A 72,089-nucleotide genomic window follows, 5' to 3' on the forward strand; every position below is an offset into this window, starting at 1 on the left:
AAAGTAGCAGATGCATGGGCACAGGACAATTCATCAGCAGCTCCTTCCACCAAGCTGGCCAGAGTATAAATGAATTCTAACAGCAGCAAGGACTGAAAAGTAGCAGATGGATGGGCACAGGACAATTCCTCAGCAGCTCCTTCCACCAAGCTGGCCAGAGTATAAATGAATTCTAACAGCAGCAAGGACTGTAAAGTAGCAGATGGATGGGCACAGGACAATTCCTCAGCAGCTCCTTCGACCAGGCTGGCCAGAGTAGAAATTAATTCTAACAGCAGCAAGGACTGCTGGGAAGGCTTTAGCGTTAAACCTAAATGGGCATGGGCTCAAAGCAGCTACAGCTGACCTGCACTGCTATGAGCTGCTGGCAAGAAAAACTGAAATTAACTCATGAGACGCCAAAGGAAAGGAAACTTTGTGTAAATGAAGAGTCTAGATAGATATGGGAGGCTCCAGTCCTAAGGCTGTCCCTAATCTCAAAACAGCAGGAAGACGACAGTTACAACACCCCTGTGGCTCTTATTGGAGCATAGTTCTAAGGAGTTATTTCTTTGTTTGGGATACTATTTAAACTGGTCCCATGATGTAATAAAGCAGAACATTTCAGTACAACATAAAGCGTGTCTGCTGTATTGATTTCCTGAGCTCTCGTAAAACAAATCTTACTAATTTGGAGTTCCAATGGAATAGAAGGAGTGTATTTCGCTCACAATTGCATGACCTGGAAGTCTTTGTATGCCAGATTGGTGGTCTTCGCAGCTGTTTTCAGGAGTGCACAAGTCTCCTGATGCCCTGAAGGGGGCCGTACATTCCTGATGATTGACAGATCGAACCAGCGGCATTGACTCTGACCCTTGCCAGAATTCTGTGTGTCACAATTCCTCTGTTGTGCAGAGCATCTTGCTCACTAGGAGATGTTCTGCTTTGTTTTTCTGGACTATTGAGCTGGCAGTGACACGATTCCTCTGTGCAGAGCATCTTTCACACGAGGAGATGCTCTGCTGTGTTTTTCTGGACTACTCAGCTGGTAGTGTCATGATTTCTCTGTGCAGTGCATCTTTCACACTAGGAGATGCTCTGCTGTGTTTTCCTGGGCTACTGAGCTGGCAGGTTGATTGATTGCTCAAGTGTTTTATCTTTCTGGTAATTCATCTGCTTCTTTACTGAGCATGTTCCTACAGAACCTTGCCAGTTGTACATTCTGGTTTTGTTGTTCTGCTGTTGGCCTGTGTTTCTGTTAGTGTTTTGATCTTTGTTTTTTGACCTTGGACTGTTGTTTGATCCTCTCTGCCTGCTCCCTGTTCCTGTCGTGACCTTCTGGCTTTAGACCTTGGACAGTTACTTGACCACATCTCAGTTTACTCCCTGAATCTATTACATGCCTTCCTGGAATTCTGAACCTTGGATTGTGACCTGACTTTGCATCTGTGTACTCCCTTTATCTTTACGTGTCCTCCTGTTACCAGACAACAGCTTTCCTGACTATTCTCTTCTGTTTGTACAACCCGCAAGTAGGGTGCAGGATTGAAGGGCACCGATGTTAGCCAGATCCAACCCGTAGCAAGCTCCACACTCCTTGCCTAGGAGACTGGCCAACTCTGACAGACTGCAGTGGTGGTCGATAACCTAGACAGCAAGCAAAAAAGTAGAACCCCTCCTTTCTTGACTATGTCAGACTGTGTAGGGACAACCACTTTGAGAATGGCCCAGTTTTTATTACTTGTGCATTTTCAGGAAGGATAACAGAACATTCTAAGAAAACCTTCTCCAGCATAGTGAGGGATTTACTAAAACTTCTCAGGAGAGCTTATTGGTTTTCTCTAAAAACTTGTAAAAAAAAAAAATTGTATAAGAATTTTTTACAATCATAGAGTCCAAATATTTTGTTGTTTTTCTTCCGTGACCTTTGACGTGGTTTGTGACCTTCCACTGATGACTTTGTTTCTTGTCTTGTGTTTTGACATCTTGAACGTCTTAGCTGCCAACTATCTGCCTGGTCCTGATTAGCTTTTTCCGTCATTCCTGCACATGTTGCTGATGGATCATTGAAGACTTCCAGCAGGATCGGCGATAAATACAAGATAGAAGGGGGTCTGATTGCTGGGACCCCAATAACTACTAAGTGGTGGTGAACTGTATGTACCGGGTCTAATGCCTTACAAACACAATGTTATGTGTTAGACAATGCACTGATTCTGTGATTTTATTTTTTACTGTACTCCTGTCCCTATTCCTGCTTTTATTTATTGATGTTTTTATCAGGATATCATCCTGCAGACACATGGTAGACTGCAATGTAAGAAGCACTGCACCTCAACACCGGTGGGGGAGGGGAAGTTGATGCACATCTCTATAAGCAAGAATGGCAATCAGAACGTGATCTATTTTTAAAATTAGGTTTTTATGTTAAATGTATTTTTAACATTTTTTTAATACAATTTTATTTTCCTCAACTTTGCATAGATATCTATTACTATCTATGTAAAAAAAAATATATATTTTCCTACTGGATACCAGGACTTATACCAAATACACAAAGACGCAAAGTTCCTATTCTGTACAGAAGCTTTTTCAGCAGGCACATTATCATAACAGACAGGATTACAATGACACATACATGTCTATATTGAGTAGATAAAACACGATCCACCATTCACAATACGTGATGTCACAGCTCACCTCCTCCTGTACAATGATATACTGTATATTCATATACAGTAGATAACAGAATCCTCAATTCACAATAGGTGATATCACAGGTCACCTCCTCTTCATCCTGTACAATGACTGATAATACCTCTATATACAATAGATAACACAGGAACCACAATTCTCAAAGGGGTGATATCACAGCTCACCTTCTCTTCATCCTGTACAATGAAAGATAATATCTCCATATAAAGTAGATAACACAACATTCACAATAGGTGATGTCACAGCTCACCTCCTCCTCCTGTACAATGATTGCTAACACCTTCATATAAAGTAGATAACACAACATTCACCATTCAGAATAGGTGATGTCACAGCTCACCTCCTCCTCCTGTATAATGATTGATAATATCTCCATATAACGTAGATACAACATTCACCATTCACAATAGGTGATGTCACAGCTCACCTCCTCCTCCTGTATAATGATTGATAACACCTCCATATAAAGTAGATAGCACAACATTCACCATTCACAATAGGTGATGTCACAGCTCACCTCCTCCTCCTGTATAATGATTGATAATATCTCCATATAACGTAGATACAACATTCACAAAAGGTGATATCACAGCTCAACTCCTCCTCCTGTGCAATGATTGGTAACACCTCCATATAAAGTAGATAACACAACATTCACCATTCAGAATAGGTGATGTCACAGCTCACCTCCTCCTCCTGTACAATGATTGGTAACACCTCCATATAAAGTAGATAACACAACATTCACCATTCACAATAAGTGATGTGACAACACACCTCCTCACCTTTGTGACATAACTTCTGACTTCCGACCAGTCAGAAGTTACAGTCACAAGTTGGTGCTCCACAACTCCATACAAGTCTATGAGAGCATCGTTCTGGCTCTCATACAGATGTATTGGGAGCTTGTGATGTAACTTCTGACTTCTGACCAGTCAGAAGTTACAGTCTCAAGATGGCACCAAAGGACTGGAGCGCCGCCAAGAAAGCAGGAAAACGCCGTAGGAAAGTATAACGGCAGTGTCAGAGCGCTGAAAAAAAGACGCTGGAGTGATGCTTTAATGGATACTATTCTCCTATTCAAGAAATGGGTAACAAGCTTTGTGCCTCATCTAGAGACTGTAACCATTGGGCTATATGCGCACGTTGCTTTTTTGTGAGCTTCTTTGCAGCACAAAAAGCATGTTTTGGCAGGAAAAAAAAAGCATCTAAAAACACGTGTTTTTAGGCTTTTTTTCATGCTTCTTTTCTTGCTTTTTTTATCTATTGAGATAGGAAAAACACAGGAATTTAAAATCTGCAAGGAAAAAAGCATAAAAAAAGTATGAAAAAAGCAACGTGTGCACAGAGCCTTGTGTTTATGATCCCTAGGACTCATTGTGAAGAAATATTCTTATTATTCCCACAGAAAAACATTATCTGATGCCGTATTACGCAGGTATGCTCTCTTAGGCCTCTTTCATACGTTCGTGAAAATCATGCACGTTTTCCACGGACGTGTCAGAGGTCCGTTTTGCCCTCCGTCAGCCGTGTTTATTGCCTACATGTGTTCTCCGTGTGTTATCCGTGATAACACACGGAGAACGGGAACTTTCTGCTCACCTGTCCCTGGCGTCGCTGTCCGTGGTGCTGATCTTCGGTCTCCGGTCCTGCAGACTCCCCGCTGCTGCTACTTCCAGCCGCAGTGAAGTGAATCTGTAATGAGCATAATGAGCGGGGGTCGGCAGCAAGTGACAGCAGCGGCAGAGACAGGAGGGCTGGAGAAGGTGAGTAAAGTTTTGTTTTTTTTTCTTGCAGACACATGTCTTTTCTCCGGTGCGTGTCACACGGAACACATCCGTGTGGTCCGTTTGCATTACATGTGACACCCGTGATGCTGGAGAGAAAATGGACATGTTGCCATGAGAAACACACGGACACACGTAAGTACAGAACAGACACACGTTCCGTGCGTAAATACGTACGTGTATCCAAATCCATTGGAATACCTAGGTCTACGTGTGTACGTGTCTCCAGTACTTGCGGAAACTGACCATACACGTACCGGAGGCACGGACGTGTGAAAGAGGCCTTAGAACTATTGCTCCTGTGAGATAATCTCTTTGTAGTGCGACGTTGCATGGAGGCACTATGTGGCGGCATAGAGAAGACTTATATGACTCCATAATATGGTGCCCCAAGGACAATATACACGTGTACACACCAAGGATCTTATTCCAAACCTCTACACTAGGCACGGCCCCAAGTTCGCCCCATGTTTTCCTCTTAGTTTCATCCCATGAAACCAGATAGATTTTGCTGCATGATAAATAAACAATGACATTTTTTTTAACCATTTTAAATATTAAGACCGCCCACTTAGTTTAGACCTTCAAAAGATCCTTATGAAAGTTTAATTTCTAGGGACTGGACAAGAGGAAGAGTCAGTATACAGTGAGTAATGGATGGCTGATATGAGTATTTTCGCCCACTATACTAGTCTTTATAGTAAACCTATATCAATGGATAAGGGGGGGAGATCCAGGGAAGACTTTATTTCTACATTTACTTATACAGTATGGCGCCACCTGGTGTTCAATATGTACACCTACGTGCACGTCCACCAAATGAGCTGGCTACTGGAGGACACCTTATAGCCAGATCGCTGCATGATCGTCAGAATATTGTATACTTCTGGGGGCCACAGCACCAGGGATCAGATGTTTGGTGGGGTGCTGAGTGTTGGACATGCACACCGGAAGGATAGGTCATCAATATCTTAGACTCAGACATTCCCATATAAGGGTATGTGCGCACGTGTGCGTATTACATGCAGTTACGCTGCGTTCTGCACCGCAGCGTAACTGCATGCGTCCTGCGTCCCCTGCACAATCTATGGAGATTGTGCAGGGGCCGTGCGCACCTGGCATGTTAGAACGCAGCGATTCGGCTGCTTGCCGAATCGCTGCGTTCTAAGAAGTGACATGTCACTTCTTTCGTGCGTTTTGCATGCTGTTTATAGGGAGAGGCAGCATGCAGAGCGCACGAATCTGCCGGCACCAGGCGCTTCAGAACGGAGCTTTTCAGCTGCGCTCTGAAGCGCACATTTTCGGTGCGGTGCAGAGCGCACACGTGCGCACATAGCCTCAAGGAAATATCTCCACTGGATTTCACTCCCAACCTCACCCAAAGCTTTTGATATGTCCATGAAGCTCTATCAAAGACAAGTACAGCAATCCATTTACATGGCCAAGCAATTCCTCATTAGTGAGAAAACATCTGTTAAACTGATAAGCAAATGAGGCTGAAGAGCTATGGTAGATAAGAAGCCTCTGTCACTCCAGCTCTATACCCTCATGCCGAGTGCTCCTTTTTGAAGTCACACAGCATAGAAACCATCAGTCAAGCAGGAGGTGGGGAATAGAGCTCAAGTGACAGTCACAGATCATAGAGGCCATTACACAAGCAAGAGGAGGTGGCACTGGGTGGTAAATAGAGCTGGAGTGACAGTCAAACAGCAGAGAGACTGTCAGTTAAGCAAGATGAGGCAGCACTGGGTGGGGAATAGAGCTGGAGTGACAGTCACACAAAATAGAGGCTGTCAGTCAAGCAAGAGGAGGCGGCGCTGGGTGGGGAATAGAGCTGGAGTGACAGTCACACAAAATAGAGGCTGTCAGTCAAGCAAGAGGAGGCGGCGCTGGGTGGGGAATAGAGCTGGAATGACAGTCACACAAAACAGAGCCTGTCTATCAAGCAAGAGGAGGCGGTACTCAGTGGAGAATAGAGCTGGAGTGACAGAGTTCATTTACTTCCACTGCTGCTTTTATAATTTTGATGATTTCCAATTACAACTCATGAAAATCTGAAAACAGCATCAGACAATGATTCAGCAAGATAAGTAACGTCATTTATTTAGAAAGTTGCAAAAGTGTTTATGTAATATGTATCTAGAAGTAAAATGTGCAGCCATGCACACAGGTATATACAGAATTATTGGGAGCAGGAGATATCAAAAATGCCTGCGGGTGCTGCATTAGCCAAAATCAAAGAAGATGAGAGAGAGCGGCCCCTGCAGCATCCGCGGGGCGAGGCTGGACCAATGTCCAACAGTCCTGAGACTTTACATGATCATCAGTATATAGCTCCGTATAGAGGATGTCACTATATAACTCACCTTCAGACATTAGAAAGTTTAGATCATCTGTGATACTGAGCTCATCCCCTAGAAGTCAGGAAAGATTGAATCATCATTTTCGAAATAAAGTCATTTTGAGCATAAAAGTCCTTCTGGGACTGTGTGTATTATTAATAGACTATTATTTTTATAATTATTATTATTGATATTATTATTAATAATGGTAATAATAATAATAATAATAATATTAATGTTAGCATTTTATAAGTAGCAAAAAAAAATCAGGGGTGCATTAAAGTGCACCAATCACCAGGATTTTCGCATATAACCTAAAGCCAGTGCTATACTGGCGTTATCAGGCTCTGTCTATACATACCTGTAATGGTCAGCTCGGTTGTTTAGGTTTTGAAATCCAAGAAAGTGAAGTTTGTAAACTTAGCTGCTTCTTGAGTGACAGGTGCACTGAAGCAGATTATATATTCATAGTTATCCCCTCCCCCTGTTAGAATTAGCATAATTATTATACAAATAACTCACTTTGTCTAGCAGGACCTGTGTGAGGTCATACCCATGTGACCAGCCACCAAAGCTGGATACTAGGTCACATGGGTATGACCTCACACAGGTCCTGCAACAAAGTGAGTTATTTTTATAATACTTATGCTAATTCTAACAGGGGGAGGGGATAACTATGAATATATTACCTGCTCCAGTGCAACTGTCACTCAAGAAGCTGCTCATTTTACAAACTTTACTTTCTTGGATTTCAAAACCTATACATCAGAGCTGATCACTAAAGGTATGTATAGAATCAGCCTGATAACGCCAGTATAGCACTGTATGTATAGAATCAGCCTGATAACGCCAGTATAGCACTGGCTTTAGGTTATACAGTATATACGAAAATCCTGGTGATTGGTTCCCTTTAAGAGCATTTGGGGCCTGATGCTAAATCTGTAAAATAATGGTTCCCTCTCAGTCACCAGGGTGTAAGTATCACTTCTACCTCTTCGACCCCTGTAGTTACGGCCCCTTCAACTAATGCAAAATAATAAAGGAGTCTCCGCAGGTTTTATGCACTCAGCCCCTGGCACTGAAAGGGTTACAGAGAGTTTTCAATAACATGTGGATTGTGACAGGGTGGACTGTGACCTTACAATACTCACCGGACACATGACTGTGGAATAGGGTCATTTAAAGGAGCAAGTGAGTGTGTGTATGTGCGCATATATGTGTATGTGAATATGTATTACATATATAATAATAATAATAATATTTGTTCACTTATACAGCACTAATAATTCCACAGCCCCTTACTTGCATTGGCAACACTGTACCCAATAGGGCTCACAGTCTAAAGTCCCTATCAGTATGTCTTTGGACATGTATATATGCACATGTATGTATGTCAATGTTTATGTGTATGTGAATATATTTGGGTATATACTGTATATATGTGTGTGTGTGTGTGTGTGTGTGTGTATATGTGTTTGTGGATGATTGTGTTTCTGTGGGTATATAAATGTATGCATGGAGTATGCATATGTATATATACAGTATGTGTGTGTGTATGTATATATATATATATATATATATATATATATATACTGTATATACACTGTGTAAATGTATATTGATAGTGCATGATAGTGATAGTGTATGTTTGTGTATATACAATATGTGTTTATATATATATTTGTATAAGTATGTATAAGTGTTTGTATATCTGAGTGTATATGTATTTTTGTGTTTGAAGATCATAGGAAACTGCATAGATGGCAATTCCATAAAAACCTGATCTTATCAAGTCAGCTCACTATGACAGGGACCTGCAGTCGGTATGGGTTGTATTTAATTGATCAGAGGTGACGTTCGTCCACTGCAGATCCGTACGGATTGTCACCCAGCTTTCCCACACACCTGAAAGGCTATTCAGTCAACTTATAAATGTGACCCATCCTTTCCCTCATTGCTTGCTCCCATTCCCTTTATCTAGGCTAATTTGCAATTCCAGAGTTTTCAAAAACGTATTGATTATATGGTTTGGGTGATACGGCCATATTTCCCAGTCCGATAAGGGACCTCGATGGACGGACTGATGCCGGTGTCCTGGCCTGGAGTTACATCTTTATACACGCCAATGGGGCTCTTGAGTATGGGTTCGGATATTACTATCCCTATATGGACCATGAAATATGTCCTTCTCAGCCCGGCATAAGATGCCATTCTTTTGGCTAAGACATTTAGATACAAGGCTACTGCCGTAAACTGACCATAGCCCCAGTGACCGCCATAATAATCGCCACCCAGCTTTCCCAGAAACAGACATAAGTAATGGCTAAATATAACATGACTCAAGGACTTCTATATTTATAACGCATGATAAGTGACAGCTGCGATTTCCAAGAAGTTCTGCAGCAGCTGAGGGTGATGCCATTCTTTTGGCTAAGACATTTAGATACAAGGCTACTGCCGTAAACTGACCATAGCCCCCGTGACCGCCATAATAATCGCCACCCAGCTTTCCCAGAAACAGACATAAGTAAAGGCTAAATATAACATGACTCAAGGACTTCTATATTTATAACGCATGATAAGTGACAGCTGCGATTTCCAAGAAGTTCTGCAGCAGCTGAGGGTGATGCCATTCTTTTGGCTAAGACATTTAGATACAAGGCTACTGCCGTAAACTGACCATAGCCCCAGTGACCGCCATAATAATCGCCACCCAGCTTTCCCAGAAACAGACATAAGTAAAGGCTAAATATAACATGACTCAAGGACTTCTATATTTATAACGCATGGTAAGTGACAGCTGCGATTTCCAAGAAGTTCTGCAGCAGCTGAGGGTGATGCCATTCTTTTGGCTAAGACATTTAGATACAAGGCTACGTAAACTGACCATAGCCCCAGTGACCGCCATAATAATCGCCACCCAGCTTTCCCAGAAACAGACATAAGTAAAGGCTAAATATAACATGACTCAAGGACTTCTATATTTATAACGCATGATTAGTGACAGCTGCGATTTCCAAGAAGTTCTGCAGCAGCTGAGGGTGATGCCATTCTTTTGGCTAAGACATTTAGATACAAGGCTACTGCCGTAAACTGACCATAGCCCCAGTGATCGCCATAATAATCGCCACCCAGCTTTCCCAGAAACAGACATAAGTAATGGCTAAATATAACATGACTCAAGGACTTTTATATTTATAACGCATGATAAGTGACAGCTGCGATTTCCAAGAAGTTCTGCAGCAGCTGAGGGTGATGCCATTCTTTTGGCTAAGACATTTAGATACAAGGCTACTGCCGTAAACTGACCATAGCCCCAGTGACCGCCATAATAATCGCCACCCAGCTTTCCCAGAAACAGACATAAGTAAAGGCTAAATATAACATGACTCAAGGACTTCTATATTTATAACGCATGATAAGTGACAGCTGCGATTTCCAAGAAGTTCTGCAGCAGCTGAGGGTGATGCCATTCTTTTGGCTAAGACATTTAGATACAAGGCTACTGCAGTAAACTGACCATAGTCCCAGTGACCGCCATAATAATTGCCACCCAGCTTTCCCAGAAACATATATAAGTAATGGCTAAATATAACATGACTCATGGACTTTTATATTTATAACGCATGGTAAGTGACAGCTGCGATTTCCAAGAAGTTCTGCAGCAGCTGAGGGTGATGCCATTCTTTTGGCTAAGACATTTAGATACAAGGCTACTGCCGTAAACTGACCATAGCCCCAGTGACCGCCATAATAATCGCCACCCAGCTTTCCCAGAAACATATATAAGTAATGGCTAAATATAACATGACTCAAGGAGTTTTATATTTATAACGCATGATAAGTGACAGCTGCGATTTCCAAGAAGTTCTGCAGCAGCTGAGGGTGATGCCATTCTTTTGGCTAAGACATTTAGATACAAGGCTACTGCCGTAAACTGACCATAGCCCCAGTGACCGCCATAATAATCGCCACCCAGCTTTCCCAGAAACAGACATAAGTAATGGCTAAATATAACATGACTCATGGACTTTTATATTTATAACGCATGGTAAGTGACAGCTGCGATTTCCAAGAAGTTCTGCAGCATCTGAGGGTGATGCCATTCTTTTGGCTAAGACATTTAGATACAAGGCTACGTAAACTGACCATAGCCCCAGTGATCGCCATAATAATCGCCACCCAGCTTTCCCAGAAACAGACATAAGTAATGGCTATATATAACATGACTCAAGGACTTTTATATTTATAACGCATGATAAGTGACAGCTGCGATTTCCAAGAAGTTCTGCAGCATCTGAGATCAGTAACACGATGACAACAGCTTTCCCAGAGACGACATGAATCCCATATTAGCAATATTGCACGCCGGAGCGTCTGTATCCCAGTCCCCAGACGTCCTCCCATATTTCCCACCCCTTCAGGAATACCCCATCCAGGCTGTACAGTCATCATCACCGGCACAGATGCCATCTTCCTGGAATGCCGGGCTTATATCAGGGGAAGACATCTCCTACCTTAGCCTGCAGATATTGGGGGTAGTAGTAGGTCGTGTACTGAGGGTACATCTGCTGTTTCCACACTTTTCCCATGTAGATGGAGGTGCGATCCCAAATCCCAAGTTCTCCTCTGTCCTAGTGCAGCAGCAGCTGCTGGTTCTGCCAATGCAAAACCTCACCCAAGGAGAAGGATCTGTGCCCCCCTCCCTCCCTGGCAGCCAGTGTGAGCGCAGCTCTGGAGGACTTTCTCCAGAGGGCAGGTAATGCTGTTTGATTTCATGCAGCAAATGCAAGAACCCCAGGAAACAATCAATAAAGTCTGTACAGTGACAGGCGGCAGCGAGAAAGCCTATAATAATGGGGGCTGGGAATAGGAGTGGTTGCTTTAATTATAACCCCAGAGGTGTGTATGATGCACGCTCCATCATTATGATGCCAACTATTAACGCCATAACGCCATCAGATGCAGCAGAGCTCAATTTGCTCCTGCCGGTAAATCCGACACTAGATGACACTTTCAGCTCTGCTACATCTGTCCGATATGATCATTTCTCGAAATTGGATTTCGCAACGTTTTGTTTTCCGGGGGAAGTTTTCGAGCGACGTAACTTGCGCTAAATTGACGGGACGCATTTAAATAAGGAATTAGCATATAAAACTGAAATGCAAATGATGTGTGTGCACAACCGGTCCGTGCATGTATTTTAGCGACGCCGAGGAAGCCGTTTCCTTGGATTTTATTTACACATTCCTTAATGAATAACAAACAAGCGGAGGGGTTTATAATACGCTCTCGGCGGATATTTCCCGGACTGATACGTAATGTCGTCTTAGGCTACTTTCACACATCCGGTTTGAACCCTGCGGCTCAATCCGGCTGTGAAAACTATGCAACGGATGCGGTGAAAACACCGCATCCTTTGCATAAGTTTTTACATGCGGCCGGTCCGGTTTTTTCCGGTTGCGGCATGCTACTGAGCATGCGCAGTGGAAAATACCGCATGCGGCGACCGGATGCGGTTTTTTCCGCATCGCGCCGCATCCGGCCTCCATAGGGATGCATTGAAAATGCGCCGCAGCGGCCGGATGCGGCGCGATGCGGTGTTTTTTGCCGGAGCAAAAAACGTTGCAGGGTACGTTCGATCCGGCCGCCGCATCGGCTAAATCTGCCGCATGCGGCAAAAACCGGACCGAATGCAAGCCCCTACGGCACAATGCGGCACTAATGTAAGTCAATGCAAAAAAAAACCGCAATCGGCGTTACAAAAGCCGGTTGCGGTTTTTCTGCAGAACGCCGTATTGTGCCGCAGAGCAAAAATCCGGATGTGTGAAAGTACCCTTAGCAGAAGATATATGAAGATTGAGGATGGGGAGGGGGGGGGGTTTAAGTGGCGTCAGTGGTAAATACATCAAAGAATATTTCTATGTAAAACATATTTGTATGGGGAGATGTGAAGAAAAGCAGGAAATATAAAACTTTAATAAAAAAATTAATAATAACAAGAATAAAACATTTGAAGGCTCTGTATCTATTAATGAATAACGGAGAAAGGACAGACATGTTTTAAAGGGAACCTGTCACCAGATTTTTCCTGTATGAGCTGCAGCCACCACCAGTGAGCTTTTATATACAGCATTCTAGAATACTGTATATAAGAGCCCAGGCCGCGCTGTATGACATAAAAAACAGCTTTATAATACTCATCTAGGGGGTGGTCTGGTCCGATAGGTGTCCCTGCTCTCGGTCCGGCGCCTCCTCTCTCCCTTCCATCACTGTCCTCTCCCTAGCTCCGTGTGGATGACACGTCCTGCATCATTCACAGAGCGTGATTCATTGTGCTCCTGCGCATGCGCACTTTGATCTGTCCTGGCTGAGGGCAGAGCAAAGTACTGTAATGCGCAGGCGCAAGGAAAGGTCAAAGACCATCCGCGCATGCGCATTACAATATTTTGATCTGCGCTCAGCTGGACAGATGAAAGTGCGTATGCGCCGGAGTACAATGGAGAACACTGTGTGGATGACATAGGATACGTCATGCACACGGCGCTGATCAGGAAGACGGCAATAGCACAAGATGGAGGAGGTGCCGGACCGGAAAGCAGTGACACCCATCGGACTGGACCGCCCCCTAGGTGAGTATTATAAAGGTGTTTTTATGTTACACAGAGCGGCCTGGGCTCTTATATACAGTATTCTGGAATACAGTATATAAGAGCTCACTGGTGGTGGCCGCCACTCATAAGGGACAAATCTGGTGACAGGTTCCCTTTAAAGGGAATCTGTCATTACTTTGACCTTTTTACACTATTAATATGGACATACAGGTTATAGAATGCTGACAATAGTCTTACCTTTATGTCTCCTATCAGCTGCCTTGTTGTTGAAATATCATCTTTTATCACTTTATATGACTGAGGTCTTCCAGGCTATGGGGCGGACACTGCCTGGACACAAACTTCGCATCCAGAGCTTTTTTTAAATAGTAGGAGGCGTTACCAGTGTGAGACAAGTAACTGACACAAAACAGGAGAAATTAACTTTGACTTCTTTGGCTAGGTTCACATTTCCGTTAAAATGTATCAGTCACAATCCGCGGCTATGGTAAACGGCATCAGTTTAGTGGATTCCATTGGGTCCCATAGACTTGCATTAGTGGCAGATTGCGACTGATGACCTTGCGTTGCATCCGCTGCGCGGCGCATCAGTCGTTTTTTGACTGACCGCCGGGCGGGAGCAACGCAGAATATAACGTTTTTCTGGCCGTCAAAATTAATGCCCCGCGCAGGAATCCGTCGCCATCCGTCAAGCTTGTAATGGATGTCTATGGTGCTGCATTCCGTCGTAATCCGTCTTATGAAGGAATCCAGCGCTGGATCCCGTCATGCTCTACTGAGCATGCCCAGCATGTTTGGCACACCCACTGGGCTGTCCCAAACACAAACGGATCTTGACTGATCCGTCAAAAAACGGATGCACAGCGGATGTAACGGACGCGACAAATCAGTTTTTTCACAGGATTCCTGTGAAAGGAATCCTGTGAAAAACACATCCGTTGCGTCAGTTGACATCTAAAAAAACAACTGATCCGTCGCTGACGGACCTGACGGATTTAAAACACCGGAAATGTGAACCTAGCCTTTCAAACACATTGTTTGCAACTCTCTGAGCTCTGCTTCATTGCAACATTATTGCCACACCATCTGCCTGCAAGCTGGAGGCTGAAGCTGAGAGGTCCCTGCAGAAGTATAGGTTATAATCATACAGCTCTGCAGTCAGCGCTGATAGCAGCAATCATACATCACACTGGTATAACGACCCTTTTATGTAAAATAAGCTCCGAAGGCGGAGTTATCTTCCAGGCAGCGCTGGGGTCATGAGTTCAAATCCCACCAAGGACACTATCTGCAAGGAGTTTGTATGTTCTCCCCGTGTTTGCGTGGGTTTCCTTCCGGTACTCCATTTTCCTCCCACACTCCAAAGACCTACAACAAAAGGGGATTGAGATTGTGAGCCCCAATGGGGACAGTGTTGCCAATATATGTAAAGCTCTGTGGAATTAATAGCGCTATATAAGTGAATAAATATTATTATAAGTGGAGAAAGAATTACATTGCTCTGATCAGAGTTATTGCAAGATTTTATTAGACCTTCACTTGTATTATTGATTTATATAAAAACAAGTGTATTGCTATTAAAGGGAACCTGTCAGGTCCAATATGAACCCACAACCTCGAGCAGTTCCAGGTGCATATTTCTAACCCTGGCGTTACAGTCCCTGTATACACTAGCATAGATAAAGAGATCTTCATAAAAAGTGTTTCTATAGATCTTTTATCGTATGCTAATGAGCTTGGGGACTAGTCCCCTGGGCGTTGCTTCCTTGGTAGTTGGCCCCATTAGCATGTTAGTATGCCCCTGTGGGTGCACTAACATATTAATGAATGTGCAGTATCAGAGGATGATTTCACTCACCTCTCTGCTGTCATCGCCGCCTGACGCTGGATTTCAGCTCAGTGCGCATGACCCCGGAGTTCTGGTCATGCATACACACTATGAAGCTGGGTGTACGCGTCCTGGCTTCAAATTGAAGTAGTTCGCATGACCGAACCTCCGCGGTCATGCGCACTGAGCTGAAATCCAGCGTCGCGCGGCGATGGCGGTGGAGACGTTAGTGAGAACATCCTCTGATGCTGCACATTCATTAGCATGTTAGCACGCCCACAGGGACGTATTAACATGCTAATGGAGCCGACTAACAAGGGAAGCAACGCCCTTGGGACTAGTCCCAGTGGTCATTAGCATAAGATGATCTTTAGAAATACTTTTTCTAAAGATCTCTTTATCTATGCTAGTGAATACAGGGACAGTTAGGCAGGGATTAGCAATATGCACCTAGAACTTCTCGTGGTCCAGGGTACATATTGCACTTGACAGGTTCCCTTTAAAAGTGTACATGATTTCACTGTGGCCAGTGACAGCGTGCTTTACTGCGCAGCATCGTTGATGACATGAAATAAACTTCACACCACGATCTTTGATAATTCTCCGTGCTTGCTTCTGCCTTGGTGTTGACGTTTTCAAGTTTTGAGTGCAGCATTGAATAGATTAAAGGGAATCCGACAGCTCTTCTCATGTGTCAATCAGTAAATATTTGTATCCCCCCAAATTAGTAAAGCATGTTTTCTTAGAACTGCATTGTGTAGTTACTCTGTTATTCTACTACTACTACTTGATGTTACAGAGAATGTTCCAGCATTATGTAAGGGCAGAGAGTCTGATTCCAGTGATGTGTCGCTTTGTGTTTTGCTGTTTCAATAAAATCAGAAGGCGATTATCACTACAGGGCAAGCTGTCTTGTGCCTCCTGGTCCAACCACATCCCCAGCACTGACTAGCGTCTTTCTGTCAATATACAGTGTACACAGACAGCTGCCAATCAGTGGTGTGGGCGGGATTATGCACAGCCCAGCATTCCGAGCTTTGCTAGATCTGCAGCAGAGGAAACTGTGATTGTGTGGCACCCCTGACCTGGTCAGGCACCACTGAGTACTGCACCCATGCTGGGGGCAGTAGAATACAGGTAAGCCAGAAGGCTGACCCAGGTGTGACTACACAGGCGCATAGTAATTAGGTCTCACACATCTACCTTTGATAGGGACCCCTGGGGAATCCAGGAGCTGGCGTAGCCTCCATGTCCACGCAAGGGGTGTGGTAGAGAGCCTGGTTGCTAAGTGACGTAGGCAGGCACAGTGGGGAGGGAGTAGTGAGCCAGTCTGGAGTGCAACTCAGGGAGAGCAGACGTGTGAGGCAGACCCTGAAGCCTGTTGCAATCTGACAGCGTACGCGCAGTGACTACCGACGGGGGAGATTGGTTACCTGGGAGTGCCATCCGAAATCCACCCAAAGCTAGAAAGAGCAACGGGGTAGCAGAGTAAGGGGACTGCCAGGGAGGTACCAGGCCCGAAAGGGTAACAGGTCCCAGTGCAGAGATTATTCAATTTTCTCCTGCCAAACGTGCCGGTGGGGGTGTTGTGTGCGGAGGGGCCACGCTCGCTACGCTCGGGTCCACTGCTGCTGCTGCTCGGTGGCTCGAGCGGTGGGCCGGACCCGGGGACTCGAGCAGCGCTCCTCGCCCACGAGTGAAAAGGGGGTGGTTTGTTTTGGGAGATAGTTCGTGACGCCACCCACGGGTCGTGGTGATTATGGGCACCACCGCTGCTGGTGACAGGGATCCCGGGAGAGATGGTAGGGAGCAGCTAGGATGTTGTCCCCTCCGTGGGTAGGGGTTGGTGATTCCGGGGCCCGGATGGTGATACGGGGAGGCTGGATGGCCGGGGTGCAGGGTTACAGGGGCAGCACGGCGCGGTGCCGGATGGCACTGTTGTACTCACTCAGAAACAGATGCGTAAACCAAACGGCTGGATGGACGGGTCCTGCAGCCGGCTGCAGTGTTTGTGCTCTCCCCGGACAGGGTGATGGTGGCTGTCTTTCCCTGCACCTTGTTAGAATGTTCTGACTCCTGTGGTTGCCCACCGGTAGTCCGCTCCCCGGCGTATAGGTACCAAAGGAGCCCATTTTGCCCGCAGGCTCTGGCCCTTGGATCTCTAGCCTATGGCGGTGGCTGTGTATCCTCACGGTGTGGACTGTTGCCTTCTGTCGGGTCTTGGTTGTTAGGAAACCCCTGGGGTTCCGGTCACACTCGGATTTGACCGTTGTCGGCGGCTCCAAGCCTAGTCGGGGTCCGATGACCCTGCCTTTGTGCTTAGCTTCATTCCACTTCCCGGTCGGTACCGGCGGGCCACCGCCCGACCCCGGTCCTACGGTTCCGCAGAGATCCACTAACTCCTGCAGACGGCCACCACCGTCTGCCAACCTTGCTGTTAGTGCCTGGGCTCCGACCCAGACACTTGCAGTTTCTCCTCCTCACACTTTCACCTCCAAAACGAATCTGACACTTTTCCCGCCTCCAGACCTGTGAACTCCTCGGTGGGTGGGGCCAACCGCCTGGTGTGGACATCAAGCCCTGGAGGGAGGCAACAAGGATTTTTGTTCGACTCGTGTGAACTGTCCAGGGGAGGGGGTGTGTGTGGTGTTATGTCTGTGACTACCTGGCTAGTCCAGGGCGTCACATTCCCCCTTGGTGAAATGCAGACCGTCCACGGGCTGCCCGTTCACCACCGGTTTTATTTTTCTGCAAAATATAAATTAACATGTAAAACATTTAACTCAAGAATATTTTTAGTTCTTCCCTTACGGGAGGCATGGCACTTTAACGTTGCAAAACATATAAAAACATTTTTAATAATAACGGACGGGTTCATGTTCATCTGCTTCCCCACCCAAGCAACCTAAACCTTGATGCTGCCCCTAAGAAACGGGCAGCACCCCTCTTCCCCAGTCCGGAAGCAGGAACTCGGTTCCAGGTCGCCCAAGCGGGAACGGGTACGGTATCTCGCACCCGGCTTTTACTTCAGGGGTACCCACGTCCGGGGGGGGGGGGCCCTGACCCCCAGAGGATGGCCACCGGTCCTGGTGGTGGCCGGACCCCAGCCTACTCTGCTGCGGGTCCTTCCTCCAATCTGCCTCTCCGGAGGCGGTAACGGAAAACAGCCCACAACTTATTTACAAGGCCACAAGTTCGTGGTTGGCCTGCAAGTTCTCAGCCTTGTCTCTTAAAGGGCTAGCGGAAACACATAGAGTCCCTACGGGGACAACTTGTTGGCAATGGCCGGTATAATCAACTTGTTGATAATCAGGTTACAAACTCGGATGATTGGTGTTCATTCATTCAGCTATTTAGAAACAGGAACAAAGTACTGAGGGTCCCAACGGGGACAACTGGGTTGCAACGGTGGGCCACTGCCTTTATTGCTCATTTCCGTACTCCTTGCCCGACTCCAGGTGAAGAACTACTGGCTCTAGCCCCTCCAGCACGCGACAGGCGCGCCGGTGAAGGGCCGCCCGGCATCCATTGTTTCCACTTCGAGGGATGTAGGTAGCCTCCATATTATACAAGCCGAAGACTCCTTCTTCCTCTGAGACAGGCTCTGTGTCAGCCCCTGAGCCGCTGTCATCTGACTCCAGGGGGTTGATGGCGGGGTCCGGTAGGACAGGTACGGTTTCCAGCTGAGCCCAGACCTGTGGCTCCTCAGTGGCAGGCAATTCGTCGTCAGTCGGTGCATGGAGGACCACCATCGGTTCTTCTGAGTCAACTGCTCCAGCATTTGGTCGGCCGGCATCCTCTCGGGCCTCCGGGCCGTGGCGGGGCGTCAGCGCGGACTCCGCAATCCCCATCGGGAGCGGCGGGCTGAGCGGGGCAGTAAGGGCGGCCAGCACGGGCGATGAAGCGGGCGCTGCAGGGGTCGGGGGTAGACCGGGTCCTTCAGCTGCAGCGGCCGGTCCCTCGGGGACATAAGGGCGTTGATCACTGGCCAGCTTCTCTAGCATGGCCTCTATTTCATGCGCCCGCACAACCGCAGCCAGCTCCTCCAGTTCAGCGGTCCAGTGATAAAGCAGGTCACGCACCTGGGCCCGGTTGCGACAGCACAGAAACATCACTTGGGCATTCAGCCACGCCGCTGTCCCGGGCGCAGGCTCTGGGGACTCAGGGCTTTCAGATGGGGTGGACATACTGACGCTCGTGCTTCCAGGAACCGGATGTGTAGCAGAGTCCTGGCGTCACTGCTCTTTATACCTTCGGTTACATGAGGCAGGCCTTCACCCGCCCCCCCCTTGGTTCTTTTTAGCACTTCCTCTTTGGGGCGGGGCTTCACTTTCGCGCCTTCCCTGCTCGGGGAAGACGCTCGAGCGGGAAATCTTTGCGCCAAAGATGGCGGAACTTCAAATTTTTCGATCGGACGCCGCCGGCGGGGACTGCAAGGCGCACGTCTACCGGTAGGTAGACTGGATCTATCCTGTTCGTGACGCCAAGTTGTCGCGGGCGGAGGGGTCGCGCTCGCTACGCTCGGGTGCGCTGCTGCTGCTGCTGCTCGGTGGCTCGAGCGGTGGGCCGGACCCGGGGACTCGAGCAGCGCTCCTCGCCCACAAGTGAAAAGTGGGTGGTTTGTTTTGGGAGATAGTTCGTGACGCCACCCACGGGTTGTGGTGATTATGGGCACCACCGCTGCTGGTGACGGGGATCCCGGGAGAGATGGTAGGGAGCAGCTAGGATGTTGTCCCCTCCGTAGTTAGGGGTTGGTGATCCCGGGGCCCGGATGGTGATACGGGGAGGCTGGATGACCGGGGTGCAGGGTTGCAGGCAGGGGCAGCGCGGCGCGGTGCTGGATGGCACTGTTGTACTCACTCAAAAACAGATGCACAGAGTCTCTGGTAAACCAAACGGCTGGATGGACGGGTCCCCCAGCCGGCTGCAGTGTTTGTGCTCTCCCCGGACAGGGTGATGGTGGCTGTCTTTCCCTACACCTTGTTAGAATGTTCTGACTCCTGTGGTTGCCCACCGGTAGTCCGCTCCCCGGCGTATAGGTACCGAAGGAGCCCGTTTTGCCTGCAGGCTCTGGCCCTTGGATCTCTAGCCTATGGCGGTGGCTGTGTATCCTCACGGTGTGGACTGTTGCCTTCTGTCAGGTCTTGGTTGCTAGGAAACCCATGGGGTTCCGGTCACACTCGGATTTGACCGTTGTCGGTGGCTCCAAGCCTAATCGGGGTCCGATGGCCCTGCCTTTGTGCTTAGCTTCACTCCACTCCCCGGTCGGTACCGGCGGGCCACTGCCCGACCCCGGTCCTACGGTTCTGCAGAGATCCACTAACTCCTGCAGACGGCCACCACCGTCTGCCAACCTTGCTGTCAGTGCCTGGGCTCCGACCCAGACACTTGCAGTTTCTCCTCCTCACACTTTTACCTCCAAAACGAATCTGACACTTTTCCCGCCTCCAGACCTGTGAACTCCTCGGTGGGTGGGGCCAACCGCCTGGCTCCACCCCACCTGGTGTGGACATCAGGCCCTGGAGGGAGGCAACAAGGGTTTTTGTTTGACTGGTGTGAACTGTCCAGGGGCGGGTGTGTGTGTGGTGTTATGTCTGTGACTACCTGGCTAGTCCAGGGCGTCACAGGGGCACTTCAGACCCTCACCATACCACCACAGAGTCCGGAGCCACGTAGCAAAAAGAGGGCCCATAGTTCACAGGAGGCAAGCAGCTGGAGTGACCTGGTCCAGGCTACAAGCAAACGGGCCCTGGGGCTAGCCCTACTCTCGGAAGGGCCACACCACCTAACTGCACCTACTGCACCTACCAACAACCCCAGGCGTCCTTTAACCTGCAGTGGCGGTCCCCTGACCGCAATATCAAGAGTGGTGTCACGAAAATCCTAAAGAGAAGGTTCCCTACCTGCGACCAGACTGTTCCTCCACGTGGAGTCCCTGAAGGTAATGCACCGACACAACGCCTGTAGGGCTTCACAATTGTATGACAACTGCTGCACCCATTAAGGCTATGTTCATACAGGGCATTTTTGCTACATTTTTTTACCATGGTTTTTGCCTTGGTCTTATGCCAATTCATAGTAATAAAATGCTGCCTTCACAGTCCCAGCAAAGTCTAGGAGATTCCTGAAATCTCATGTACACACAAACACCTGCGCTTTTTTTCCCCGACTGTTTTGTCAACCTCCTTGGTTTTTCCTCCCTTTTTGAAAGAATGAGCATGTCATTTCTTTTCACCATTTTTGCCGCGGTTTTGACACTATTTTAATGCAGCTTTTCCCCTATACAAATCAATAAGGAAGTACAAAATCTTAGCAAAAAACTCGGCAAAACCATAGGTTATTTCCCGGCAAAAGATGAGGTTTTACTGCAGAAAAAAATGAAAAAAATGCCCTGTGTAAACATAGCCTAACACTGTCCACAGGGGTATTTGCAGCTGCATATTTAAGTACAGGAGGTCCACCGTGGGAATGCACCTTGTGAAAATAACCTTGAAAGATTTGGAAGAGATGGGCAAAGTGTTGTGAGAGTGCGGATATTGCTGATACTCCAGCTGCAGTGTCTCCTCCTGTCCACCAGAGGGATGTCTGCCCAATAGCAGCGGAGGGGCGGAGATGAGCGGGACGTAACATCCCGGCCCACCTCCTTCCTTCCTCATAGCGGCCGGGAGGCAGGTAAGGGGAGCTTCCTCGTTCCTGCGGCGTCACACGGAGCGATGTGTGCTGCCGGAGGAACGAGGAACAACTTCGTTACTGCTGCAGTAACGATTTTTAAGAATGGACCCCCATGTCACCGATGAGCGATTTTGCACGTTTTTGCAACGATGCAAAATTGCTTATCGGTGTCACACGCAACAGCATCGCTAATGCGGCCGGATGTGCGTCACCAATTCCGTGACCCCAACGACTCCGCATTAGCGATGTCGCAGCGTGTAAAGCCCCCTTTAGTCTGGTCTCGTTCCTTGTTTCATGACCCGCTGTATCCTGGAAGAAACCTCTCGGTATCACAGTGTTGCAGAGCACTCAGTGAAACTCAGGCCGGGCAATAAGAGGAGAAGAAATTAGGACTTGATATAAGGGAATAGTTCAAAAAGTTTACTTTGTTTCTTTTGCGAGGAGGTACAAACTATAATATAAAAACATCTAAGCACAGTTCATCACACAGCATCACAGTCTCTCGAGAGGTTTTCTTTCTCTTTCTTCTTTTCAGGTGCATTTGTGTTTTCGGTTCGGTACCTCTCATACTCGCTCAGGCTTTCCTGGGCCTCACTGCTCTGCCATTTCCAGCTCGGTCAGGCTTTTGTATTCTCCTCTCACAGTGTGATTCGTCCCCTTGGATTTGCTTCTACTGGGAATCGTAGATCCACTAAAGTCCAGTCTTTTACGCCTTCTATTCTCCAAGCGCACGCTCAGCTGAAGTGGCCTCGGGGGAGTGGTGCTTGTGCACACCTTTCTGAAGCCTTTTCTCTGCCACAATTTCAGCAACTCGTCAGGGCTTCCACTTTTTATTTTTTCTAGAAGGCTTATCAAAAAATCACGGACAGAAATTTTTTTTTATGGAAACATTGAAAAACCATAATAAATCATTATAATTATAAGTGAGACATGTTCACAACCCATAATTGTGCATTAAAACATGAGCTGTATTCACTGTAGACTGTAAAATTATGATAATTACAGACACAATAATCTGTCTTTGCACCTTAAAAAAAAATTTAAGGACAGGGAAAAATTTTTCCTATTATGGACTGTCCTGGAATTTTTAGGTGGTTGGCAACCTTGGCACACATCAACTTTTGTGGGACTCACTCTGCCTCCACTTCTTTGCACTGTGGTCGTGGTCACTCTGCACTCATGGGTGCCTGTTCTTTCTCACCTGTGAAGCTAAAGAGGTTAATTCTTATTAGTAATTTAGCCCGGCATGGTATATCATAAATCCTAATGTGCCTATCCCTCACCTACAAGTCGCAGAATAATCAGGATGAGGAGCTCCAAATAATTTAATTATTTATTAGGTTAAACCAGGCTAAACAGTGTTTAGGCTGGTTTAACTTAATAAATAAATAAATGTAAGAAATGGCATTTTTGATAACTAACCAAGGTAAATCAGACAGCTGAGGGCTGGTATTATCAGGCTGGGAAGACCCGTTGTTATTTGGCCCTTCCCAGCCTAAAAATATCAGCTTGCAGTTGCCCCAGAATTGGCGCATCACATTAGATGTGGCAATTCTGGTCCTTTGCCTCTGCTCTTTCCAATTGCCCTGGTGCAATCGGGGTAATATTTTTGAGGGTGGTGTTAGCTGTGAATTGACATTCAAATAAACATTTCTTTCTTCTGTGTTTTTTTAACTTTACACTTACTGGGTTAGTATTAAGGGTGTCCTATAGACACCTCTCCATTACTAACCCCTGGGCTTGATGCCAGCTGACATCGGTCAAATAAGCCATCATCCCGTTTACCAATACATCAGGGCAATTGGGAAGAGCTGAGGCAAAGCGCCAGAATTGGCGCAAATAATGGATGTGCCAAGGCAGCTGTGGCTGTTATTTTTAGTCTTGTAAGGGCTAAACAACCATGGACCTTCACAGCTTGATAATACCCACCCGCAGCTGTCTGCGTTACCTTGGCTGGTTATCAAAAATAGGCTGGTGTCGTCAAGAGCAGAAATGGGACTGCAATAGTCCACTACTCTTACACACAAAGACTTTATGGGGGCAAATGACCCAACAATAACGAGTGTTAAATAACTTATGTAAGAGGGTTTTGCATCAGGGTGATAAGGTTGACCATCTTTATTTTACCAAATGTGGTTTCCTCCTTCCTCACAGACAGCACAGACCTCCTGTCCAAGAAACAGCTATTGATGGAGGCGCATGTGACCAGACCTGTCCTTCAGCCACATCTAATTTTAAAGCAGCTTTTCCATTTGGGCTGTTTTTGATTTGGAGTAGCCTGATTGACAGGTCTGATCACAAGCTCCTCCATCAAGCTGTCCATTTCTTGGACAGGAGATTTGTGTGGTCTGTGAGGAAAAAGAATAACCTGTAACACTTATAGATTAATAAGTGCCACAAAATCATGTTGCCAATGCATTTGGTAAAGTAAAGATAAAATGGCAAATCCTTCAAAGAAGTTGTCCTCTACTAGGGCAACTCCTTTTCATTCCATATGTTTCCCATGGGTAAAATAATAAAACCTATACTCACCTCCCGTACCAGCACCATACCAGTGGGGCCACGGCTTGGGTTCCCAGGGACTCACTTGACGCTGTTAACGTTGTTGTAACTCCCATATCGGCATCCCCGTGCTGTCCTACCCCCCTCCCCTGGAGGGGAACGTTGGTTCTCTCACCTGGACGGCTGTCCTGTAGTGACTGCACCATCCCTGGTTCATGCTGCTCTTTCCCAGAGTCTGTGTACATTTCACAGACTTCCTGGTTCTGCCTGAAAGGTGTGCGCGCAGCCACTCCTCTTTTCTTAAAGGACTAGCACACCCTGACCCGGAAGTGCCTCTCAGGTCAGCTGAGAGGTTTCACGTATTTAAGGCGCCTTCCCCTTAAGGGAGGTGCCTGGGAAATGAGTTAATTACATTGCTAGTTCTTAGGTCCTCAGTGCTGCTGCTGTTATTTTGCTGCATACCACTGCTGATTTGTGCCTCTGTTTCAGTGCACTCCTCATATGCGGCTTCCACAACCTCCTACGCCAGGTACCTGCTACGTTACCAGCTGCTACAAGTATACACGCCGGTTGGTGCTGCCGTATCTATCTCATACGGATCCACTACTCTGCCTGCTGCTGCTAATTGCTACTATCAGAGACTGTACCGTGTCCATGGTGCCAGCTTCCAGGGTACCGTAGATTCCCTGGGGCTGCCCTCTGCCGGCTGCTTACCAGCGTATGTACCTGCTGCCATCTCCAGTGGCAGTAGTGAAGACTTGGTGGCTGGTCCTGTTCACTCCCCCAGGCAAGTGAACAGTACCTTTTGGTCCAGTGGACCCACTAATACAGCGCTCGCCCCATGAGCATAACAGTTGTGATGTCTTGCGAGCCCCACGTCCAATCAGTGCCGGATTCTGTCTCCCTGCCTTCAGACCAAACGGGCAATCAACAGGAAGTGAATGGCATCCGCAGAGATCACTTCCTGTTGATAGCTTGTTTGGTCTGAAGGCGAGAAGACAGAAGCCGACACTGATTGCACATGGGGCTCTCGTGACATCACAACGTTACATGAGTTCTGGGAACGCGAGCCCCTGCACAGCTGGAACTGCGCCAGTATGTGAGGTGAGTATAGGCTTTATTATTTTACCTGGGGGAAACATGTGGAATCAAAAGAGGTTGTCTTAGTAGTGGACAACCCCTTTAATATTAGAGCTGTTGCAATGAACAGCTGATTGTCGCGGCTCCAGCTTTTGAGACCCCTATCAAACAGCTGAAATGGCTGTCTACTTCTCATTTTTTCTCCATGACCACCATGGGTAAAGAGTTATCAAGTTGTTTTTTTGCTCTAAACATTCCACAACTTCTCTAATCTCATGAACTTTTATCAGTTTCCGAGCTGTGTATGACCGGAATACAAGAAAATATTAAATGGGACCCGGTGGATGACATTTATAAGAAAAAGAAAAAAATGTAATCCGTGCAATAGTGTGATTACTTATTTATGTGGCAATAATACACTTTTGCAGTACTGGGCGCCATGCCATCTTACCCATATCCCACTATTCATGGGCTTGTCTGTTCTCTAATGTTCTGTAATGGAGCGGTTGTAATGGGCATTGCCGTGTTGTTTAAATGTTCCTGATATCCAATTAGTTCTCAGCTTCGTCATCCCACAGCAGGGAGACGTCCAAATCGCTGTCACTTTACAGTAGTTTTGCCCGGCTGAATGTCAGTGTTCCCTACATTAGTGATATCCGTCATTAGGTTGTTCCTGAGGTGGTGCCAGGTCACAGATTTATAGCTCTGAGCCCATCTCCACAGATCGCCATCTAACTATTCCGATGCCATCTGCCTTCAAGGTAGAAACACTCCCTACCGATGGCGTCCACAGTCCCCACACTTATCAGACCACTATACGTATTATTTAGTTCTATATCATGGCAGGATTGAGCACTTTATGGCAGTATGTAGCAGAGTATAGTGGTATGTTTCCAACACTGAATGATTGTATTACTTAAGCACTTATTGCATTTGCTGCCTTACTGTCACTAACATTTCAAAATATTTATAGTACATTCGAGTACGATATTCCTATTATAGTGGTATTGTTTGGCAGGATTTATTGGTGCTGCATGGCGGTATAATTTGAGCTTTATATATGTGGCACCCCTAAGGCTTTAGTCGCCACAGAGGTTACTGCACCTTATCCAGATGTGTGGTATTCCATCCTGGGTAAGAAGGAGGTCACAACTGGTTCACGCAAAAGCACAACACACAGGCTCAGAAACACCTCATCAGACATGGCAAGGGTGTGATTATACCCGAAGCCAGGCTTGGGGGGTGGAGTCTTAGGAGTGGGAACACAATAGTACAAGTGGGAACACAGTGTGAAGTGTGGAGTCGGAGAGTGAGGAGCAGTGGAGGAGTGAAGACCTGTGGCCTGGAGCTGGTGCAGCTTGGCCCAGGCACAGACAGAAGAAGTCCTAGAAAACACGGGAGCTAACCTTCCATGGCATTGTTCCACATATAATGTACAGGTGGAAGAACTTGGTCGCAACACAGGGACTGGTCCCCAGGATAGAGGAGAAGAACCTACCGGCTACGCTAGCAAAACCAGCAGCTGAGGTGTCTTCAAGCACCGCAGCCACACACCATACACGAATTCGCTGGAAGGTGACCCAAAAGGACAAAGGGATAGAGCTTCACGCCACCCAACAGGGTCCACGGGCACTGGCACAGGGTTTAGTGAGCGAGGGTGCAAGGCAGGAGGGCACAGCAAGTGCATAGACGACCAGGGAAGGTACACTTAAGAACGGTGCACTGGATTTGACCTCCGAACTAACTGGGATCGGCTGAAGCCCATCACAGTGAAACCCAGCACTCCAAAGGCGGTCACTGACTAGTCGTGTTACCTTGGAACCTGCTACAGTTAGTAAAAACCTTGAGACTTCATCCTGTGTCGCTCCGTTATTCACCTGCGCCCGCTCGCCATCATAGACTACTACCACTCCCATCCGCCCTGGGGCCCAGCTCTACCTTGAGGAAAGCTACACCATCTAAGCTGTGTCACCATCTGCCCCGGGGAGTCCCATCCCGCAGTGGCTGCACCTAACTTGCCGCATACTACAGGTGGCGTCACGAATAACGGTCATCATCCCCTTCCTTTTTATTAAACGACACCGCCGGGGTCACGGAGCTGGGCTACGCCACCATGGCTCCCGAGAGCCAGAACCGTCGCCCGGTAACGAGTCACCCCATGGCCCTGGCGTCGGCGTGTCATATACAGTACTCTTTAAAAACAGAGAAAATGGCATTAAAAGGGTATGAGCACATGACGCTGGCGAACCTGCCAAAAATGACCTAGGCGAAGTTGCTGTAGGAAAATGCCTAAATCTGGAACATGTGCACAGTAATTTCGTTTTTACATTGCTGTGTGCTGTGTTTATTTTTTGCGGTGCTTTTTCAGGCAAGTTCGAGGAATCCACTTAAAAAGATGTCGTGTGCACGCACCCTAAGGAGTTTTCTGGAATTAGATCCTTCAGACTTTTGACCAGCACTAGGTTAGAATAATACAGGGGTTGTTTCTCACCCTCCCCGATTCCAGCGCTGTTTTTACACAGCTGCTCCAGTCTTTGTTGCCAGGCTTTAGGAGTGATGGTATAATTACAGCACACATCACCGCTACATCCAATCACTGAGCCATCAAGGCCAGTGATTGACTGCAGCAGTCATGTGCAGTGTACTCATGCCGTCACCGCTACAGCCTGTCAACAAAGATCAGAACAGCGGCAGAGAGGTGGACCCTGGGAGGGCATGTAACAACTCCTTTATCATTTTTATCAATGGCTCAGCTGGACAATCCAATTCGTAGAAATGCATTTTAAAACACTTATTGTCAGGTTTGGCGGTTTGCATGGTGGTGGGCGTCATGGCAGGTCTCCAGGGTTCGGGGTGGCAGTTAAGCCTTCTCATACGGTTCCTCACACTCCTGGGCATGCTCCGGCTCTCTAATCAGTCACCTATTGCCTCTCACTGGCCATGAGGGGTGGGATGTCACCACTGGGGGGTGGAGCTAGTGCAGGTGCTCGCTCTGGCCGTGTTTTGTGCACTAAGAGACTCACTTCGGGTTGTGGTATTGCTGGGAGGCGAGGTGCCATCGCTCCCAGAGATTATGTGGTGCCGGGGTCCTGGGTCACTGGGTGCTCTAGAATCCATTGTTCTCAGGGGATATGGGACACTAAAGGGTGCTTTATATGCTGCAACATTGCTAGCAATAGCTAGCAATGTCGTGCGCAATAGCACTCGCCCCCGTCGTTGGTGTGACATTAGGTGATCGCTGCCGTAGCGAACATTATCGCTACGGCAGCATCCCACGCACATACCTTTTCAGCGATGTCGCTGTGACCGCCGAACAATCCCTCCTTCAAGGGGGAGGTGCGTTTGGCCTTCTAGCAACGTCACTGCGGCGTCACTAAGCGGCCGCCCAATAGCAGAGGAGGGACGCAGATGAGCGGCCAGAACATGCCGCCCACCTCCTTCCCTCCTCATTGCTGGTGGACGCAGGTAAGGAGATGTTCGTTGCTCCTGTGGTGTCACACATAGCAATGTGTGACACCGCAGGAGCGACGAACAACCAGCGGCATGCACCACCAACGATATTTGGAAAAAGAGCGACGTGTCAGCGATCAACGATTTTAGACGTTTTTGCGATCGTTGCACGTCGCTCCTTGGTGTCATACGCTGCGATGTTGCTAACGACGCCGGATGTGCATCACTAACAACTTGACCCCAACGATATATCGTTAGCGATGTCGCAGCGTGTAAAGCACCCTTTAGTGTTCTGGCTCAGCAATATGGTGGGAGGTTCCTTCTACGCAACCTTCCTCACCTCCTCCCTTTCCTCTCTGGGTTGAAGGTGGAGACTGGGCAAAAAAACCAGAGTTCGGGTGCTTTAGTATGTAAACCACTGCCGCGATCACTGCTGTGCTCGGGTACGCTCGGTGCTCAGCCCTATGTGAGCCGCTTGTGGTGTTTGAACGGCTTGCACCAGGGGTAACAACAGCGTGATTGAATATAGTGTGTAAAAAAAAAAAGAGAGGAAAAACCTCGCCCATCCGCTCCCGAAAGTGCTCTGTTTTTGGTAGGCTGCGTGCGGACGGAGACCCAAACTGCTCAATAAGTGACTTTCATTGAGGTTCATGTCAAGTCCGGGTCCCAAACCGAACTTTATCTTAAGTCTGGATGAAGTCGGCGAATTTCTATGAGTTCACGTTCTAGACAGGAGGATTGCAAATCTCTAACCTTCCAGGGTCCCCTGGGTGTCTTCTGACTAACCAGACTGACAAGACATAATTCCCACACCCAATTTTATTTTCCACCCTTAAATTCATGCGTTTAAATAAAAAAATTCCTTTAATACCCCACCATTTCCCTTCTACCGATATAGTCTCTACTGATCATGTGACATTGATGTCATGGTCTTTTGTTGGAAGTTATATTAGAACTAGCTGTACTACCTGGCTTCGCCCGGGTTTATAACTGCTGTTAACAAAATAGAATGTATTAACAAAAATGTATTCTGCACACAAAAACCACAAAACAAATAAATAGAAATGTAATTATTAAAAGGCAAAAACTAAGCTAATAGAAGCATTTCACAACATATATTTCAACACCACAGATATTCCACACAGATTTAACTAAATTGGCCAAGTAATGTGCTCTGTCTGCCTCTTTCCAGATCTGCCTCTTTCCAGATCTGCCTCTTTCCAGATCTGCCTCTTTCCCCGTCTGCCTCTTTCCCCGTCTGCCTTTTTCCCCGTCTGCCTCTTTCCCCGTCTGCCTCTTTCCCCGTCTGCCTTTTTCCCCGTCTGCCTCTTTCCCCATCTGCCTCTTTCCAGATCTGCCTCTTTCCAAACCTGTCTCTTTCCACACCTGCCTCTTTCCACACCTGCCTCTTTCCACACCTGCCTCTTTCCAGATCTGCCTCTTTCCAGATCTGCCTCTTTCCAGATCTGCCTCTTTCCCTGTCTGCCTCTTTCTCTGTCTGTCTCTTTCCCTGTCTGCCTCATTCCCCATCTGCCTCTATCTCTCTGTTTCTTTCCCCATCTGTCTCTTTCCAGGTCTGTCTCTTTCCCAGGTCTGTCTCTTTCCCAGTCTGTCTCCTCGTCTCTTTGTCTGTGTCTTTTCCTGTCTATCTCTTTCCCTGTCTGCCTGTCTTTGTCTGTCTCTATTTATCTGTCTCTTTCCCTGTCTGTCTCTATCAAGGTCTGTGTCTTTCCCCATCTATCTTTGTCTGTCTCTCTGCCTGTCTCCTGCTTCCCTGTCTCTGTCCCTGTCTGCATGTCTGTCTGTCTCTTTCTCCATCTGTCTCTTTCCAGGTCTTTCTCTGTCTGTCTTTTTCACTGTCTGTCTGTCTGTCTCTTTCACCATCTGTCTCTGTCTGTCTCTTTCACCGTTTGTCTCTGTCTCTTTCCCTGTCTGTCTCTATCTCTCTGTCTCTTTCCCTGTCTGTCTCTGTCTGTCTCTCTCTCTGTCTGTCTCTCTCTGTCTCTCTATCCGTCTCCCCACCGACATCTTATTACCTCACATATAAGCTTCTTATACTATGAATGTCTTTTGTTCCTATAGCAACCACTCACAGCTCCTACTAATAACCTGTAGTTCCAGGCTCCATTTACTTTAATGAAGGCATGTTTTTTGGAGAGTAACTGTAAAGCGTGGGGTTAAATTTTCCTGTCAAAACATAGTCTACGACGTTCCCTGGGTCACATGAGGTGTCTGTGCAAAATTTCGTGATTGTAAATGCGATGGTGTGGATACACATTTCGTTTCACTTTTTCCCCATTATGCAGATAGGGGCAAAATTGATTGGTAAATTGGAACTCGCGGGGTTAAAATTTCGCCTCACAACATAGCCTATGACGCTCTCGGGGTCCAGACGTGTGAGTGTGCAAAATTTTGTGGCTGTAGCTACGACTCCCGGACACACACACACACACACACACACACACATACATACATACATACATACATACATACACACACACATTCAGCTTTATATATTAGATTTTGGACGTGAACCTCGAACCTCCAAGACGGGTTGGGTACAGATCCTTACACCATTATCTTGATACCTTAACCTATATCTAGATATTTTATTGTTATATATTTCCACTGCAAAGACATAAAATCTAATTTTGAGTTGCAGATCATCAACTCCCAGTTTCTTTTTTTTTCATTTCCACCATTGTCATAGTTCTGAATTAATCAGTCCACGAACCCGTCCGCTCAGCCATCTCCTTTGTTTAGTGACAGGTATTGAACAATGCGGATTACTAGGGGAATGAACTCTCCTATTCGACACGTCCATCCAAACACATAAAGCCGTGTACACATTGTAACAGGTTCATCATCACCCTTTGGAGAAAGGAGTCTGCCGACAATGACAGGACAGATGGGAGATAGGAGTGATCTATTTTTATATGAACTCTCCTCAGTCTGATTGTGTTTCCCGGCACATCTACACGCAGGAGACACGCTGTTTTATGTCAAAACTCCACCTACAGATTTGTAAAGTTTATATATATATATTTTTTCTTTTCGAACATGAGTAGAATCGTTGCTCGAGAGTCAGAGATAAAGACGTCATTCAAAGAACATGTTTTGACTGCTCCAAAATATTTTCTTTATTAATGTTCTCCTCACTTCTAAGGTAGGTCGCTGCAGGTCAAGAAGAAAAAAATATCCTGAGCTATGCGGCATGCACAGTCAGCTATTGTAAGGTAAGACGAGTCATTCATAAGACAAGAAAACACAAAAGTCAATGGTTTTGCAAGTAATCTGCAGAAACATTCTTAACAATATGTTGTTTTGATTTCCATAGTTTAAGTTTTTGTTGTTGTTTATATTTTGTTAATGTGTGAATAAGGGCTCTTCAAGATGGATGTTTAATAAATGTGTGCTCTCAGACCAAAGAATTGGGCTGTTCAGATAAGAGTCCATGGGAAAAAATTGCAGTATGCACAAGTGTCTTCCATTTTTTGTATAAGATACGGCCATTCAAGTGTATGGGCGCGCATAAACATTTTTTTCATACAGATTATTATTTGTTTTTAGAGCACTATTGATTCCATGGTACTGTATATGTAAAAAGAGTTTACATACAAAATATAAATAACAATGAACAGATGAACATAGCCTGGTAAAGAGTGGAGAGGGTCCTGCCCTCACGGGCTCGCAGTCTACAGGATAATTGGGAAGGAGACAATAAGTTGGGGTTTTTTGGCAGCTCCTGGTGGTGGTGAGGTGGCAGCAGGGACATTGCAGGTTGTAGCTTTCTTGAAGAGATGGGTTTTCAAGTTCCATCTGACAGTTCCAAATGTGTTGGATAATTGGACGTTTTGGGGCACAGAATTCCAGAGGACGGGGGATACTCGAGAGAAGGCTTGGAGGTGATTGGGAGTTTCGAATCTGTTGGATAATGGGACGTTTTGGGGCACAGAATTCCAGAGGACGGGGGATACTCGAGAGAAGGCTTGGAGATAATTGGGAGTTTTGAATCTGTTGGATAATGGGACGTTTTGGGGCACAGAATTCCAGAGGACGGGGGATACTCGAGAGAAGGCTTGGAGGTGATTGGGAGTTTCGAATCTGTTGGATAATGGGATGTGTTGGGGCACAGATTCTAAAGAGCAGGGGGATACTAGAGAGAAGGCTTGGAGGTGATTGGGAGTTTCGAATCTGTTGGATAATGGGACGTTTTGGGGCACAGAATTCCAGAGGACGGGGGATACTCGAGAGAAGGCTTGGAGGTGATTGGGAGTTTCGAATCTGTTGGATAATGGGACGTTTTGGGGCACAGAATTCCAGAGGACGGGGGATACTCGAGAGAAGGCTTGGAGATAATTGGGAGTTTTGAATCTGTTGGATAATGGGACGTTTTGGGGCACAGAATTCCAGAGGACGGGGGATACTCGAGAGAAGGCTTGGAGGTGATTGGGAGTTTCGAATCTGTTGGATAATGGGATGTGTTGGGGCACAGATTCTAAAGAGCAGGGGGATACTAGAGAGAAGGCTTGGAGGTGATTGGGATTTCCGAATCTATTAGATAATTGGACTTGTTAGAGCACAGAATTCCAAAGGGAAGGGGGATACTCGAGAGAAGGCTTGGAGGTGATTGGGAGTTCTGAATCTATTAGATAATCGGACTTGTTAGGGCACAGAATTCAGAAGGGAAGGGGGATACTCGAGAGAAGGCTTGGAGGTGATTAGGAGTTCTGAATCTATTAGATAATCGGACTTGTTAGGGCACAGAATTCCAAAGGGAAGGGGGGATACTCGAGAGAAGGCTTGGAGGTGATTGGGTGATAAATGTACAAGTGTGAATGAGAAAAGGGGATCTTAAGCTGGGTTCACACATAGCGACAGCGACAACGACATCGCTGTTATGTCACCATTTTCTGTGACGTAACAGCGACCTTGTAAGTCGCTGTTATGATCGCTGCTTAGCTGTCAAACACAACGACGCAGCAGCGATCATAACGTCGCTACATGTGCAGAGAGCAGGGAGCCGCGCACACTGCTTAGCGCTGGCTCCTTGCTCTCCTAGCTACAGTACACATCGGGTTAATTAACCCGATGTGTACTGCAGCTACATGTCACAGTGCAGAGAGCAGGGAGCCGCGCACACTGCTTAGCACTGGCTCCTTGCTCTCCTAGCTACAGTACACATAGGGTTAATTACCCGAGCGTACTGCAGCTACATGTGCACAGAGCAGGAGCCGGCACTAGCAGCAAGAGCGGCGGAGGCTGGTAACGAAGGTAAATATCGGGTAACCAGGGAAAGGTCTTCCCTTGGTTACCCGATGTTTACTGTGGTTACAGCTTTCAGCAGCTGCCAGACGCCGGCTCCTGCTCCCTGCTCGCTTCATTTCGTCGCTCTCTCGCTGTCACACACAGCGATGTGTGCTTCACAGCGGGAGAGCGACGACGAAAAATGAAGCAGGACATTCAGCAACGAGCAACGACCTCACAGCAGGGGCCAGCTCGTTGCTGGATGTCACACACAGCGACAGCGACGGGACGTCACTGCAACGTCACAGAAAATGGTGACGTAGCAGCGACGTCGTTGTCGTCGTCGCTGTGTGTGACACCACCTTTAGGAGGACTGGAGATTATTTGTGAAAAAATATCGGGAGATTAGTTCTGAGATATGCAGAGGAGACAGATTATGGATGGCTTTGTAGGTCAATGTTAGTAGTTTGAACTTGATATGTTAGAGAATTGGGAGCCAATTTGCAGAGGAAAGAAGAGGAGGAGTAGCAAGAAGAAAAGTGGATTAGTCGAGTAGAAAAGTTAATGATGGACTGGAGAGGTGCAAGACTGTTAGCAGGGAGGTCATAGAGGAGGATATTGCAGTAGTTGAGGCGGGAGATGATGAGGGCAGCACTAGCATTTTAAAAGATTCAGGTTTGAAGAAAGGATGGACCTTGGAAATATTTTTAAGTTGGAGGTGGCAGAAGATGAGGAACTTGGATGTGCGGTTTGAAGCACAAGGCAGAGTCGATGTTTACTCCGAAACAGCGGGCTTCCCATACAGAGGAAATCGTGATGTCATTTATTGTGATACATAGATTAGTCAGGGGAGATACGTGAGATGAAGGAAAGATAATGAGTTCAGTTTTGCCCTTTGAGTTTTAGAAAGAGAGAAGAGAAGAAGAAAGATATGACTGATAGATACTCTGGGATTCTGGACAGCAGAGATGTGACGTCTGGGTCAGAGAGGTAGGTCTGAATGTCATCAGTGTATAGTGGGCTTTACACGCTGCGATATCGGTGCCGATATCGCTAGCGTGCGTACCCGCCCCCCATTGTTTGTGTGACACAGGCATATCGCTGCCCGTCACGCACAAAATTTGCGCACCCCCGTCACACGGACTTACCTGCCCTGCGACGTTGCTCTGACCGGCAATCCGCCTCCTTTCTAAGGGGGCGGTTCGTGCGGCGTCACAGTGACGTCACACAGCAGGCGTCCAATAGAAGCGGAGGGGCAGAGATGAGCGGGACGTAACATCCCGCCGACCTACTTCCTTCCGCATAGCCGGTGGAGGCAGGTAAGGAGATGTTCCTCGCTCCTGCGGTGTCACACACAGCGATGTGTGCTGCCACAGGAACGAGGAACAACATCACTAATGAGAGGTAAACGATTTTGGACGCTTTTGCGATCGTTTTAGGTCGCACATAAGTGTCACACGCTGCGATATCGTTAATGACGCCGGATGTGCGTCACTAACACCGTGACCCCGACGATAAAACATTAACGATATCGTAGTGTGTAAAGCCCCCTTATGGGTAAATGAAGGAACACATAAGGTCCAGTCACACTAAGCAACTTACCAGCGATCCCAACGATAGGGATCGCTGGTAAGTTGCTAGGAGGTTGCTGGTGAGCTGTCACACTGCGACGCTCCAGCGATCCCACCAGCAACCTGACCTGGCCGGGATCGCTGGAGCGTGGCTACACGAGTTGCTGGTGAGCTCACCAGCAACCAGTGACCAGCCCCCAGTCTCCTAGTTACAGCACACATCAGGTTAATTAACCCGATGTGTGCTGCAGCTAAATGTGCACAGAGCAGGGAGCAGCGCACAATGCTTAGCGCTGGCTCCTTGCTCTCCTAGTTACAGCACACATGGGGTTAATTACCTGATGTGTGCTGCAGCTAAATGTGCACAGAGCAGGGAGCAGCGCACACTGCTTAGTGCTGGCTCCTTGCTCTCCTAGTTACAGCACACATGGGGTTAATTACCTGATGTGTGCTGCAGCTAAATGTGCACAGAGCAGGGAGCAGCGCACACTGCTTAGTGCTGGCTCCTTGCTCTCCTAGTTACAGCACACATGGGGTTAATTACCCGATGTGTGCTGCAGCTACATGTGCACAGAGCAGGAGCCGGCACTGACAGTGAGAGCGGAGGAGGCTGGTATCAAAGGTAAATATCGGGTAACCAAGGACAGGGCTTCTTGGTTACCCGATGTTTACATTGGTTACCAGCCTCAGCAGAAGCTGGCTCCTGCTGCCTGCACATTAGTTGTTGCTGTCTCGCTGTCACACACAGCGATCTGTGCTTCACAGCGGGACAGCAACAACTAAAAAATGGCCCAGGACATTCAGCAACAACCAACGACCTCACAGCAGGGGCCAGGTTGTTGCTGGATGTCACACACAGCAACATCGCTAGCAACGTCACAAAAGTTGTTCGTTACCAGCGATGTTGCTAGCGATGTTGCTTAGTGTGACGGGGCCTTAAGGAGCAAAGGCACAAAATAGGGTCTTATCTAAGATACACAGAATAAAAGGTTCTTTTCCTGAGAACAAGATTGTAATGGCTATGAAATGCATTGAATAAAAAACACTTATCTCCACTAGTGTGTCTTGGATCTTTCTTTGAAAAGTTTTCAGCAGCAGCACGAAGTGAGCTTCTGTCCTTTTTCTGCATGAGCGTGTAAAGTGCCGGAGAGGGGCAGTTGTGGGCGAGGGTCATGGCGGACCTCAACCCACCTTGGCACAGTAGAGACACGGGGGTAGAGTGGAGTGGGTGTTATGTGGTGTGGAGGTGGTACCTGCTGACTGCTGCCGTTCGCCTTCTGGGTCCTGTTCACGTCTCTGGGCCTTATGCCCCGCTCAGTCAGGAAGGAGAAAGACACCTAATAACATTTGCTTCACTTTACTAATTAACTTGCTGGCAGACAGCTTCAAATGGTTCACAGCAGACTTGTCATCCTCATTATCCTTCAGATACTTTAACTCCAACATCCGGCTTGGCTTTGCAGGGACAGCTGTAACGGGGCGACTTAACCTCCCACTTTGGACCCACTCCCCCAGCATGGTGGTGGGTTTCTCAGGTCAGCTAACGGACAGATGGACTCTCTTGCCCTCCTGCCGCAACTGCTTTCCCACAGGTATCGGCAGATGACGCCTTAGCTAGGAACACCCCAATTTCTCATTACGTCTCCATGACACTCTGGACTTATGTCCTGCTGCAATAGAGCCCCTTCTGACAGCTTTGCTCTTTTCTCTTTCTTTCTCTTGCTATTCCTGTAGCAGGGACCGAGGGATGGGGAAGGTCTGGGCTTCCTTAACACCTTAAATCCTGTCCCTGTCACCTCCACCCTTCAGCACTCCACTCTTCTCTTCTGTCTCTCCTGGACTTCTCCCTTGGTCTGCACTCTTTCACAGCCTTTCCCTATCTGTCTGTAACAGGAAGTTCCTTCTCCTGTATATCTTCTTGTGCTGATGAGCTCTCTCTTACTTAACCCCCTGCTACCCTGTCATCTCCCAGTCCATCCCTTCTCTCCTAGGGACCCGAGACCCATGACCTCTAGTGGCAGCCGGCCGTACTACACAGGGAAAGGTACAATAATGCAGACAGTTAGCAAAAATCCAATACATTGCAATTCCATCATTCACCAGCAGAGAAGTGGGGGCGGTAGGGCTCTGTTCACCCTATTACAAGCGTATTGGTAGTACTGGAAGCTGGGGAACTTTATGAGTTGTCCCAGACCAAAGGTATAGACGGAGAAGGGGTAGTAAGACAGAACTTTGAGAGAGGGCTGGATATGAAGGTAGTATGGAAGTGGGAGACACTAAATGTGCAGATAGAAACGTATAAGGAGATCCAGCAGAAGGCAAGGTCTTCAGTGACAAGTTAAAAGAGGATCTATAATAGGAGGGAGTGCTTGATTGTGTCAAAGGAGAGACTAGAAAAAGGAATATAGAGAATTGTCTGTTATGTTTGGCGGTAAGTCATTAGTAATTTTGATTAGGTCAGTTTCATTGGAGCAGTGGGGTCGGAAGCCAGATCATAGGTTGAGTTTGATGATAGATGGAAGGAAAGTTCAGCATAGGCCTGCTGTTCGAGAAGTTTGGAGGTGAACTGAAGTGACAATATGGGACAATAGATGGAAGTAGAGGTCCGGTTGAGGGATGGTCTCTTCAGGATAGGTGTGATTGTGTCATGTTTGAAAACAGAAGGGAAGGTACCAGAAGTTAACTTCTTTATGACCCATGACGTACTGGGTATGTCATGAATCATGTGAGGTTAATCCCCACGAGCTGCCATGGGCAGTCCGCAGCGATCCGCACACATATCAGCTGATTTCAACAGCTGACATGTGTGTCTGTTAGTTGCGAGTGGAATTGCGTTTCACCCGCGAGTTTTAACCCCTTACATCTTGCTGCAAAAATCTGGCAGCGAGGTGTATATGTGTGCAGCCATAACGATGACTTATCTGCTCCATCGGAAGCTACGTGACGTGATCACGTGACTTCCGGTGGTTGCCATGGTAGCACAGGGTCATCAGATGACGCCTGTAGCTATCATGAGTCACTTTCTCTCAATGCCGGTAGAGGGCAGTGTGTGAGAGTAAAGCACTATACCTCCAGATCTCAGCTGTGTAGCTGTGATCTGGAGAAATAGAAGAGCGATCAGACTGCTGATCATTATAGTCCCCTAAGGGACCTAGTAAAATTAAAAAAAAAGTTAAAAAAGTTTTTAAAAATTAAAAAAAATAAAAAAAAATAAAAGTTTGAATCACCCCCCATTCGCCCGATTGAAAATTAAAGGGTTAAAAAAAATTAAAAATATACACATATTTGGTATCACCGCGTTCAGAAATGCCCGATCTATCAAAATCTAAAATCAGTTAATCTAATCGGTAAACGGCATCGCAGCGAAAAAATTCCAAACACCAAAATTACGTTTTTTGGTTGCCGCAAATTTTGCGCAAAATGCAATAAAAGGCGATCAAAACGTAGCATCTGCATACAAATGGTACTGTTAAAAACGTCAGCTCAAGATGCAAAACATAAGCCATCACTGAGTCATAGATCCAGAAAAATGAGAACACTACGGGTTTCGGACAATGGTGCACAACGTGCACCATTTTTTTTGGACAAACTTGTGATTTTTTCTAAATACAAGTAAACCTATACATGTTTGGTGTCTATAAACTTGCACCGACTTCAGGCATCACAGCAACACATCAGTTTTACCATATATTGAAAATGGTGAATAAAATATCCCAAAAACTATTGTGCGAGCACACTTTTTTTGCAGTTTTTCCACACTTGAATTTTTTTTTCTGTTTTCCAGTACACTATATGGTACAACTTATGGTTTCATTTAAAAGTACAACTCGTCCCGCAAAAAACAAGCCCTTATATGGGAAGATTGATGGAAAAATAAAAAAGTTACGGCTCTCGGAAGAAAAAGAGGAAAAAAAATATAAAAACCCCTGTGGGTGAAGGGGTTTATGATAGGTTGAAAATATGGGTGAGGGCTGGGATAAGCTTGGTGGCGAGGTTAGGCAGGAGGGAGGATGCGATCGGATCAAGCGCAAAAGTTGTGAGGTGCGATTTGGAGAGAAGATGAATAAGCTCTCCTTCAGGCCGAAAAGACACATCCGTTAAAACCACGTCCGTGTAAAACGGGCCGTTTTTTGGGTCCGTTTTCCGTTTTTTAGGTCCGTTTTTATGGTATGTGTGGCCTGCGTGTGTATCCCGTATGCTAGCCGTATGTGCGAGTGGAATGTCCGTGTGTGCGTGAGTGAAAAAACTGACGTGTGTGTGTTGTCCGTGTGAAATGTTCCGTGTGTGTGTGTGATGCACAATGTCGTTGATACATGACGGCAAACAGCAGACAGAGTAGTGCGATGAGAATGAACTCGGGTGAACTTCACCCGACTTCATTGTCATGCCGCGGCTCTGTCTGTGTGCCGTGTACTGATTAGCGGTCACCTGTGAAGGATTCACCGGTGACCGCTAATCCCCTGAGTGACTGAAGTGTCCCCCCCTCTCTCATACTCACTGATCCCCGACTCACTGATCCCCGATCACCGGCGCTGCACGGCGTTCACACTGCTCCGGCGGCTTTTTCTAATTTGAAAAAGCCGGCCGCTCATTAATCAATCTCATATTCCCTGCTTTTCCCGCCCACCGGCGCCTATGATTGGTTGCAGTGAGACACGCCCCCACGCTGAGTGACAGGTGTCTCACTGCACCCAATCACAGCAGCTGGTGGGCGTGTCACTATGGAGTATAGAAATAAATAAATAATTAAAAAAAACGGCGTGCGGTTCCCCCCAAATTTAATACCAGCCAGATAAAGCCATACGGCTGAAGGCTGGTATTCTCAGAATGGGGAGCCCCACGTTATGGGGAGCCCCCCAGCCTAACAATATCAGTCAGCAGCCGCCCAGAATGGCCGCATACATTATATGCGACAGTTCTGGGACTGTACCCGGCTGTTTCCGATTTGCCCTGGTGCGTTGGCAAATCGGGGTAATAAGGAGTTATTGGCAGCCCATAGCTGCCAATAAGTCCTAGATTAATCATGTCAGGCGTCTCCCCGAGATACCAGCCATGATTGATCTGTAAATTACAGTAAATAAACACATACAACTGAAAAATCCTTTATTAGAAATAACAAACACAAACACATTCCCTTGTTCAACAATTTAATCAGCCCCAAAAAGCCCTCCATGTCCGGCGGAATCCAGGATGGTCCAGCGTCACTTCCAGCTCTGCTGCATGAAGGTGACTGGAGCAGCAGAAGAAACCGCCGTTCCTGTCACCTCCACGCAGCAAATGAAGAGAGCCGCGTGATCAGCTGAGCTGTCACTGAGGTTACCTGGATCCAGCGGTGGATGCAGCGGTGGCCGCGGGTAACCTCAGTGACAGCTCAGCTGATCACGCGGCTCTCTTCATTTGCTGCGTGGAGGTGACAGGAGCGGCGGTTTCTTCTGCTGCTCCGGTCACCTTCATGCAGCAGAGCTGGAAGCGACGCTGGATCATCTTGGATTCCGCCGGACATGGAGGGCTTTTTGGGGCTGATTAAATTGTTGAACAAGGGAATGTGTTTGTGTTTGTTATTTCTAATAAAGGATTTTTCAGTTGTGTGTGTTTATTTACTGTAATTTACAGATCAATCATGGATGGTATCTCGGGGAGACGCCTGACATGATTAATCTAGGACTTATTGGCAGCTATGGGCTGCCAATAACTCCTTATTACCCCGATTTGCCAACGCACCAGGGCAAATCGGGAAGAGCCGGGTACAGTCCCAGAACAGTCGCATATAATGTATGCGGCCATTCTGGGCGGCTGCTGACTGATATTGTTAGGCTGGGGGGCTCCCCATAACGTGGGGCTCCCCATCCTGAGAATACCAGCCTTCAGCCGTAAGGCTTTATCTGGCTGGTATTAAATTTGGGTGGAACCGCACGCCGTTTTTTTAAATTATTTATTTATTTATTTATTTCTATACTCCATAGTGACACGCCCACCGGCTGCTGTGATTGGGTGCAGTGAGACACCTGTCACTCAGCGTGGGGGCGTGTCTCACTGCAACCAATCATAGGCGTCGGTGGGCGGGGAAAGCAGGGAATACGACATTGAGTAATGAGCGGCCGGCTTTTTCAAAAGAGGAAAAGCCGCCGGAGTTTAGAGAACAGCAGTGCAGCGCAGCACCGGAGATCGGGGAACGGTAAGTATGAGAGAGGGGGGAACTGACCGATAGACAGCGAGAGGGACAGATAAGACAGAGAGACTGACCGACATAGAGAGAGACCGACCAACCGACGGACTGAGGGAGAGAACGAAACAGAAAAAGAAAAAAGACCGACATCACATGAAAAAAGCACAAAACATACAGGGAGCAAACAGAGATGCATCCGTGTCACTCGGACGTGCGCACAGACCCATTGACTTTCATTGGGTCCGTGCTGCGTGTTGCGTGCTAAAAACGGACATGCTTCCGTGCAAAACGGAGACACAAATGTAGCACGCACACGGACCCACGGACCTTAATGAAAAACGCACATGTGTCCTCAAACATTAAATAACATTGGTGCACGTTTGGCCGTGTCTCCTGTATATACGGAAACGGACCAAACACGCACGTGTTTCACGGATGTGTGTTTCAGGCCTCAGTGATGGTGGTGAGGAAGGTTATGGGGATGTAAAGAAATTGAAATACAGATGACACACAGATAGTAAAAGGGTGGAGTATGCATGAAAAGTGACCGTACCCTTATATAAACCAAGTCTATAGTCTAAGGTACTTATTGCATAATGCAGATTTCGGCAAAATTTTGCCTTTATATTTAATCCGATGTGATGAGCATATAAAAAAGAAAAATATCAATCTTTCCATTATACTTTTTCTTTGTTAAGGATTCACTCCTCACTTTAGTTTAAATGTGGCGCCCCTGAGGCTCAGGTCGCCACAGGGTACTGCACAATACTTAGGGTGTGGCGCTGATCATGGATCCAAAAGGAGGTCGGTACCGGTTTCATCATCCACAACCACATACACACAAGGGTTGCCCCTTCCCCACTGGGGACTGGGCTAGGGTCGGGTATAAAAGGGGTTTCCAACAGTGTGGCATTTACAGGATGCCATTGCAACAGGGGCCGTAATCCACTAGCTTAGGACCTGGGTAGGGGGAAGAGCAGCCATCAGGGGGAGTTAGGAGTCACACATAGACAGTTTTACAAGAGTTATCCAGCAGGAGTGACAGTGAGCAGTCGTCTTTCCCTGTAGCCCCTGTGGGACATAGGAGTTTACCGGTCGCTGAGCAGAATACCGTGTCAGTTCCCCCAGAACCAGCGCTGTTCAGGGTGCAGCACCCTAGGGTGCTGTAATTCCACGTTGCATCACCAGATTCTGCCGGACAGAGAAGTTCCATGCTTCTTCGACAACCCAAGTTTCAAGAGCCAAGTGGTATATAGGACTCCCTGGCATAGATCACGGTCAGACTCAAGGGGATCTCTGCTACTGGCATAGGGGACAGTACAGTGCCTAGTACGGAAGGGACTCTAAGTGCTTCAAGCCACAAGGACCCGCACTAAAAAGCGCAGTGAAGGGCCAGCAGACTACCGGATCGGTTCTGACCTCCTGCAGATTGAGGATCGACTTGAGGCCATCATAGCAGTGACCAGTGTGACCGGGCTGGCAGCTGAAGTTGTGAGTAAACTACACCCTGAACCCGCAGAGACTGTATTGGCTTGTCCTTACCATCGCCGCCGTCCAGTGCTTTGGCGCCAATGGCCATTAAAACCCTCATCATCCACCCGGGGCCTGCTCCGCCTGTGGGGAGCGACACTATCCAGGCTGCCATAACACTTGCCCCGGCGAGGAACCCGGCAGCGGCAGCTACTCCTGGCCACATACCACAAATGGCGTCACGACAAACTTTTCCCAATGCCCCGCTTCCCCCACCATTTACTGTACGCTTCGGGGCAACGGAACCGGGCAAGGCCACCCTGTGACAACACCTGACCCGACCTGAAACGGCCTGACGATGAGTAGTTTAATTGCCTGCCCCGTGGGGCGCTACATAAACATTAAGATCTTGCTAAAATAATAATTACATCTAAGGGCTCGTGTACACAACCGTATTGTGGTTTATTATTAGTATAAATGGACTGTTTTTTTTCTCGGATGGGAAGAACATGGTCGTGTACACCTATCCTGAGTAAAAGGGGCTGATTCTTTTAATCACTCATTGACTTGACCTTTTTTTCCATTCTTAGCTTTCTTTTTATAGCATTCAAGCTATAAGACATTCTCCAACGTATTGCATAATTGTTATGAAAAGCATGGAAAGGAAGCCATGTGTTTCAGGTGTGTGTGACGCCCTGGACTAGCCAGGTAGTCACAGACATAACACCACACACACCCCCTCCCCTAGACAATTACACCAGTCAAACAAAAACCCTTGTTGCCTCCCTCCAAGGTCTGATGTCCACACCAGGTGGGGCGGAGTCAGGCGGTTGGCTCCACCCACCGAGGAGTTCACAGGCCTGGAGGCGGGAAAAGAGACGGAGATTTGTGTAGACAGTGAAAGTGAGAGGACACAAACTGTCAGTGTCTGGGTAGGGGCCCAGACACAAACAGCAAGGTTGGAGGAGTTATTGACTGTCTGACTGAGTACACCAGTGCCATCCGGCACCACGCCGTGCTGTCCCTGCAACCCTGCACCCCCAGCCATCCAGCCTCCCCGTATCACCCCCGGGCCCCGGGATCACCAACCCCTACCCACGGAGGGGACAACATCCTAGCTGCTCTCTACCATCCTTCCCGGGATCCCCGTCACCAGCAGCGGTGGTGCTAATAATCACCGCGACCCGTGGGTGGCGTCACAAACTATCTCCCTAAACAAACCACCCCCTTTTCACTCGTGGACGAGGAGCGCTGCTCGAGTCCCCGGGTCCGGCCCACCGCTTGAGCCACCGAGCAGCAGCAGAAGCCCTGTACCCGAGCGTGGCAAGCGCGTCCCCTCCGCCTGCGACAACTTGGCGTCTGCGAACAGGATAGAACCGATCTACCTACCGGTAGAAGTGCACCTTGCAGTTCCCACCGGCGGCGTCCGGCCGAAAAATTTGAAGTTCCGCCATCTTTTGGCACGAAGATTTCCCGCTCGAGCGTCTTCCCCGAGCAGGGAAGGCACGAAAGTGAAGCCCTGTCCCCAAAGAGGAAGTGCTAGAAAGAACCAAGGGGGGGGCAGGTGAAAGCCTGCCTCATGTAGCCGAGGGCATAAGAAGCGGGGACGCCAGGACCCTGAAACCTTCCCATTCCTGGAAGCACCAGCGTCAGGATGTCCACCCCATCTGAAAGCCCTGGGTCCCCAGAGCCTGCGCCCAAGACGGCGGCGTGGCTGAATGCCCAAGTGATGATGCTGTGCTGTCGCAACCGGACCCAGGTGCGTGACCTGCTTTATCGCTGGACCGCTGAACTGGAGGAGCTGGCTGCGGTCGTGCGGGCGCATGAAATAGAGGCCATGCTAGAAGAGCTGGTGAGTGACCCACGCCCTTATGTCTCCGAGGGACCGGCCGTTGCAGCTGAAGGACCCGGTCTACCCCAGGCCCCTTCTAGGGCCTGCTCCATCGCCCGTGCTGGCCGCCCCTACTGCCCCGCTTAGCCCGCCGCTCTCGATGGGGATGATGGAGTCCACGCTGACACCCCGCCAGGGCCCGGAGGCCCGAGAGGACGCCGGCCAACCAAATGTTGGAGTGGTCGACCCAGAAGAACGGATGGCGGTCCTCCGTGCACCGACCAACGACGAATCACCTGCCACTGAGGAGCCGCAGGTCTGGGCTCAGTTGTAAACCGTACCTGTCCTGACGGATCTCACCGTCGGGGCCCTGGAGTCAGATGACAGCGGCTCAGGGTCTGACACAGAGCCTGTCTCAGAGGAAGAAATAGTCTTCAGCTTGTATAATATGGAGGCCACCTATATTCCTCGGAGTGGAAACAATGAATGCCGGGCGGCCCTTCCCCGGCGCGCCTGCCGCGTGCTGGAGGGGCTGGAGCCTGTAGTTCTTCGCCTAGAGCAGGGCGAGGAGTACGGAAATGAGCAATGATGGCAGCGGTCCTCCGTTGCAACCCAGTTGTCCCTGTTGGGACCCCCAGCACCGTGTTTCCATTAAGTGAATGAACACCAATCACTTGAGTTTATCACCTGATAATCAACCAGTTGATTATCCCGGCCGTTGCCGGCAAGTTGTCCCCGTAGGGACTCTGTGTGTTTTCACCGCCCACATGAGGAACTACTCATCAACATGGCCGAGAACTTGCAGGCCACCCACGAACTTGTGGGCTTGTAAATAGTTTGTGGGCTGTTTTCCGTTCCGTGCCGCCTCCGGAGAGGCAGATTGGAGGAAGGGCCCGCAGCAGAGCAGGCTGGGGCCCGGCCACCACCAGGACCGGTGGCCATCCTCCGGGGGTCAGGGGTCCCCCTGGACGTGGGGTCCCCTGAAGTGACAGCCGGGTGCGAGATACCGTACACGTTCCCGCTCGGGTAACCTGGACCAGGACTGGGGTAAAGGGGTGCTGCCCGTTTCTTAGGGGCAGCATCAAGGTTTAGGTTGCTTGGGTGGGGGAGCGGATGACCATGAACCCGTCCGTTAGTAATAAAAATGTTTACATATGTTTGAAACGTTAAAGTGCCATGCCTCCCGTAAGGGAAGAACTGAAAAGTATGCTTGCGTTAAATGTTTTACATGTTAATTTCTCTTTTACAGAAAAATAAAACCGGTGATGGACGGGCAGCCCGTGGACGGTCTGCATTTCACCAAGGGGTAATGTGATGCCCTGGACTAGCCAGGTAGTCACAGACATAACACCACACACACACCCTCCCCTAGACAGTTACACCAGTCAAACAAAAACCCTTGTTGCCTCCCTCCAGGGTCTGATGTCCACACCAGGTGGGGCGGAGCCAGGCGGTTGGCTCCACCCACCAAGGAGTTCACAGGCCTGGAGGCGGGAAAAGAGACGGAGATTTGTGTAGACCGTGAAAGTGAGAGGACACGAACTGTCGGTGTCTGGGTAGGGGCCCAGACACAAACAGCAAGGTTGGCAGATGGTGGTGGCCGTCTGCAGGAGTTAGTGAATCTCTGCAGAGCCGTAGGACCGGCGTCGGGCATTGGCCCGCCGGTACCAAACCGGGGAGCGGAGTGAAGCTAAGCACACAGGCAGGGCCATCGGACCCCGACTAGGCTTGGAGCCGTCGACAATGGTCAAATCCGAGTGTGACTGGAACCCCAGGGGTTTCCCAACAACCAAGACCCGACAGAAGGCAACAGTTCACACCGAGAGGATATACGGCCACCGCCATAGGCTAGAGATCCAAGGGCCGGCGCCTGCGGGCAAAACGGGCTCCTACGGCACCTATACGCCGGGGAGTGGACTACCGGTGGGCAACCACAGGAGTCAGAACATTCTAACAGGTGCAGGGAAAGACAGCCACCATCAGCCGTCCGAGGAGAGCACAACAGTGCAGCCGGCTGCGGGACCCGTCCATCCAGCAGTTTGGTTTACCAGAGACTCTGTCATTGACTGTCTGAGTGAGTACACCAGTGCCATCCGGCACCGCGCCGCGCTGTCCCTGCAACCCTGCACCCCCAGCCATCCAGCCTCCCCGTATCACCACCGGGCCCCGGGATCACCAACCCCTACCCACGGAGGGGACAACATCCTAGCTGCTCCCTACCATCCTTCCCGGGATCCCCGTCACTAGCAGCGGTGGTGCTAATAATCACCACGACCCGTGGGTGGCATCACGAACTATCTCCCTAAACAAACCACCTCCTTTTCACTCGTGGACGAGGAGCACTGCTCGAGTCCCCAGGTCCAGCCCACCGCTCGAGCCACCGAGCAGCTGCAGAAGCCCCGGACCCGAGCGTGGTGAGCGCGTCATTAATATATGTGCATTAATATTTATCCACAGGTGTGTCTCTAATTAACTCAGATGTTGCCAATAAACCTATCAGAAGCTTCCAAGGACATCATCATATGGGCTTGAGACCGCTGAGAAGTGATCTACAAAACATGAAGTGTTTATTATGGTAGTCTATTACGAGGCTCAGTGGTAAGTCTCAGTGGTAAGTGTGAAAACTACAAGAAGAAGATTTTTAATAATAAGAACAAGGAATTCTTAAAAAAAACCCTTGAAAATATGATTTCAATCTAAGGTCATTTTTGTGATGATGCATACCCTTTAATATTGGATTTGCACATTGAGTGCCTGGTTTAGTTTCTGCTACTGTCTTTGATGATGGACAAACAACAAATGTTCTGGCATTTCCTTTTTCATTCATTTTGGATTCTCATTCCTGGCTTTCACTTAAGAAACTTCCAACAGAAACGGCATCAAAAATGGCAATGCCTGATCCTGTCTGTGTTTCAATATGTTTTTTTTTTTTTACTTTTTTCTTTCAATTATTTTGAAAATATGTGTCATTTCTAATATTTTATATTTTCGAAAGAAAAATATCTAATGATCCGTGACTTCAATAGAACAAATTGTGCATAAAATACTCTCCGGTCCCATTCAACCAACATTGTCTGTGCTTCCAAATGCCGTTATTATTCACATCTGAATTACTTCTATCATCTCGGCGTTAAATCCATGTTAGTTTTGCATTATCTTTATAAATTGGAGACACAATTCAGACGAATATTGCAGCATCTTTCTTTACAAGAAAGAATAAAAACGCAGGATGACTAACATGAAATGTTTCTAGATGGTTCAATTCATATAATTTATATCAAGTGTGGAGGATTTTTAAGTGATTAATTTCATAAGAATTACTCCATGCAAAATCATCTGAAATATACATTTACGATCTCGGATAAAATATTTGTTAGAGGATTGTTTATTACTATTGTCACGATTCCTCTGTGTAGAGCATCTTGCACTCAGGTGATGCTCTGCTGTACTACAGAGCTGGCAGTGACATTATTCCTCTGTGCAGAGCATCTTGCAATCAGGTGATGCTCTGCTCAACTACAGAGTCGGCAGGGACATTATTCTTCTGTGCAGAGCATTGTGCACACAGGTTATGTTCCGCTGCGCTTTCCTGAACTACAGAGCCAGCAGTGACATGTTTCCTTTGTGCAGAGCATCTTGCATTTGGAGATGCTCTGCTGTGTTTCTTTGAGCACTAGCTGACCGGTTGTTTGACAGCACAGGATTCCATACAGGTGCTGATTACTCAGGTGTTTCACCCTCCTGGTAATTGCTCTGTTTCATTACTGAGCATTCTCTCCCAGAACCTCTCCAGTTGTACTCTCTGGTTCTGCAGTTGTGCTCTTGGCTTCTGCTTGTGCTTATGTTCTGATCTCGGTTTCTTGACCCCCCCCGAACTGTTATTTGACTCCTCTATGCCTGCTTCTTGTTTTTGTCCCGACCTCCTGGCTTTGGACCTTGGACCGCTCCCTGACCACGTCTCTGTCTGCTCCCTGAATTTAATACGCACTCTCCTAGAATTCTGACCTGTGACTTGACTGCATTTCTGTTTACTAGCTGTGTCCTGACGTGTCCTCCTGTTACCTGACCCCGGCTTGTATGACTACTCTTCTGTTAATACTAACCATAATCAGTGACTAGCATCACAATTATAACATAATTTCGCTAAAGCAAATCTATCTCCAGATTTCATTTTTACAGATTGCGCACATTAATCTCTTAGGGGTACTTTACACGCTGCGACATAGCTACCGATATATCGTCGGGGTCACGTCGTTAGTGACGCACATCCAGTGCCGGTAGCGACATCGCAGCGTGTAAAACCTATGAGCGACGATCAACGAGCGCAAAAACGTGAAAAATCTTTGCTCGTTGACACGTCGTTCATTTCCATAATATCGGTGCTGCTGCAGGTACGATGTTGTTTGTCATTCCTGCGGCAGCACACATCGCTGTGTGTGAAGCCGCTGGAACGACAAACATCTCCTTACCTGCGTCCACTGGAAAAGGAGGAAGGAAGGAGGTGGGCGGCATGTTCCGGCCGCTCATCTCCTCCCCTCCTTTTCTATTGGGTGGCGGTTCAGTGACGCTGCTGTGACGTCGCTGTGACGCTGAACGAACCGCCCCCTTAGAAAGGAGGCGGTTCGCCGGTCACAGCGACGTTGCAGAGCAGGTATGTGTGTGTGACGCTGCCGTAGCGATAATGTTCGCTATGGCAGCGATCAGCACATATCGGCCGTGCGATGGGGGCGGGTGCAATAGCGCTCGACATCGCTAGCAAATGCTAGCGATATCGCAACGTGTAAAGTACCCCTTAGACCTAATGGGGCTGGTGTACTTACTATGAAAATCCATATCGTAATTATTTTATGATTCCCAGAATAAAATGAGCATTGTATGAGTTCAGAATTTCTGTATAATCCATTCTGAAAGTTTTCTTGACTAATATTAAAATCAGCAATAGCTGGACTCACAAAACTCATTTTATATAGGAAATTTCATGCAGTTATTTGCAATATAATATCAGTGTGTTTACAACAACTAAAAGAAATCCTCATAATACTATAATACTATGCATTTCCATACACACAAAGGCACAGGGAGCACGGCATATTCAATAATAAATTAAAATATGAACAAAATATAATTTTTTTATGTAAAAAAAGGAAGATAGACTGTTCAAACTCGAATATATACAGTATAAACTGAAATATCTTTACAGATTTAGCTTTTCTGTTAATCACTGAACTAATATTTCATTGTATTACTTTTATTTCTGATAAATGCTTTATATCTCTGTGGCATAAAGTTAACTAACATCTGACACCTGCCCAGGCTGACCGGACTACATTCCACAGTTCTTTTACATTCTTATGTTGTTCATCAAAAACAGCATTTTTTTAGATCACTCCACATCTTCTCAATCAGATTGAGGTCTGTGGATTGGGCTGGCCACTTTATAACTTCAATTTTGTTGGTCTGGAACTAGAGTATTGCCTACTAGCTGGTGTGTTTGGGGTAGTTGTCCTGGTAAAACACCCATTTCAAGAGCATTTCTTCTTAAGCCTAAGAACATGACCTTTTCCAGTATTTTGATATATTCAAAGGGTCCATGGTACTTGGTATGCGATAAATGGGCCCAACACCAGAGTATGAGAAACATCCCCAAACCATTATGTAGCACCTCCATGTTTTATAGTCTTCGCAGTGCACTGTGGCTGAATTCAATGTTTATGGGTCAACCCCAATAAAAACAATATTGCTCTCATCCGTCCATAGATTATGGCGACACTTCTCTTTAGGCCAGTCAATGTACCGCAATTTTTTCTTGCAATTAGTTTGGCTTCACATAGGCGTCTTCTTAATTGTATTTTAATCTGATATTGTCTACTTTTAAAGGGAAACCACTCAAGACACACACTGCCACAAGGAGATTTTTGCAGGCATCACCAACTGTCATGGTGCAGTCAGGATGTGGGGAAGCTACAGATTCTGGCACTCTGCTTGCTAACGTCTCTGACGTCTGTGATTAGTGCAAGATGACTCAGACATCAACTCATCAACTCACAGACCTGTAGTTCTTAGGTAAGCTAAAAAGAGTTAATCTCAGCTGGGCTGCTTGTTAACCTTCTTTAGTCACATGCTATGGGAGAGCCAGTCATGTTCACTCCCCACCTATATATACTGGATTTTTCCAATAGTGCCAGCTACAGCTTGACTATACTGGACTGGAGAGGTGGATTTATCCAGGCTTAATGGTAGTTGTTTTATTATTGTTGTGTGCGGTTGTGGTGTTAGCCCTTGTTGTTCTTTTGTTGCTGCCTTACTTTACTTGCTTTTCTCTTTAGGTTCTTACTGTTTATTCCTGAGAGTTTGCAGTATGACTGAGTTTCTGTTATCCCTGTCTGTCTTATCTGTGTTTCCATCACACTCCTGCCCTTTTCTTCCCTAGCGGAAGTGGGGAACAGATTAGTGTTACTCAGGAGTATAGTAAGGCATGAGACTCTGGCATCTCCACCATCGGGGGTAATCTGGAGGACAGGGATAGTTTAGGGTCCCCTAGTATGAAGGACAATATGTGAACCCTTTGTTCCTTGATATTTTACATTCACATTATTATAGTTTAGTGTCCCCTAGGGATTGAGTAGGGTCCCCTAGAATGAGGGATATTATAGGAACACATTGTTCCTCACTATTCCACAATCACATTAGGATAGCTTAGGGTCCCCTAGGGATAGTTTAGGGTCCCTTAGCTTGAGAGACAGTATAGGAACACCTTGTTCCTCGCTATTCCACAGTCCCCTAGGGATAGTTTAGGGTCACCTAGCATGAGGGACAGTAAGGAGCTTCTTGTTCCTCACTATTACACATTCACATTATGATAGTTTAGGGTCCCCAAGGGATAATTTAGGGTCCCCTAGCATGAGGGACAGTATAGGAATAACTTGTGCCTCATTATTCCACAGTCCCCTAGGGATAGTTTAGGGTCCCCTAGCGTGAGAGACAGTAAGGAGCCCCTTGTTCCTCGCTATTCCACATTCACATTATGATAGTTTAGGGTCCCCTAGCATGAGGGACAGTCTAGGAACCCCTTGTTCCTTGCTATTCCCCATTATGATAGTATAGGGTCTCCTAGCATAAGGGACAGTCTAGGAACCCCTTGTTCCTCGCTATTCTACAGTCACATTATGATAGTATAGGGTCCCCTAGCATAAGGGACAGTCTAGGAACCCCTTGTTCCTTGCTATTCCCCATTATGATAGTATAGGGTCCCCTAGCATGAGGGACAGTCTAGGAACCCCTTGTTCCTCTCTATTTTACAGTCACATTATGATAGTTTAGGGTCCCATAGCATGAGGGACAGTATAGGAGCCTCTTATCCCTTGCTTTTCCACATCGTGACACCCATCCATGTTACAAACCTGCTACAGCAATTATGAACCTCGGGTGGGCTTCGTCCCTCTATGGGCACTGCAATGTTAAAAGCATGTTCCAATAGAAATCACAATAAATACATTCTTTTTATTTCACTTTTATGACTATTTATTTTGCAACCACATGGTTTTAGCGAGCACTTAAGTGAATAATAGACGTCATTAGATCTTTCCGTTCCCAAACATGCCGACTCATTTACATATCGCCTTCTGCTCTCCATTGACAATCTAGACAATGTGTGTTACAAGATGGAGAAAAAAAATTAGCGAAGCTCCCCTTTGTAAATTACATGTGTAATTAGTATGGAAAGGAATGAACCCGCCGCAGCGGAATATTTATCAGGTTGTAAATTATTCTTTATCAGTTTACAATTGCGCTTGTTTCTCTGATAATAACAGTGAATGTATTGCTCTATTATAGACATGCAAACCCAGCCTGGCATTTTCTCCATCGCTAACGTATTGTATATTGCTCGCATAACGTGACCTTTAAATGTAATACTCACTGATCCAAATCAACTGTCTACATAAAACATACAACCGTGTTTACTAAAGGAGGAAGTTGCGGATTTACATAGAAAGGTCATTTTGGAAACGTAAAGATTTAAAATTCTGAATTAATATTTGGACATTAGAATGAGTAAGTATCAGCGGTAAAAAAAACTAAACACATACTTTGAGTATAAAGAGCTCATCAATTACTGGGATTTCCCAATAGATTGTCGGCTACATTACCTACCGGGAAACGGAAAACTTTCCATTTGTGCATTTATTGGAGGCAGATGCACACAGGAAAAGGCCACACGATGCAAGAACAGCATAGGGGTCCCTTACTCTCAAGGAGCTCAGATTAGAGCACCCCATTGAGCGATCCAGTCCATATTTTAAGTACTTGTTGCAGTAGACGCAGTATCTGGCATATGAAGTAATAGACTCTATAAAACTGCTTTTAGGGAGACATTGAATCTCTGCATTTACCTACTTTTCGTCTAAGAGATAGGACTATGCAAAATCAGGGGCAAAGTCTAAGGTGCTCGGCCATACAATTATGTGAAAACGCCGACACTCCATCTCCTTACTGTAAAATTTGCCTTTATTTCTTCATTTCTTCACATAATGTATAAAAAAGGCAAACATTAGCTGACACTTTTCAGATTACATGTCTTTAGTACAGCTGAGAACGTGTAGTCCAAAACGCGTTGGGTTTAAGGATGAGAAGTCCAAAATAAGACCGTAATGTTTACTTGACGTGTTTAATAATTTAGTGAAGAAATAAAGGCAAGTTTTCTGCAGCGGAGACAAAATGCTGCCACAGAGTATTTAGTGCAGACCTTAAAGATGAGCTTTCATCAAATTTTTTAGAATTAAATGGCCTTAGGATTTAATAGTCGCTGCAGAGTGGAATAAACCTTTTTTTTTTTAGCCTCTCCATTGCAGAGATGTTAGCAATCAAAATATTTGGCATCCATTGGGTTAACTTTTTTAAGTCTAAAGGCCGCTTTACACGCAACGACATCGCTAACGCGATGTCGTTGGGGTCACAGAATTCGCGACGCACATCCGTTCTCACCTTATCGTTGCTCGTTGACACGCTGTCCAGTTCTCAAATATCGTTGCTGTTGTAGGACGCTGGTTGTTCGTCGTTCCTGCGGCAGCACACATCCCTATGTGTGACACCGCAGGAACGAGGAACCTCACCGTACCTGCGGCCGCCCGCAATAAGGAAGGAAGCAGGTTAGCGGGATGTTCGTCCCGCTCAACTCCGCCCCCTCCACTTCTATTGGCGGCCGCTTAGTGACGTCGCTGTGACGCCGAACGAACCGCCCCCTTAGAAAGGAGGCAGTTCGCCGGTCACAGTGATGTCGCTAGGCAGGTAAGTATGTGTGACGGGGACTAACGATATTGTGCGCCATGTGCAGCGATTTGCCCGTGACGCACAACCGATGGGGGCGGGAATGCACGCTAGCGATATCGGTAATGATATCACAGCGTGTAAAGCAGCCTTTTAGTGTCTGTTATCAGACAGCTTTCACTGGGGGTGTGTACTTCTACTCCCTGTATGATGCTGACCAATCATAAACAAGCAGTAACACAGCAGAAAAAGAACACGCCCCCACAATAGCTTAATGAGATTTCTCAGTGTGTGAGATGAATCTGTGACAGCCCTAATCTCTTAGTCTAGCCTCTTCCATCTGTCAGTGTGGGGGGAGGGTCAGTTCAGCTTAGTTTACAAACTTTTCTATCAGCTCTCCTCCTCTCCCAGAGCAGTCAGCTCTGCTGTGCCGACCTTCCTCACATACTTGTCTGGAAATGTGCCAGTATCACACTTGGGTTAAAAACTGGAAAAAAGGCAAGTGCAATAGGGTCTTATCTGGGTGATGTTATAGGTGTATGTAAAGAAACACACTCACCTAGTTGGGGTTGTGTGCCCACCACCATGGAATGCACCTAATGCACGGCTGCTGCGGCCCCATGATGATGAGAGACTGTATACCAGGAAGAAAAGGGGTTAATCTATGCTGCTGGTTAAGGAAAGATGATGCAGAATGTGTAATCCAAGTGGATTATTAAGGTCTACGCGTTTCAAAGTAATGGCTTCATCAGGACCGAAAATGCTAGAAATTAATTTGTACTACCAATCAGATTTGTAGTAGTTTCTGTCCTGAAGAAGAACAGAAACTAGCTACCACTACTTTCTTAAAGATCTATATATAATTAGCATACCAGTAAGAAAAGGGGTTAACAACTCATGCTGATGGAGAAGGAAAGATGAACCAGAATTTGTAATCCAAGTGGTTTATTAAGGTCTACGCGTTTCAAAGTGATAACTTCTGCAGGCCAGAAACTACTACAAATCTGATTTGTAGTACAAATTGATTTGTAGAATTTTCAATCCTGAAGAAGCCATTACTTCGAAACGCGTAGACCTTAATAAAGCACTTGGATTACAAATTCTGCTTCATCTTTCCTTCTCCGTCACCCCTTTTCTTACTGGTATACTGAGTATATATAGATCTTTATAAAAGTTGTGCTAGCGTTAAAGATCTCATCACAAATATATTCTATTGGAATAGACTAAATAATAATAAATATGCAAACCGAGTTCCTGACTTTTCCATAAAACCATTTTACAAACCGTGGAAAGGCAATGGCATTTGTTTTCTTGCTTATGATGATGTTATAATGGGATTCACACATTTACTGGAAACAAGTCGCAGGAAATTAAAAACACAGCTCGATACGCTCCTCTCACTGCTTCTTTTGCTGCCAGTTGCTTTTCTTATTTTTCAGACTCCATCTGACTCAGTCATTGCAAAATTATTCAGAAATGTTTTAGCGCTGGACCTCATCCATGTGACTTTTACAACCGGGTTATTGATTCAAACAGCACGTAATTCTGAACCCAAAAAACTGCCAGCTCCAAAAAAATTCCCTGTACTGCCAGGCTAAAGTATGTCTTCATTCTATAAAAAGCTGTGTGTATTTTATATCTAGACCGTGCCGACGTTAAGTCAATGTATTCAGTGACAGTCCCTGAATAAATTCTGCTTCTGTCTACGGAGATGTCAACATTTTTGTAAAATTTTTGAATTTGCCAAATGTATCATGATTAATAACAAACAAATTTTGCCAAGTCCTTAAATTAGATAAGCAGCATCTCAAAAGAAAAGATTAGCTTCTATATGAGAGTTAAGCGGGCTTTACACGCTACAATAAATCTTACGATGTGTCGGCGGGGTGACGTCGTAAGTGACGCACATCCGGCATCGTAAGTAATATTGTAGAGTGTAAAACCTACGTGCGATTGCGATTGAATGAAAAACCGTTGATCGCATACAAGTCATTCAAAAGCTAAAAATTGTACATCGGGTTGTTTAATGTTCCAGAGGTAGCACACATCGCAGTGTGTGACACCCCGGGAACGATGAACAGATCTTACCTGCGTCCCGTGGCTCCCGCCGGCAATGCGGAAGGAAGAAGGTGGGCGGGATGTTTACATCTCACTCATCTCCGCCCCTCCGCTTCTATTGGCCGGCTGCCGCGTGACGTCGCTATGACGCCGAACGTCCCTCCCACTCCAGGAAGTGGATGTTCCCCGCCCACATCGAGGTTGTATGGACGGGTAAGTACGTGTGACGCGGGTTACTCGTATGTGCGGCACATTCAACAAATTGAACGTGCCACACATACGATGGGGGCGGTTACGATCGCATACGATATCATATGCTGGATCGTAAGGTGTAAAGCAGGCTTTACACGCTACAAATAATCTTACGATGTGTCGCCGGGGTCACGTTGTAAGTGACGCACATCCGGCATCGTAAGTAATATTGTAGCGTGTAAAAGCTACGTGCGATTGCGATTGAACGAAAAACATTGCATGCACGTCGTTCAAAAGCTAAAAATTGTACATCGGGTTGTTTAATGTTCCAGAGGTAGCACACATCGCAGTGTGTGACACCCCGGGAACGATGAACAGATCTTACCTGCGTCCCGCGGCTCCCGCCGGCAATGTGGAAGGAAGAAGGTGGGCGGGATGTTTACGTCCCGCTCATCTCCGCCCCTCCACTTCTATTGGCCGGCTGCCGTGTGACGTCGCTATGACGCCGAACGTCCCTCCCACTCCAGGAAGTGGATGTTTGCCGCCCACATTGAGGTCGTATGGAAGGGTAAGTACGTGTGACGGGAAATAATCGTTTGTGCGACACGGTCAACAAACTGAATGTGCCGCATATACGATGGGGGCGGGTACGATCGCATACGATATCGTATCTGATATCGTAAGGTGTAAAGCAGGCTTTAACCTTTCCATTGCTTAGTCAAACAATATATAGAAAAGCCATGAGTGAAGCATAAGAACATTCCTATGGTATGTGGAAGCAAGAGGTGCAGAAATCTGCAAAGGCAATTTACTTGTGGTTATTCTCCATGGAAAACGTTTGGAATATGTTTAGCGCAACAACTCCATTCCTGTATATAAGTGTTTAGTTGTTAGGTTTGTGTGTTGTTAATAAAGATAGAACAGAAACAAAAAATGGTAAAAGGAGGTCACTGTATTCTGTATTCTTCCTTCCTGTGTTCTATGTGGGAGGATGCTTGCTGCATAAGCTCCAGATAGAGACACACAGAAAGGATTACTTGCTGATGTACTAAGCTTCATATTTGTTCCTGATTGTTCCCGAATTAAACAACCATTACTGTGTTGCACGCTTAGAAAGTGTTGTTGATAATCCACTGCTAAGAAAAGCAGAGTCCCACATTGGATGTATGCATCAGGGATGGGTAGCATGAGTGCCTATCCCCTAATGTGTACAGAACAGGGTAGTATTTAGGAAGTGGGGGTGCTAAAACAAAGCACTGCTAAATCCAACTTAGAGATTTCTGGCCGGAGAGAACAGAAGAAATCCACAGGCTTGTCCTTTCAAACAATCTCTGGAACTTGCCAGAGTGTTCATTTATTTTATACCCTTCATCAAAATAGGTGTTCAGTACATACATTTAGGCAGTTCGGACATAATAGCAATTAGCCGAATACGTAGCTTAATTATCATTTAACCCCCCACCTCAACAGATCTTTGTTTCAATGAGTTCTGTGAAAGCTACCACAGTCTATGAGGTTCGGCAGGTCTGAAGACATTAACCCCTCCTTACTCTCAGTGGTGCAAATAATGTCCTATGGGCCCTGGAGCAAAATATGGACAGAATAATGTCTTCTGTCCTGTAATAATTCCCCCATCCTGTAATAATATCCCCTGTCCTGGCTTCCATACCGTAATAATGGCCCTATCCTGTAATAAGGTCACCCGTCCTGTATTAGTGGACTGTACTAATGGTCCCATCCTGTAATAATGACCACCATCCTGGCCTCAAGCCTGTAATTATGGCCACCATCCTTGGCCCCATCCTGTAATACTGGCCACCATCTTTGGCCCCAACTTGTAATAATGGCCACCATCCTGTGCACCATCCTGTTATGATGGCCACCATTCTGGGCCCCTTCCTGTAATAATGGCCACCATCTTGTGCACCATCCTGTTATGATGGCCACCATCCTTGGACCCCATCCTGTAATAATGGCCACCATCTTGGGCCCCATCCTGTAATAATGTCACCCTTCCTGGGTCGCATCCTGTAATAATAATAATAACCCTCATACTCTTTATTTAATTATATTCCCCATTCTGGCCCTTTCCTATAGACATTTCTTCAGTCCTGTAATCATGTTCCTATTCTGGACTCATCTAGTTATAATATCCTCTGCCCTTGGCCCTTCCTGCAATAATGCTCTTCATTCTTACTGTAATAATTACCCCATCCTGAGCTGTTGTGAATGTCAGTTATGCTTTTGCTGCTGTGAGGCTCCCTCTTGTGGCCAGGAAAGGTTTGGACAGAGACCAGGTGTGCTGGTGCAATGGGCGTTTCCATTGCTAACTCTCTGCATATTTAAACCTTGGTCTGCTGGCAAGCTGAGCCGGTTCTCATTTGTTCTTTAGTTACCAGCCTTCTCATCTTGCTCCAGATCACATCTACCCCAGATAAGTGCTTGGTTCTTTCTTATGTTGTTTTGTTCTTTTGTTCTTATCTGGGTTTGTCATTTGCTGTGGTTATTGTCAGTTTATTTGCATGCAGGAATCTTCCCTCTCTGTTGCTTAGCTGGGAAGCTCCCTGCAGCTATGTTATGAGTTTTGCTCCTATAAGTCCTTGTGTTTGTTGCTTCTTGAATTTGTAATTGTTCCTGTTTTCTGTTCATTGGTTTGACAAGAGCACCTTATATAGGACGGAGTTCAGGTTGTGCGATCTGAGGACTTTTTGTACTATCAGGTATTTGGATTTTTGTAGGGTTTTTCTCTGGCCACCATCAGCCCCTTTCCTATCCTTTCCTATTTAGTCAATGGGGCCTCACCTTTGCTAATTCTATCAACCATCTGTGTATTGTGTTTTCCTATATCACCGTAGTCTTTGAATGTGGGGGGCTTGCTATACCTTTTGCGGTCTATTTCTGAGGCAGAGAGTTATTCATCCTTCCTTCCTTTAGGATAGCTAGTTCTCCGGCTGGGTTCGCGGTGCATAGGATGTTAGTTTTCCAAAAAAAAAATAAAAAAGAAAAAGCTCCCCTGTCCTACTCACCTCTACTTTATCTTTTGTACCTATGTTGGATTATTTTAAAGATTAAATAAAGAAACTATTTTTTATTCTATCTTTCTCCTGGAGATGCTGGAAGTTTTTTCTATTCCATTCATGTATTAATGTCCACCATCCTAAGCCCTTTCCTGTATTAATGTCCCCTGTTATGATCCGGAACCATGGAAGACCACCATAAATCATTGGTAAAAGGTGACAAGAGCATTGGCAACTAATCTGGCCGCCATCCCCTTACTAACCATCAACACTAGAAGTAGCCAAGGGGTGAACTAACATCCTGTGCACCGCGAACCCAGCCGGAGAACTAGCTATCCTAAAGGAAGGAAAGATGAATAACTCTCTGCCTCAGAAAATAGATTGCCCAAGAATAGCAAGCCCCCCACATTCAAAGACTGCGGTGATATAGGAAAACAGAATACACAGATAGATGATAGGATTAGCAAAAGGTGAGGCCCTACTGACTAATTAGGACAGGTTAGGAAAAGGACTGATGGTGGCCAGAGAAAAACCCTACAAAAATCCAAAAACCTGATAGTACAAAAAGCCCTCAGATTGCTAGATCTGAACTCCGTCCTATACCAGGCGCTCTTATCATACCAATGAACAAAAAGCAGGAACCATTACAAATTCAAGAAGCAACAAACACATGGACTTATAGGAGCAATACTCCAAACAAAACTGCAGGGAGTTTCCCAGCTAAGCAACTGAGAGAGAAGATCTCTGCATGCAAATAAACTGACAATAACCACAGTAAATGACAAACTCGGATAAGACCAAAAAGAACAAAACAACAAATAAAGAGACAAGCACTTATCTGGGGTAGATGTGGTCTGGAGCAGGATGAAGCAGGCTGGTGAACAAAGAACAACGTACATCCGGCATAGCCTGCTAGCAGAGAGTTAGCAATGGAAACGCCCATTGCTCAACACACCTGGTCTCTGTCCAAACCATTCCTGGCCACAAGAGGGAGCCTCACAGCAGCAAAAGCATAACTAACATTCACAACAGTCCCCCATCCTGGGCCCCTTTCTGTAACAATGTCCACCATTTTAGGTCCCTTTCTTTAATAATGTCCTCCTTCCTGGGCCCTTCATGTATTAGTGTCCACCATCCTAAGCCCTTTTCCTGTAATAATGTCCCCCATCCTGGACCTCTTTAATTCACCTCTCCCATTCCCCACTATTTTGGCATTGGTCAATATTTATGTAAAGCTTCCTGACAACTAGGCTCATGGCTATAATACCTGTCATGGCTGATTGTCACAACATATATTTTTATGGAAGTGCCAGATAACAATAATCGAACCAGAAAAACTCAGCAACTCTGTTCATTTTAACTGTCTTTGAAAAGCTTCCGTCTACTGTTTAGTGTTAGTAATCATCCTCATAGAGTTACATGCGACGCAAATTTCCTTTTATTGCATTCCCTTCAAAGTTCCATTTATTTCTATATTACAGTAAACATCCTGTGTCCGAGATTTCCTGCAGCAGAGCTCCGATGAGTAATCCACAAATGAATGACTCATGTATTCTTCAGACCCACCTAAGCTTTCCCTCCGCGGATAAAAAAAAAAATTCTAGCGGTCACTTGACACATTAGTTTCATTTTTTTGCAGCAAAGCAAATGGGATCCACAGGCCTCCGATAATAAATCAGAAAATCTTATTTAATATTATTAATTAACCTTCCTATATTGAATTTTAATTAAAATGTGCCCATAAATAACAGGCTGCTGTGATTAGACAGGAATTTATTACTGGTGCACATCTGGGGGGCAATGCTACAATTGCAGAATTAGTATTCCTACTGATTCGAGCACCATGGGGAGAGAAGAGGTATCAAAGCCAGCGCATAGAAAAAAACGGATCATTTTATAGAGGGCCACAGAATAATGAGAGGTAGAATCAGACCTTGTCACTCTATTTCTGGAGTAGGCATGACTTAAAAAAATCTGCCATTGTTTTTGGAAATCTTCAACAACTCTTACAATAGTAAGTTATTTAGTAAGTTGTTTCTATTGTGAAATGTATATAGTTTTTTTTAAAGCATCACAATAAACAAATTTCTTTAAAATAAAAAGTTTTCTTTTAGTATCCCCCTGTCACTGCTGTCTCTCTGCATTATGAGACTAGTGACAAATTCAGGGCTAGAGAATCATTTCCTTGGAAGACTTTCATTATTAAATGGATTTCTATTCTTTTGGCAGTTTTAGGGTTAATAATGTCAGTTTTCCTTGCCAGCAGCCTTCTCATTACCTTTTGCAGGTGCATCCGGTTTGGGACCACTCCCAATCCCTATATATACCCTCTACTTCCTGTAGAGGGTGCCAGTTATACTGAATCCTGAGTCTGAGATTTGGCCTGGAGGTGGAAGGAGCTGTTAGAACCCTTTCTGTCTGTTGTAGTGTAGGCTGCAGTCCTGGTGTCTAACTGCAGCCAAGATGTTGAACTTTATCCTTTGTTGATTCCCCTGTTTGTCTTCCTTCCCTGGTGTGTTGTTCTAGTGCAGCAATGGGACTAATAATCCTTACCTTCCCTCTCACTAGCCAGGGCTTACTGCAGGGTCTCTCAGGGCATCAGGTCCTGCTCAGTGAAAGGTGGGGAACCTGTATGGGGACTGACTAGGAGTGCAGAGTACAGTTGCAGTTAAGAAGGTGTCCATCTTCCCTCTCACTAGCGCTAGGGCTCTCTGTTGTTAAAGTGCCACTGGTGTACTCCTTGTTTGTTGTGGTGCAACCCCTCTGTGTTGTTTGTCTTGCCCCATGCAGGACCTTCCCCAAGTCTGTGCGTGACACCACCCCACCCTTGCAAGGGGGCTGTTTATAATGCTTATCACTGTTCTAGAGGAAACATGTAGGGGGTTGATTATGAGATGACAGAGGAAATCTTCTTATTCTGTCATGCATGACAGTAATTTTTTTTTTGTGTCCAAAAAGGGAGGATATGTAATATTTCCTGGATGTGGATGGTTTTTGTCTGTCAGATTTATTGATGACATATCATTGGTGTAGTCTTGGATCTCCTTCAAGGGTTTTTTTTCAATAACTGCACAGCAATACAGGGCACTGCAACACAACTCAATAAATTAGTTGAAGCCAGCTGCAGAAAAAAACCCATGAGGAGCATTGCTATGTAGGTAAAATTCAGAAGGTGCCCTGTTGTGCAGATAAAACTTAGGGGCACTGCTGTGAAGATGAGATTTAAGAGGAGCACTGCTTTGCATGGATAACCTAGAAGGAGCACTGCTGTGCAGGTAAAACTTAGGAGTACTGTTGTACAGACCAAACTTAGGCTATATGCGCACTTTGCGTTTTTACCTGCGTTTCCGCAGCGTTTTGAACTGCAGCGTTTTAATGCCAAAAGGCATGCCTTTTGATTTTCCAGCAAAGTCTATGGGAAATAGGGATTTCTTGTGCGCACTTTGCTGTTCAAAATGCTGCGTTTAAGGCCCGTTTCACACGTCAGTGAAAAACACAGACGTTTTTCACTGGCGTGTAAAACACGCACATGTCCCTGCGTGTGCCGAAAATCACGGCACACGTGGGTTGTCTAAGTGCAATCCGGGCTCCGTTCTCCGAGGCCCGTGATTGCACTTAGAGATTAACTCACCTGTGCGCGCTCCCGCTGTCCATGGTGCTGATCGCTCCCGCGACGCAGCATCCGGCCGGCGCTGACCCCCGCAGCAGCTGCTTCCGGGTCGGCTGTGTCGCGCATAATGAATATGCGCGACAGTAATCAGCCGGCACAGAAGCAGCAGGGAGAACGGGCTGCAGAGGACATCGCTGGACGCCGGGTGAGTTAAAATGTTTATTATTTTAAAAGCACGTTTTTTTCTGGCACGTGTTTCACAGACCACACCACTGCGTGGTCCGTGGGACATCAGTGATGCCAGAAAAAAATGGACATGTCTCCGTGCAGCAATCACGCACACGCGGGTACGCCGCACGGAGACACGTGCAGTGACAAATCACTGACGTGTGAGCAGACCCATTCATTATAATGGGTCTGCGTAGGTCAGTGATTCTGGTACGTTTAAAAAAAAGCACAAACGTCCCAGAATCACTGACGTGTGAAAGGGGCCTAATTTGCATATTTTAGGGCAAAAGCTCAGCTTTTAAAGAAGCAGCATGTCAATTATTTTTGCCATTTGGGCAGCGTTTTGCTAACATTGAAGTCAATGAGAAGTTGGAAAACGCAAGCAATATCAAAATTCTAGCGTTGTACATGCTTTTTTGATGCTGAAAACATGCGTTTTGGACCAATTAATGGCTTGCGTTTTTGGCAAAATATTAATGGCATGATATGTCCCTTTACACACACACATAGTCCGACAATTATGTTTAAGAAAATACATAAATATATGTAAATGTATGCATAATTATTATCACAAACTTATCATTTTAAAAAAAAGCCATTTTTTGATAGATAATCTTGATATTTATTATCATTTTTTTCCGTTTTTTTATAGTGTTTGAATGTTTAAACTTTAGTTAGTAGTGTCTTTATATTGAAAACGCATCTGCCTTTAAGCAATGGAAAAGCATGTAAATCGCGCTAAAACCGCAGCTAAAACGCAGTAAAAATGCATGCGTATTTATCACGTTTTGTAGTCAAAAGCAACTTTGGCAAAAACCATTTCTGCCAGAGGATGTGTTTAAAACTGCAACTACCTTGACGCAAAGTTCGCACATAGCCTTAGAGTGAGCACTGTTGTGAAGACCAAGCTTACAAGGAGTACTGCCGTGCAGGTGAAACTTAGGGGTACTTTGCATGTTGCGACATCACTAGCCGATGATAGCCATGCCAAGCACGATAGTACCCGCCCCCGTCGCACATGCGATATCTTGTGATAGCTGCCGTTGCGAACATTATCGCTACGGCAGCTTCACACGCACTTACCTGCCCTGTGATGTCGCTCTGGACGGCAGCGTCACAGCGACGTCACACGGCAGGCGGCCAATAGAAGCGGAGGGGCGGAGATGAGCGGGACGTAAACATCCCGCCCACCTCCTTCCTTCCGCATAGCCGGTGGACTCAGGTAAGGAGATGTTCCTCGCTCCTGCGGCTTCATACACAGCGATGTGTGCTGTTGCAGGAACGAGGAACAACATTGTATCTCCTATTGGTGCGACATTATGAAAATGACCGACGCTACACAGATCACCGATTTTCGACGCTTTTGCGATCGTTTATCGGCGCATCTAGGCTTTACACGTTATGACGTCGTTACCGGCGCCGGATGTGCGTCACTTTCAATTTGACCCCAGCAATGTCGCAGCGTGCAAAGTACCCCTTAGAGGGAGGACTGTCGTGCAGACCAATCCTAGAAGGAGCAAGAGCACAAAACTCTAACCTTCTTTTTCAGGAACAGTGTTGACCCCAGAGGTCAAACAACAATCAAACATAAACTATATATTACCAATGGGAAAATTGTAATTACCCATTAATAAGGATTAAAGGGGTGATATTTCTTAATTGGAAAAGCCCCTGTGAAACAGAGTCGTGGATGTGCCTCAGTATGGTAACTGCTCGGCAGTGATTGACAGAGGAGCATTAATTATATTGATCTTTATTATTTTCAGTGACTGCAACTGGGCCCTACCGGGTCAGAAGTGATGTGACGACCTCCTGTGCATGGATATATTGCAAGTGTTTTTGATCCCAATTGCTATATCACTGACTGAATCAACCGAACACCCTAATTCCCTGGATTTGAGTTGATTGTATTTGTGAGTCACTCACTTTTGGCTGTATCCATCTTTCTATCATCCAGCTTATGATATTTACACACACAACATAAGGCTTTACAAGGCAAAGAGATCTTTAATATTTAATATAGCAAACACGTGTAGATTTCCCCTCTGTGTGGCCTGGATATTTGTTCCTCGGGTTATTTCAGGAATCAGGTTCGATTTATTAAGCTCATGATGAGAGGCGTTGACGCGTAATGACAAGACCATAGATGTGTTTGGCCAAATGCTTCATATTTATATAGCATGACACATAAGTAACCAACTTTTGAAAGATCCAATCTGACTATTTATAGGGTCTGTAGACCAAGATATCATATGGATTTTATAATTTCCTGATAAAGGAAGTTGTATTTCCTCTTGAATGTTTCCTTTATATGAGATACACCGGGTACATTTCCTGTTATCGATCACCGTGGTCTAAGGAAAGTGGAAAAAGTCCAGGAAGGTAACACAGCCTTGAAGTCTAGACAGCGGAGTATTTCTGAATTTTTCCATAGCGGTGAAGGTGGTGACAAATTAGAATTGTCATGAACCCTGAAAAGCTCTGACGTCATAAATCCTTCCTCGATGGAATTTTTTATATCACAAGGTTAAATTTGTATTATTTTGAATGGACTGGATCTTATTTTTACAGCAATGGTAGTAGCAGTAATAATACTCTAGGCTATATGGGGGCACGGTGCACCAACCAATTGATTGTTGGGAGAGATGTCAATAATGCCCGCTTTACACGCTTCAATAAATCTTTCAATCCGTCGTCGGGGTCAAGTTGTAAGTGACGCACATCCGGCATCGTTCGTGACGTATTTGCGTGTGACACCTACGTGCGATCAAGATTGAACGCAAATACGGTGATCGCATACACGTTGTTTATTCCTCATACATTGGACGTTTTGTTGTATGAACCTAGTCAATGGAAACGTGTGACATCCCTCATACGATTTTGATGTCTGAGGCTATGTGCGCAGGTGTGCGCTCTGCACCGCAGCTTAAAAAAGGTCCGCTTCAGAAGCGCCTCACAATGTCTGTCATGCACTAATCTCTATCAGTCGGTCACTATCTCTGTCCTCTCTCTCTCTGTCCATGTCAGTCTATCCCTCTTACCCCCTCTCTCATACTCACCGATCCCCGATCCCCGGCGCTGCACGGCATTCACACTGCTCCGGCGGCTTTTACTGTTTTGAAAAAGCCGGCCGCCCATTAAACAATCTCGTATTCCCTGCTTACCCCGCCCACCGGCGCCTATGATTGGTTACAGTGAGACACGCCCCCCACGCTGAGTGACAGGTGTCACACTGCACCCAATCACAGCAGCCAGTGGGCGTGTCTATACTGTGTAGTGAAATAAATAATTAAATAATTTAAAAAAACGGCGTGCGGTTCCCCCCTAATTTTAAAACCAGCCAGATAAAGCCATACGACTGAAGGCTGGTATTCTCAGGATGGGGAGCTCCACGTTATGGGGAGCCCCCCAGCCTAACAATATCAGCCAGCAGCCGCCCAGAATTGCCGCATACATTATATGCAACAGTTCTGGGACTGTACCCGGCTCTTCCCGATTTGCCCTGGTGCGTTGGCAAATCGGGGTAATAAGGAGTTATTGGCAGCCCATAGCTGCCAATAAGTCCTAGATTAATCATGTCAGGCGTCTATGAGACACCTTCCATGATTAATCTGTAAATTACAGTAAATAAACACACACACCCGAAAAAATCATTTATTAGAAATAAAAAACACAAACATATACCCTGGTTAACCACTTTAATCAGCCCCAAAAAGCCCTCCATGTCCGGCGTAATCCAGGATGCTCCAGCGTCGCTTCCAGCGCTGCTGCATGGAGGTGCCCGGAGCTGTAGCAGACACAGCCGCTCCTGTCACCTCCACACAGCAACTGAAGACAGCCGCGCGATCGGCTGAGCTATCACTGAGGTTACCCGCGGCCACCACTGCATCCACCGCTGCATCCAGTGCCAGCGGGTAACTTCAGTGACAGCTCAGCCAATCGCGTGGCTGTCTTCAGTTGCTGTGTGGAGGTGACCGGAGCGGCTGTGTCTGCTACAGCTCCGGGCACCTCCATGCAGCAGCGCTGGAAGCGACGCTGGAGCATCCTGGATTCCGGCGGACATGGAGGGCTTTTTGGGGCTGATTAAAGTGGTTAACCAGGGTATATGTTTGTGTTTTTTATTTCTAATAAATTATTTTTTCGGGTGTGTGTGTTTATTTACTGTAATTTACAGATTAATCATGGAGGGTGTCTCATAGACGCCTGACATGATTAATCTAGGACTTATTGGCAGCTATGGGCTGCCAATAACTCCTTATTACCCCGATTTGCCAACGCACCAGGGCAAAACGGGAAGAGCCAGGTACAGTCCCAGAACTGTCGCATATAATGTATGCGGCAATTCTGGGCGGCTGCTGGCTGATATTGTTAGGCTGGGGGGCTCCCCATAACGTGGGGCTCCCCATCCTGAGAATACCAGCCTTCAGTCGTATGGCTTTATCTGGCTGGTTTTAAAATTAGGGGGGAACCGCACGCCGTTTTTTTAAATTATTTAATTATTTATTTCACTACACAGTATAGACACGCCCACCGGCTGCTGTGATTGGGTGCAGTGTGACACCTGTCACTCAGCGTGGGGGGCGTGTCTCACTGTAACCAATCATAGGCACCGGTGGGCGGGGTAAGCAGGGAATACGAGATTGTTTAATGAGCGGCCGGCTTTTTCAAAATAGTAAAAGCCGCCGGAGCAGTGTGAATGCCGTGCAGCGCCGGAGATCGGTGAGTATGAGAGAGGGCTGCTCAATTCAGTTACTCAGGAGTTTAGCGGTCACCGGTGAATCCTTCACAGGTGACCGCTAATCAGGGCGAGACACAGACAGAGCCGCAGCATGACAATGAAGTCAGGTGAAGTTCACCCGAGTTCATTCTGACAGTGCGGCTCTGTCTGTGTCTGCTGTCAACTACCATTCAGCTCTGCTACATGGCTGTCTGTGTCTGCTGTTAGCGGCCATGTAGCAGAGCTGAATGGCAGATGACATAGTAAAAACGCATCTCTACACATTACACACACTTGGCAAGTCAATAAATAAAAAAAAAAAAAGTGCCCAATGCATACGTCACAGAACACATGATCTAAAGGATCGCACACAAAATTGATCAACTTAACATAGGCTACTAACGCCCGTGTGACAGCAAATGAACGACCAACGTGCAATCTCATAAGATCCCGTATGCAACCTGGGCGTGTCACATCGCATACGAGATCGCACACCTAATTGTAAGGTGTAAAGCTGGCTTTAGGCATGTCTCGCTTTGGACTGCCAATCGTTTGTTCTCCTGGAGATGCTTGTTGGTGGCTTCCTCATAGAGGACACAGGATTGCCGGATGTACAAGCGCTCCTGTTTGTGGGAGAGCAGACCAAGATTGCTATCAATAGAATAATGTGCTGGTCAACCGACAGTAGAGATGAGAGGGTCTGTCAAAATATAAATTCGCCGGCTTTGTGAAACTTTCACAAATAATTGGATTTGTGGGGGATAAATTTGCGTGACTCTCAATACTGGAAAGCTTGTAATTGCTCAGAAAATACATTTGAGGGATAAGAGCTAGTGAGAGGGAGGACACCACTGACCATAAGAGCTTATACTCTAAAGGAGAGAGAAAGAAAGAACACCGCTGACAATAAAAGCTTAAACTCTACAGGAGAGTAAGAGAGGACCCCACTAAGAGTTTACACTCTACAGGAGAGAGAGCGGACCTGTTCGTTGATCATAAGCGCTTACACTCTACAGAAGAGAGAGAGGACCCTGCTGACCATAAGAGCTTACACTCTACAAGAAAGAGAGAGCGGACTCATTGATCATAAGAGTTTACACTCTACAGAAGTGAGAGGACCCTGCTGAAGTTAGAGCTTACACCCTGCAGGAGAGAGAGAGAGGACTCCACTGACCATAAGAACTTACTCTCTACAGAAGAGAGAGAGAGAGAGAGGACCCCACTGACCAGAAGTGCTTACACTCTACAGAAGAGAGAGAGGACTCCACTGACCATAAGAGCTTACTGTCTGTAGAATAGAGAGAGAGAAGACCCCACTGACAATAAGAGCTTACACTACAGGAGAGAGAGAAGACCCCACTGACCATAAGAGCTTACACTCTACAGAAGAGAGAGAAGGACCCCACTTACCATAAAACTTACACTCTACAAAAGATAGATAAGGACCCCACTGACCATAAAAACTTATGTGGCGCCCCTGAGGCTTCAGTCACCATAGAGTATTGTACCCAACATTGGGTGTAATGCTAAACCCGGTTCCTGAGGAGGTCAGTCCAAGTTTCACCACATTACACACTCAATACACATCAAGTTGCCCTGTTCCCACTAGGAACTGGGCTAAGGTCGGGTAATCAAGGGGTCGCCGACAGAGACCCCAGATCCACTAGCCTAGGACCTGGTGCAGCCAGTGGGGGGGAGTCAGGAGCCAACACAACAGTTAAAGAGTTCCCCAGCAGGAGAGCAGCAGAACAGACGTGCCTCACAGGTGCTCCGGTGGGAAGAAGGAGAAGTTTACAATGGTTGCTGCGGGAAGAGGGATCTCTGCTCCCCACGGAACCGACGCCACACATGGCGGCAGGACCCTAGGGAAGATCATACTTCATGTTGGTTTTCCAGAATCTGCCTGGACGGGGACGGTTTCAAGCCTCCCTGACCACACAGCGCCCGACAGCACAGTGCCATATAGGATTCGGGGCCTCGCTTCAAGCCGGACCCCACATCGGAACCGCGGCACTTGCATATAGGGACAAGAGTATATCTTGTGAAACCCAAGGTCCCCTCGTAGCTTCAAGCCAGGGGATCCACAGACAGGCGTTATGAGGAGAAACCCACTGAACACCAAACCGGGCTGATCTCTAAAGGGATTCAGGTTCGATGGAGCCCATCATAGCAAGTGACCAGTATTACCTGGATGAGCGGCATTGTACAAAAGTGAGTAAGCTATATGACTCTTTATTACCCGTACTGCTGCTCCCCGCCGCCATTACTACTCCCCTCATCATCCTTCCCGAGGCCCACTCTACCTGTGGAGAGCGATACTATCCCTGGCTGCTACTACCATCTGCCCCGGAAGACAGCCTCAGCAGTGGCGTCCCATTCCCTGGCTGCATACCACAGATGGCGTCACGACAAACACCACACAACTACCCCCATCATCCTTCTCCTGCCAACTTTCTGTACGCCTCATTGCAACGGAGCCAGGCTAGGCTGCTCGTGACCAGGACAGTCGATGGCCCAGCGACAAGTAGGTTAAATGCACCTGTCCCATGGGGCGCTACATTTACACTCTACAGAAGAGAGAGAGGACCACACTGACCATAAGAGCTTGCACTCTCCAGGAGAGAGAGGTAACCCCACTGACCATAAAAGCTTTCATTCTGCAGGAAAGAAAGAGAGGACCTCGCTGACCATAAGAGCTTACACTCTACAGGAGACAGGAGAAAGAGAGAGGACCCTGCTGATCATAAGAGTTTGCACTCTACAGAAGGGAGAGATAGAGAAGACCCTGCTAACTCTGCTGACTATAAGGCGGGCTTTGCACGTTGCGACATCGGTAACAATGTGTTACCGATGCTGCAGCAATAGTCCCGCCCCCGTCGCACGTGCGATATCTAGTGAAAGCTGCCATAGCGATTATTATCGCTACGGCAGCTTCACACGCACATACCTGCCGTGCGACGTCCCTCTGGCTGGCGACCCGCCTCCTTCCTTAGGGGGGCGGGTCGTGCGGCGTCACAGCGACGTCACACGGCAGGCGGCCAATTGAAGCGGAGGGGCGAGATGAGCAGGATGTAAACATCCCGCCCACCTCCTTCCTTCTCATTGCAGCCGGGAGGCAGGTAAGGTGATGTTCCTCGCTCCTGCGGCTTCTCACATAGCGATGTGTGCTGCTGCAGGAGCGAGGAACAACATCGCACCTGTCGCACCATCGGCATTATGGAAATGTCGGAGGCTGCAGCGATGATACGATAACGACGCTTTTGCGCTCGTTCATCGTATCAAAAAGGTTTTACACGTTGCGATATCAACTGCGACGCCGGATGTGCGTCACTTTCGATTTGACCCCATCGACATCGCACGTGCAATGTCGCAACGTGCAAAGCCGCCCTAAGAGTTAACACTTTACAGGAGAGAGACAAATGACCCCATTCATCATAAGAGCTTACAATCTATAGGAATGAGAAGACCCCGGTGACCATAAGAGCTTACACTCTACTAGCGAGAGAGTGCGACTACCTGCTGATCATAAGAGATTACACTTTTCCAGTAGAGAGAACCTCACTGACCTTAAGAGCTTACACTCTACAGGAGAGGGAAAGGACCCATTAATCATAAGAGTTTACACTCTACAGGCAAAAGAGAGAGAGGACCCTGCTGACCATAAGAAATTACACTACAGGAGAGAAACTGTGGCTTCGCTGATAACCATTGATCTGTGATATCACAGGTACTGACCCCCCACTGTACAA

This window comes from Anomaloglossus baeobatrachus, chromosome 7 (assembly GCF_048569485.1).
Source record: "Anomaloglossus baeobatrachus isolate aAnoBae1 chromosome 7, aAnoBae1.hap1, whole genome shotgun sequence".
NCBI classification, from domain to species: Eukaryota; Metazoa; Chordata; class Amphibia; order Anura; family Aromobatidae; genus Anomaloglossus; species Anomaloglossus baeobatrachus.